General features: G+C 39.8%; 5 protein-coding genes across 6 annotated transcripts; 2 read left to right on the top strand and 3 right to left on the bottom strand.

Annotated features, from left to right (window-relative positions):
• Positions 1–14,613: 14,613 nt before the first annotated feature.
• Positions 14,614–24,690, top strand: tmod4 (tropomodulin 4 (muscle)). The gene is made up of 10 exons (XM_067237436.1): positions 14,614–14,745; positions 18,914–19,108; positions 19,518–19,674; positions 20,000–20,122; positions 22,579–22,671; positions 22,931–23,061; positions 23,235–23,342; positions 23,526–23,669; positions 23,861–24,005; positions 24,407–24,690. The coding sequence occupies exons 2-10, from the start codon at positions 19,007–19,009 to the stop codon at positions 24,427–24,429; spliced, it is 1,026 nt and encodes a 341-aa protein (XP_067093537.1). The 5' UTR covers positions 14,614–14,745; positions 18,914–19,006; the 3' UTR covers positions 24,430–24,690.
• Positions 24,691–25,897: 1,207 nt separating this feature from the next.
• On the bottom strand, positions 25,898–28,954 carry scnm1 (sodium channel modifier 1). Of its 2 annotated transcripts, none has more exons than XM_067238636.1 (8): positions 28,928–28,954; positions 28,143–28,213; positions 27,952–28,040; positions 27,763–27,857; positions 27,576–27,676; positions 27,340–27,470; positions 26,906–27,035; positions 25,898–26,742 (listed from the first exon to the last, which is right to left on the bottom strand). In XM_067238636.1, exons 1-8 carry the CDS (start codon positions 28,937–28,939, stop codon positions 26,604–26,606), a joined length of 768 nt encoding a protein of 255 aa, XP_067094737.1. In that variant the 5' UTR covers positions 28,940–28,954; the 3' UTR covers positions 25,898–26,603. The 2 variants fall into 2 exon arrangements, with proteins under 2 accessions (XP_067094737.1, XP_067094735.1); XM_067238634.1 differs by lacking the exon at positions 28,928–28,954 and adding an exon at positions 28,392–28,497.
• lysmd1 (LysM, putative peptidoglycan-binding, domain containing 1) lies at positions 28,433–30,640 on the top strand. The gene is made up of 3 exons (XM_067238637.1): positions 28,433–29,205; positions 29,357–29,667; positions 29,852–30,640. Exons 1-3 carry the CDS (start codon positions 29,026–29,028, stop codon positions 30,033–30,035), a joined length of 675 nt encoding a protein of 224 aa, XP_067094738.1. The 5' UTR covers positions 28,433–29,025; the 3' UTR covers positions 30,036–30,640.
• A 157-nt stretch (positions 30,641–30,797) lies between these two features.
• On the bottom strand, positions 30,798–36,028 carry tnfaip8l2b (tumor necrosis factor, alpha-induced protein 8-like 2b). Its single transcript, XM_067238638.1, has 3 exons — positions 35,622–36,028; positions 32,121–32,444; positions 30,798–31,926 (listed from the first exon to the last, which is right to left on the bottom strand). The coding sequence occupies exons 2-3, from the start codon at positions 32,436–32,438 to the stop codon at positions 31,684–31,686; spliced, it is 561 nt and encodes a 186-aa protein (XP_067094739.1). The 5' UTR covers positions 32,439–32,444; positions 35,622–36,028; the 3' UTR covers positions 30,798–31,683.
• Positions 36,029–38,875: 2,847 nt separating this feature from the next.
• On the bottom strand, positions 38,876–44,933 carry LOC136943898 (soluble guanylate cyclase 88E-like). Its single transcript, XM_067237382.1, has 16 exons — positions 44,782–44,933; positions 44,460–44,592; positions 44,085–44,259; positions 43,899–43,990; positions 43,407–43,664; positions 43,032–43,176; positions 42,508–42,633; positions 42,304–42,424; positions 41,905–42,034; positions 41,368–41,514; positions 40,884–41,030; positions 40,293–40,449; positions 39,923–40,032; positions 39,712–39,801; positions 39,411–39,529; positions 38,876–39,239 (listed from the first exon to the last, which is right to left on the bottom strand). The coding sequence occupies exons 1-16, from the start codon at positions 44,931–44,933 to the stop codon at positions 38,876–38,878; spliced, it is 2,466 nt and encodes an 821-aa protein (XP_067093483.1).
• Between the last annotated feature and the right edge of the window lie 15,828 nt (positions 44,934–60,761).

Here is a 60,761-nt window from a genome sequence, read left to right as displayed (position 1 = left end):
CCCAAATCTACTCTGAAGCTACTGCTATAGTTTCTCAGCAATATTTTTGGGACCGTTTTTCAGCCCTTCTTTGAGATTCAGTTAAATGGTGTCACAATATTTCCTTTTGGTAGTGGCTTCGATTTAATAAATCAGACATGCTAAACTTGATCTGAGTTTGACACCCTACATTATTCACTTAAGGGGTTGGGGGGGTGGGTGTCAACATTTCTTTCTACTGTAACACTAGTTTCTTATGCAGTCAAAACACTCCAGCTCTAACTTGAATTCCTCATTCACTAAACACGTCAAGTATTTTGTTTATTCACACCACCCCAGAGAAGCAGCCAGGGCTGTTATTTCCTAGAAACTGCTGCTGCTGTGGCAACGTTGCCTAGCTGAATGGTGCGTCAGTTTTGCACACCTAACCACAGGCTTGCAGTCAAGCCTCATTTGGCTGTCGGAAAATGAATATACACTCAAACATGTATATGAATATACATAGCTTAGCCAATGCAATAAACAGAATAAGTTTACAACATGATTGCTTGACACACCAAAGTAAACTTCCTTTTAATAACATTTAAATGTGTGCAAACACTAAATTGCATCAAACTTGCATTGCAAGGTCATTACAGCAAATGAGTTCAGTTGATTATGTAAAATATTTTCAGTAAATTGTTTAGTCATCTGTGCAATGATTTGGTGGCAGCCCAAAACTTCCTCATTTCATTCCTCGTTTTTAATGAATTTTCATATGCATATTGGAGTTTCAGTAACTGCCGTTTACTAAATCTTCCAGCTGTACTGGTCATGCTAGACAAGGCCTTAAACTTCACGGCTTAAAGTGATTATTAAAGGCTACTGATTCAAGACTGATGTCAATGTGGAAAGGAAGTTTGCAGGTCTGCCCAGTCTGTTTGAACATGAGTAAAAAGGGCATAATTATCTCACAATTTACATAGGCTTCCCGATAACTTTAAAAGAAATGCTCCAAATAAAATGTCCCTATAGGTGGATGGACACGTTGACCTGTGATGCAAACTGGCATCCTTTCAAACAGCTATGGAACATACCAATAGACAAGGTATTGTTGGTTTGAACTGGTGACTATGGTGAGTACAGTTTGCAACTTCCCAGGGAAATGTCCAAAATGTATCTCTTAAGGCATTATTCTATTTATGTATTTCAATAACAGCTTCTCTTTTAAAAGGTTAAATGACTTATTTGTAAGGGGTATGAAAAAATATGCCTTAGATTTTAAGGATATTATTGTGAAAGCCTGCAGAAGGAAGTCAGTAATAAGGTTTGATCATGGGAATCCTTTGAAACAGTTACTGCAGCTTTGTCAGTGTGTGTGTCCCTGCGCCCTTGTTTGTTCAGATCATCCTTGTTGTCTCTGGTTACAGGACAAACACTCTCATAGAGGTCTTATGAGGAAACACAGTATGTCGTGTCCATGGTGACTGCTCACACCAGACTTCACCTAATCCTCTCCAGAAGCTAATGACGTTGGCCACCTCTGTGGTTACCAGAGTACAAGGACACGTGGGCCTTCTCAAACACCTTGGATTTAACACTGGGGAAATTAACTGTGAGGTGAACATGTATAGGGGTTTACACCATACAAACTGTACATGGAGTGGTTAACCACAAACTACAGAAGTTGAAGAATACATCAGTTAAAAAGGTTACAAGTAATGACTTGCTAAACTAGTAAAATTATTGTAATTGGTTTTTGATAAACATTTTGCCATATCTATGCTACAGCCAACAACTAACACAGTCAACAAGTAGAATTGCTGTCGAACTTGATAAACAAGGTTTTTGGGGAAAGCATAAACCAGATAATTTTTTAAGAATGTATTTTTGTAAGAAGTATTTTCTTTGTAATCAAATACTTTTGACAAAACTCAAGGAGCTTGCTTTGTACATTTGCACATGACTTCCTAGAAACCTTTTACCAGGAAATGTTTTGTCTGTATCTCAAATTCTTTACATAAGTAACTTCAAAGCTGCTGCAGTTCTTGACTGATTAAAGTATAGTAACTTAAGACCAGTACAGACTTATTCCCTTCAGAAACACTGCATAGCTGAAGAGATTAAAGGTTATTTACAAGTTAGGTAACTTGAGCAAAAGGGCAGGGTTTTTTGTTTGCAAAAAAAAAAAACTAACTGTACGATTGGCTGACAGGTTCTCCACTTCCCCTTAGCAACAACCCGCCCTGCAATTTAAAAAAAGCTACAGTTTCCCAGAAGTCAGCTGACAAGTTTATTATTGACAGAGACCAGTGCGAAAAGAGTTCTCTTCTTCACTGAGAATACTTTTTACTTTTTGGAATAATGTAATATAAGATGTGAGAGAAATCGTATTCAAGTTAAAGTGTGACTGTGGTATTTACATTTAGTCATTTAGCAGATTTCGCAAAGTGTATACTGCTGTCTTGTATGCCACCTCACACAGACCTCTGAACCTTGTACTTCAATGACTTGGTCTGAGTGAGAGATCACATTCAATCCACAAGATCATGTGTCATGTGTTTATTACAAAGTACACTGGTGAAACTTGTCCCTGTGCGTTATTCCCTGTTCACTCATAAATTATCAATATACTTATTGATATTCTGCTTTGAACTTGCCCACAATTAACTTTTCTCAGTCTACATTTTTATGTAAGATAAAAGCCATCAATCTTCAGGGAATACAGTTAAACCTCTAGCCAACAACTAACACAGTCAACAAGTACTCTGTGTTTGTTCTACTGTTGCAACCTAACAACAGTAGAAAGAAAGAGAATTGCTGTCGAACTTCAAAAACAAGGTTTTTGGGAAAGCATAAACCAGATCATTTTTAAAGAATGTTCAGTATTTTGTTTGTAATCAAATACTTTTGACAAACCTCAAGGAGCTTTATCTTTCCTATTCTATTGTAAAATACTCAAGCAACAACACAATTTTGGCCGGCTATCCTAATTCATGACTAGAAGCCAGGATAATGATCCATGGGGAGGTTATAATGGACTAATAGCCTTTTCCATTTTCTGCAAAGTCAAAAATGTAGTCCAGTGAAAATGACTATAAACCGTTGGAATGTGCTACATGTATATTGCCCATGATTTAATTCTAAATGTTCTCACTTCAAGTAGTGGAAATTGTGGATTACGCTATTTTGATCAGGACACTGTGGACCATAGCAAAAACAATGTTGACTAAAGTGGGTCACTCATTTTCTTTAATTTGATGTTATATAAAGCTAGTTACAGGAGGATCCACATTTATAACTGTGCCTGAAGGGTTGTGTTTGCCGAAAGCTCCAGCAGTAAACATTGTAAAGGCATGGTCGTCCCTTACCATGGTTTTCTGTATCTACAGGTTAAAAAAAATCAGAAATGGTCATTGTCAGGTGACCCTTCACCTTTTGTTTGGAAAATTGTGATAAGGATGAGACATAATGTCATGTTTTGTAATGCACCGGTTGGCTGTGTTGTCGTCTACCTCCGTTTTTATTCTGTGGATCCTTTTAGAATGTTGAGTCATTGGGTTCATTGTAAAGCTAAACACAGTGCTGCGGATGGACAAAGCACATCAGATCAGGGGGTCATTTGCCAAAGCACAGTTTTTGTGGTTGCAACAGTAGAGTCATTACAAAGTAATGCTTTTCATGTGACCCAGCATGACTGTGAATGACTAAGGGATTTGTGAGATTTCATATTTTGTCCACAATGTCCAGGGATCAAGGATAATGGGCAATGGAATTGTCCTTCTCTGTGTTATCTCAAAATAATCCGGATAGCTTTGCAATGCAAGGGTAGTTTTGATCATTTTGTGAATGTCAAGTTGAGAAAGGTTGTCTGCAATGTTAGTGGTCTTTTTATTAATCAAACCATTAATTCATAATTAAAATTGATTCCCACCCTTGACCAGAGGGCATGCAATCTAAAACAACTGAAGGTTAACTTTGTAGTACTTCACTTGTGCCCATCAACTTGAGAAAAGCAATTAACCCCCACCTTCTCAAGGGGCACCTCTGTCTGTCAATATTCTCTGAAAATTATAATAATAGGCCTACTTTGTGGAAAAACAAAAATGTGATTCACATTGTAAAACATGGCTACGTTCTTTTCCTGACAGCCTAATCTTATCGTTCACATTTTTATTGTCAAATGACACATTTTCAATGCATTTCAATGCACCACTTGAAACATCAGAATTGTGTCTCTTGGATTCCCACTGTCAGGTTTGTCTATGCATGGTGGAAGAGCCTTCTTGTCTTTTGTCTGCTTTTGTTTTGTCTTTCTAGTGCAGTTTGTGAATGTGGGTCAGGGCTGATGTCTTTCATATTGGCAATGGGGATTACAACAGACAATATAAGCACACCTATTCAGCCCATGCCTTGTTTTGAATAGGTACTATTTGGTGTAAGAGACAGTACTAGCCTACCATGCACAAATTCAGTTTACACACTTGTGTTAATTGTGTTAGCCTTTATGCAAAGATATTCAGCCTATTCCTATAGGAGGAATATGGAGGAATTTAAGAATAACCAGACAGATTTACCATATGGGGCGTTGCTTTTTAATCATTTGTGGCAATTCATATACCTTGCATGTTAACCTTTGAAAGATCAAACATTTACCAATGAGCACCGATTGGAAGGATCATAAACAATTACAGGATATTTCTGTCATAATTAAACCTTATTGCATGATACCCATGATCAAATGCCAGCAATGCATTTTGTGGAAAAGGGGAGTCAGTGGCACTTTTTAAAGTTTCTATTTTATACAATTCGGTGACGTGATACGTACGTTTCCATGACAATATCCCTTGACAAAGTTGCGCTCAACGTTTTGTTTAATTTATCAAGAGGTACTTTGACGGAACGCTCAGTCTTATCTTCGTTATGATTGGTCATATCAGAAAAAGGGCGGTGACGCAGTTGCGCTTGGTCAAAAGTTTAACTATTTTCAACAACTGAGCTCTGTTTATTTTCCAAAAAGCGGTACATCCGGTGCTTTTCGACGAAGCGGCCACCTATCAGCTGCAAACTGCCGCTCCCTAATGACGACAATAAAAAGGCGGCGACTGTTGGGAAAAAAATGCGTAGGCCTACTGTGACCACGAAGAACACAGCACTTAATTCCGGGTAGGAGAGCATTATGTTCATGTCTTCAACAAACCTGGAAGTAGGCCTATAATGTCTTGGAAAACAAATGACTTATTTCTATTTACAGATGTTGTCGTCATGTAGATCTTAATCTGAAAAATCACATAATTATAATGTAATGTTCTATAACAGGAAGTGGGCCTAGTGAATGATTTGAATGTGAAAATAACTGCTAGGGAAAGTACAAAATGCATTAGGGGGTTCCCAATATAGTCCCTGTAGGCCTACACAGTCTTGTTTTACAGCAATAGGAAAAAAGAAAAAGGTCCTAAACAAATGCTTATACCAATGCCAACAGCCCCTATAAATAGGCTACTTTTGCAAAATCAAACTCAAGCAGTTTTGTCAGAGGATGAAATACTGCTATTCAGATGTCCAAACATCAAATATTTTAGAAACGTATAAACAAAAACTACATCAATTGTCAAATCTAAAATATAACTTTTGTTATCCAGGCCATAAAACTGGTTATTGGGATCAAAATCCATATAACTGCGGGTGGGCTTATCTTAGACAGTAAAATGTCTAAAAACTGATATGGAAACTAACTATTGATGTGGTCAAACATTGTTCATGCTGAATATAGTAACTACAGTTATTCTTAGTGCTTGGTCACATGCATGTTACTTCAAGTCATGTACATTTTGCACATCCACTCTATCCATCAGGGGGATTATATCTCTATTGCTCCCTGCCTCATATGTCATGTATGTATGTGTTGCATCGAGGAGGCAGGGAGTGCTTCCCTTAGATCATCCACTCCGCCAAAGTCAAACCTACATGTAACAATAAATGCTCAAATGTAATATGTGATTGACTTGACTGAACTATTAACATTTCAGTTGCATAGTGCACAGGTTCCCCCAGCATGTAGAAATTGTGTAAAGTTTGTGCAAATAAGCTCAAGTTTTTCCTTGAGGTGGCTTGAGTATGTGTGTGGTATCTCTACTGCTTGTACCTGCATGAGCCAATATTTGTGTTTAGCCTATCCTAATTTGCATTGCAGCCATTTTAATACTGATACACCTGTATCCCAGAGGTCACTCACTTGTAAGAGTGAAAATAAACCGAGAAGGAAAACAAAGACTACACGTGAGAACCAATGAGGAAGCAACACAGTTGATGACACTGACTTACCTGAAGGACACAGGAAAAGGATGCCACTCCCTACTATTGTTTGATTACATTACTCTTTTCAACCCCATCATAAATTTTATTAGCCTAATTGAAATATGGGACCAACAACACAGTCTGAAAGTACCCAATTATCTGATGTTCAGAGCGGTGGCTTGTCTTGATGTATTGGTTAGGTATTCCACACCTACCATGTGGAGTTTATATCATTTAAGTTGTAGATCTATGTGCATATGTCAGTTTTACACTTCACTGTATTGTGCTTGGTGCTAGAAGATTATATTGGGGGATCAAGCTTTAACAAGCCTGTCATATAGTTTGCAAATATGTGCATGTTTATGACTTATCACTCCTTGTCTCCTTTATTTGAGTATTTCCTTTTCTGGGCAATGTTTATGTTAATGATCTGCATGTGCCATCTGCACATGATTATTGCGAGCATGTTTACTCCAGCCTTCCCAGTGTCTGTTAATAAGTTAAACCATGTTGGTTCTCTCTGCTACGGTACATGAGGCATTGACAACAGGGCATAACATATTTAAGTATATTTCATATGCTAAGAGGTGGAGCTGAAGTACTCTTCTACTATAAAAATATCAAAGGCATGGGTTCAAAATATTTTTTTATCACATGATTTAATAATAACTTTTTTCACTCCTTTTTCAGCCAGTAGAAAAGATACTATCATGATGAATATTTCTAGATTTGAAATAGAGATATGAGTCATCAATTTTCACCAAGACAGCCAGGAATGTCTTAAAGGTCAAAGGAACAAACAACAAACACAGTGGCGGGTAAGGTGATTTGATAACCACACTTTACGATGGAAAACCATTATGTTTTGATTAGGCTGTAAATAATTAAAAACATTTCTGATAAGATTTTATATTCTAGATTCATTAAAAAAAAACTTCAACACCAAGATCTGTTCTTTTATTATTTCCTGTATGACTGTTTCACCAAAGAGCTTTCCTTGGTAGGTGTTAACATAGGGTTAACCCACAGTGTTTTGGGTACATTTGTATTCAACTCCCACTCAGTAAGTGGCTTTATTAAAGGCTGCTCTGTGGTGTTTTGCATCTTTAGACTGGGAAATTTATGTCTGCGTTTACAGAAAATCTTTTGGCTCTCTGGGTTCGGCAAATTCTTTAAGCCACCCACGCAGTTTCTTAAGGAAGCTCTAGTTTCGAGCGCTTTCACATTCAGACTTAACAGAGACTGAAACTAAATAGTTTCTGTGGATATAAAGGCCTTCATGGTTTACTTTCAAACTTACTTCTTTCAAGGTACCCTGGTTGGGATGGGAATTGGCTGATTCTCATAAAGCTTTCCACCTTTGTGAATATAGTGTTGTCATTTGTAACACTAACATCAATTATATTAAAATTCCTCCATCTTTTAAGTAAAAGCAGTTTAGAATGATCTTGGTCAGGTCATATTTAGAAAGAAATCTTTGAAAACAGTATACTTAACAACCAAAATGTGTCATTTGACACTTCTTTATTCTTTATCTCTGGAATTTCTTTGTTGTTGTTTTATAGCACTGGAATTCTTTTCCTGCTCAACTGACTTACCAGTCCTGACAAGTTAAAATGATTTTGACTTTAGACGGCAACTCTCTTTCTTCCTCTTTCTCTCTCTGTCTAACTATTCAGTACTTCTACCACCTGATGTTGTTGGCTTTCTTCTAGAGAAAACATACCCTGGGACAGGCTCAAAACCTGTCTTTTCCTTGAAACTCATATACCTATTAGTATTTACACTAGTACCATGTTTAATAACATGATAAGGAAGTTCACATTGCATACCAGTAGGCCAATATATGAAATGGATTGGACATCTCCCATGCATCAAAACCACTTCTAAGGTTATTTCTAATCACATGAATACCGGTCCGAGGCAGTACACTTTGCCCTCTGTCAAGATCCAACCTGTTCAACTGTAATCACAAGCCTTTGGTTATTCCAGTTTGTTTTGTTTCCAGTTTGGGGGAGGGGTAGTCACCTTTACTGTATAGCTTCCTGGCACATAACAGGAGGATTTCACAGTGAGGCTCATGTTAGGTCATATTCAGTTACAGGTGAACTGAACCAATAACATTCCCACGCAGGAAGATGAAAGACTTATGCTTTGTAAGCACTGTTAAGAACAGCACCATCAGCTGTCTGTGAGAGAGTAGAGAGTAAACAGGTTAGAATCCCATGAGAAAATAACAGGCCTTTAATTCTTTGAGGTGCAGTCAATCTTATCAAAAGGCTTGGGAATGGTTTGAATGTCTTCATGCTAACAAAATGGTGTAAGGTGACTATTCATGTTTTCTCAAACAAACACCTGTGGGAGTTAATCTGAAAACATTTGAATTGGGTTGTTATATATTTTTTTTTCCACCTCGATTTTATTATCTTCACTGCATATCCGATGAGTACTTTCTCACCAATGACTACTCAGTTTCAGGAAAGGATTCTAAATCTTGCTGTACACTGGCCAAAATAAAGTTGGTTGAGAAGCTGAAATAATTTCAGAAAAAGAAGTAGTGGGGGATAGCATTAGCAAAACATTAATATGAGAGAGCTTTCAAGCAAGACGTTTTGTTTGCTGCTGAGGAAAGTACCTAAAGCCTCCTGCCAGAGTGAGGTTGGTGAAATGTGGTGAAAACATATTTTTATGTTGTAGCAAAAAGCATTAAAGTTGAATAAAATAAAGACAAAACAAATAAACACTTTTTTATTCCAGAATGTTGATTTCAAGAAGAAGGAGTTGACCACAATACACTATCATGTGTAAAAATTCATCTGTCATTCAAGATGTTCATGTTTGGTGCCTTTATACTTTCTTATATTTTACATTTTACATTTAGTCATTTAGCAGACACTCTTATAAACCTAAATAATAAACAATATAGCTAAATAAACCTGGAATTCAGTTTAGGCTGTGAGCTACAGTATAAGGACTCAGCTTGCCAGTATTTTGCTCTGGGAACAGTCGTTTACCCTGTTCTCATCCTGTCATTGGCGTTGACACACAGCCAGATCTAAAGTGTTTACAATAGCTGGGGCATGGATTATGGCTGTAAATCACTCTGCAGAAAAAGATGGATAGAGAAATATCTGAAAGGTTATTTGTGAAGAAATATTATGATTCAGAAGAGGGCTGCATCATTTCAATGTACCATCACAAGTTTTCACTATGACAGTTATGTGCAGACTGACCTCTGACCGATGTATAGACTTGGGCAAAGGTCTCCGTTTATAGAGAACATTGAACATGCATGAACTTGCCAGGATAGCATACAGTAAGTTATGTGTGTGTGTTTGTGTTAATTCTTGTCTGTTCAAACATCCACACCTATTCATTTCCGCCTCACACCTCACAATGGGCAAAGTCGAAGATGTTGGTGTGGCATGTGAAAGATGCCCATTAAAACCAACTTGGGCTTAGTAAAGAAATGCTCACATGTTCTGTGAGCAATTAAACAATGCAGCACACACCTTAGTTAAGTCACAAGTTTGCCCAACCCTGCACAAACATGACCACTTACAGTAATGTGGAGGCAAGCACTATCAGGAAAGGAATGGCATTCCGGCATTGTCTAATGATCAGATTGTGTTCCTTCCTTGTCTCAAGTATTTCTGTGGGAGTCAGGTGGCTGAGTGGTTAGGGAGTCGGGCTAGTAATCTGAAGGTTACCGGTTAGATTCCCGGCTGTGCGAAATGACGTTGTGTCCTTGGGCAAGGCACTTCACCCTACTTGCCTCGGGGGAATGTCCCTGTACTTACTGTAAGTCGCTCTGGATAAGAGCGTCTGCTAAATGACTAAATGTAAAATGTAAATGTAAATTTCATACACGGTATGTCTTCACTACAAGTTGAAATGTACTTGTTGATGTTTGATGCACCGCCCCCATAGATTTCTACTAGACCCACAAGTTGCTTGTTTGACAATTAAGAATTGTTCTGTAAGTCTTGAAGAAGCTTTTGCTACTTTAACAATGGTGTCAACCTCCTTTCCAAATAAAACATCTGTTGTAAAAGTACTGTACATAATGTAGTTATGGCATGTATAAAAGTGTACATTACATCACTGCAGACAAGTTTGGCGTGCATGCATACCTCTCTATGTAGTTATACAATCAAGTTGTTTTTTATGACCCATGAGAACATTTTGATCCACGGAGTGGATCGTGACATCAGCTGGGATGAGGCATGACAGTGAGAACATGCAGTATGACAACTGGAATAAGCATGCAGGATTCAGCTTGTTGTGCGTGTATTGAATAGAGAGGAACAGTTACGTCAGTCACTGGACAAGGAACATTGTGTTCCGAACCAAAGCGTGGTTTGGGCTGGGACTGGGAGCATGTCCTGACTTGCAACATAGACTCACTTTAGTGAACTCAGCAGACGTTACGAGATGTTAAAATAACAAGGACTAGTAACAACGGTCATTCATCCTGGCCAGACTAGATCTTTAAGGATGATGGCCACATACCAGTGACACACAACACATCATTTTTTATGTTAACAGTCTTTATGTAACCCCCTAAAAACCCTCACTGTCACCCTCCTTTTTTCACCTAATCACCATGTAATTCTGTTCTGCTGCCACAGAACACTGTATGAAGCCTTCTGAAATAAAATTTCTGACAGTTTGTCTCAGGCTGAAGATTAGAAGTTGACACAGCAACACACTTTGTAGGTAAATGTTGTCAGGGTAGTTTTGGACATGATGGATGTTCATTACATAATTATGTTTTGTTGTGTTGTCAACACATGAGAATAAGCCATTTCATTTTCACTTTCCAATTGTGCATTTTGTTTTTTACATTCCTCATTGTTGTCATTTACACTCTACTATTTGTTAGCAATGTCTTTCCTGAACACCTTTTGTTATTTAGTTTTGACCAGAAACCTGGACTTTTTGGGATTTTCTGAATCTAAATGGAAGTTTAATTGACAAATAAATGCCATCATCTTGTGTTTTCCCTCCCCTTTTTGTTTTCACTTTGTTTTCTTTCTCTTTCACTTTTATACACCTCTAATCACAGAAATATAAGGTGATATCTGTTCTCAATTCTCTTTCATCAATTTGGTTTTACATAATTCTGCTTCTCCCAAACTACCAATTTTTCTGTATACTTCTAGCATACTCCCTTTTCTTAGACTTTTCTAATTCCCCACCATATTCCCCTGCTTTCGCCTCTCTGTGTGGCATGTGGTTTGGATTCCAGCCCAAGGACTATTCAGTCGATGAGAACAAGGCCCCCCCAGTACATTCTGTTTTCCACATTCCAAACCCTTGACATCAGCTTGGCTGGAGGAAGGACACGGGGGGGGGGGGGGGGGGGGGCTTGTTTTGCTTTCAATGACGACTGTGTGCGGGAAAAGGCCCCTGACCCCAGTCTGCCAGGCAGACCCTCAGCTACGGCCCCTGCCGGCCTACAAGAAGACGTCCACACAACAATACAATCAAAGGCATTTTTTTAAGGGGGGATGCTTCACATACCACATGTTGTTTTTCAGTATAAATTACGAGATGCCCAGATCCTGGGATTATCCTGGGAGTATGGAGATTCAGGTCACATATTTAATGTAAACACTGATACATACCCAAACCACTCTCGCTGTAACTTTGTATTGGGATACATATGTTTGTTTTATTACTTCCTCATCAGGGTATAGGTTCATGGTATATTTACACGTATCATCGAGATTGAGAGCCCTGGCAGATGCTGTATTGTGTCTGCACTGCCTCAATGGAGAGCAAGGCAATGAGAGGGGAAAACTGAAAGAGGGGGAGTGAGGGAGTGAGAGAAAAAGAGAGGGGGAGCAATGTGGTAGGAGGAGACATGAAACGCCAAGGGAAATTGGATCCCCTCTCACAGACAAAGCAGCCTGTGAGGTTCAGGGACAAAGGAAATGCGATCTGCCATGTGACCATGAACGCTGGGACCTTGCTCACACGTAGCACATACCTCAGCCTCCATTCAACTTTTCCCCCATTCAGGTTTATATATATTTACAAGCATAGACAAAAACAGTAGTAATAAGGTCAATTCAAATATACCAATAATGCATTAGACCTCGCCAATTCTCATTAATGTGACTACATTTGTATTTACCAGAGTAGACTTTTAATAAACTATTGTGTCAAATAAATAACTTAGCACGGGTTGCATATTTAGCCTGTTCGTCAAATGAACTGCGTACCTTTATGCTACCTATTTCATGCCTCACCCAACTGAACTATGTAGTAGATATGACTACAGTACTTTGGGTGGAGAGAGAAAATACATCACTCATCTGAGTTTTAAGACATTTGAACAATGACAGGCATGGTGGGTGTGTGTATTCATTCCATTCCATTCCAACCTACCATCCAGTATCACAGATCACCCTAACTCACCTCCCAACTAGGGCGTTATACTGACAAAGAACCTCTCACTCCCAGAGATATAAGATACAATGTAGATACAATAATACTTGGCTACAACTAGCTAGTTAAGATAAGAAACAGCCTTTTGGATGGCAGAATGAGTCAATGGAACGGACGGGCCATGCATGCTGTTCAAAATTTAAATGTATTATCTGATAATTTTTCAACTTTCATCAATATAATAATTGTGATTAACATGAATCCAGAAAAATCTACTTGAATTGCCAAAATAATACGTCTACAAACATAACACCAGAGACTGCAGATCTAGCATTCCTGACACAATAACTTGATACAGTAAGGTAATCGTGAAACACAAGAGCAAAAATGCCATGACCTTTTATAGTACCAAAGAGAACACACATACAAGTTTAAATCCAACTAACTTTGGAGTACTTCCAAGCTATCAATAAGAAAGACTATTACATTCTGTTGAATGTGCTTGTAGTTTCTGACACATGATTGGCTCTTACAGTTTCAGGTGTTCCTGAACCCAAACTGAATAGGAGTCACCTAAACAGATTTTTGTTTGCTGTAAACACTCGTGCTCCGAGCACATTCTGTATTTGTAAGCTCTGTGAAAAGACATATTTGCAACAAAGACCTTTTGTCTTTCAGCTCAACTTGTTCCTCGTTTTAAAGAGCGAGTCCATCTGGTGGCCAAATTGAGAATTACGTATATATGGTTAATTTCCTGTTTGGAAGCTATTTAGTGACGCAAGTGACCTAAATAAGGAAGTCTATTGTGTTTTAATGTCTATGACACATTTTTTTCAGATGGAAAACTATTCTGTGCATGTCAATTCAACATATTCTGCATACGTAACTATTCACAAAACAGAGAACAGAAACTTATGTCACAAGCGATGCCAGTTCATGATGTGGCCCCCAATACAGTATTGGATACAGTAAAGAAGGGTTATGATGAAGTAGGAGTGTGAAAGAGTTTCATACTCTTTTTCAAAAGATTTAATCTGAATTGATCACAGATTTCAAGCATGCCTAGCATATTGTGTAGCACTCATTTTGACTCACAGCAATGTTTCATCATGTGATAATAAAGTTAAGTTAGTTTGTTAACTAGCCTAATGCATGCTTGAATAATTAATGTGTTGTAATATACAGACGCACAAGAGGTGTGCATGTTTCATCATTGCCACAATCATGTTGATCTTCAGTCATACAACAGAGAACCCAGATCTTGAATGGAGGTTTGTCGCCTCCTGGAGGGACGAAATTGTAATACAGAGGCATTTGCATCCACAGAAAATTTTCTGGGAACTATCCAACTAAACTAAGTGTCACATAATCATGAAGAAAGAAGGACACATTGACTGTACTGTAGAACACCGGAGAAGTTTCAGACACAAAGAGGGGGTTGGAAAAGATGCCAGAGAGAGTAAATAGGATTAAGCAAAGGAAGTGATAAAAATGGAAAACCGAAGGCAGGCCCTGATGCTGTCCACAAATCAACCTTTACTTGTAGAACTCAGATCGGGCATTAATTTATTAGAGTAAGAAAAGAGGAGTAGAGTAAGGGACAGAGGAGAAGCATGGTACCAATGACCAATAGCATGACAGACATTCTGTAGCATATCTGTAACCATGGGTCAGATGGTCAAATGGTCAGACTCATTCAAATAACGACCACTAGGTGTCATCATTTCCTTACAGCAGTTGTCCCCCAATGGCAGTTTGAATCCCGATGAGCACATGGATGGTCCCATCACTCCCTACACCCACCCCCCTCTCCAGTGATTCACAGTCACTCTTGCAAAGCCAAAATAATAAAATGCTGACCTCTCAAAACGCTGCCAGTATCCCTGTCTCAGCATCGCAGCCTAGAAGCCTGGCACACCAGAGACAGGGAGAGGGACAGAGAGAGGAAGAGAGAGAGAGAGACATAAGGGGAGGGGGAGATAGAAAAAAAAAAGAAAACCAGCAGGAGGGGAGAGAGAAAAAAGAGAAACAACATTATCTGGTTTCTACTGTGGGCTTTGCCTTGCCGAGGGGCTCCACTGCTACTTTGTGAAGGTAGGTGAGAGGCTGTTTCTCTCTCTGAACTAGTGTAATACTGCTGGCAAGGGGATCTCCAGTGTTTAATCTCTCTCTCTTTCTGTCTCTCTCTCTCTGGCTGTCTGCTTGGGGCAACAGGTTACCAAATGTACCACTGTGCATGAGTAACAAAAAAAGCATGTGTATTTGAACACCTGATGAGCAAATTAATTTATGTACCATGAAAAATGGTATTGCATTGTAGTGGAAATCAACTATAATTTAAACTGAATGCAATGTTGCTTTATGTTCACGTTAGTTTGATGACTTGCATTGACAGATGGGTATGCATCTACCCAGACCAAATCCTTTTTGTTCTATTATTGCCCAGGCTAACGTTGCCCATGAGTTGACATTTGACTGGGGCATTTCCAATGCGGGGCGCCACAGGGGTACCTAAACTCAAATATTGTCACTCAAATGAAACTATTCTGTAGGCATGTTGGGGTTAAGTCATCTAATAGCTGTCCAATGCTTTGCACTTAATTCATCATGGGGCTTTTTGTGATGTTGACTCAGGGGGACTATATAATTAGAAGTGGGGGAGGGAGTAAAGTCCCGTTGTTTAGTTACAGTAACTTAGCGGCGCATGGAAGGAACTTGCTATGCCGGTGTATTGATGTGTAGAGGGTAGATGTTTTGCATGTAGATACGGTTAGCATACCATTTTCTTCTCACTCACAATGTTTTGCTCCGTAGGAATATGAAATGGAAACAACTTAATTATCTTTTTATGTCATGTACCATTCCACAAATGCACTCCCACTCACATATTGTCAGTACATTTTGTAATTTCACTATAAACCCTAAATGCTATTAAAATTTCACTTCATTCCGTGTAGGCTACTCTATACACTGCTTTTGTGACCTAGGCCTACATATTTACATAACCCATTTATATGCATTCCAATGTTCATCGGCAACCTATTCCCATTCATTCATTTGAAACAACACCTCCATACTGAACACCATACAGTAATTTTGGAATAAAAGTTCTTAGTCCTCCAAATGGCACTCTTGGTTTGGGTTGAGAGTGCAACCCAAGCCGAAGAAGATTTACGCCATTGCAAGAAGCTGACTTGTGAAGCTAAAATTAAGCTGGGGTTGATTTGGAATTTTACACTTCAGTGGTAAGAACTGGAGGAGCCGACCTGCAAATGGTGTGCGATCTCCTGATCTGCCAGCTGGACAAAGTGAGTCACAGCTTTGGGCACTTTGGACACCGTTTCTAATGGTCTTTCTACACGTCATGTTGCCTGTCATACAGGTAGTGTGTTAGACTCTCACCTTGACCTGAATTGCGTAATGCAGTTATATCATATTGAGTCTTGCCAGAGGTGAATATGACTATGGAGTCTACAAAGTCCCTTGTACTCAAGAGACTTGGACAAATCACTTTACATTTGAATATGTTGAGAGTACCTAAGAGTTTCAGTCTGGACAGTAATTGTTGACAAAAACATGCTGTACAGTATGTGACAAAACATGTTACATTAATGTCAGAACTGCACAAAAGAGGGACTACAAGACTTGAGCTAAATCTTTTTTTATTTTATACAGATTCCCTTCTGTGTCAACAGGTATTTCCATTTCTATCTCATGGATTAAAATGTCTTTCTTTAAGAAATGGAGAATGCGAGGCAGAGGAGCCAGCTAATAAATGCCTCTCCTTTAATGGTTTGGTTGTTAACTCACATTTGTGGATAATACTTGTGGAAAGACACAATCTGACCCAGCTAGTTTGTAAGGTCTTCCATTCTCACATTGTTTTGGTTCCCATAAAAACCCCATGGGAATTCCGTAGACAGGTGTGCATTCATTAGCATCCAGTCTGTTGTTTCCTGGAATATGAGACATGCTATTTACAATGTTACTGCAAGTCAAACCATGAGAGTTGAACTCTAGGGCCCAGTTTCCCAGACATGGATTAAGCCTAGTCCTGAAGTAAATGAAAGGTTCAATGAAGATCTCCATTGAAAACTTTTTTAGTCTAGGATTAGGTTTATATCCATGTCTGGGAAACTGGGCCTAGGTCATTTATCTTGTATATACTGTGGTATATGCAAATCATAACTGTTACATTAACTTATAATTAGACCTTTTTCAATTGCTGTATGGAATGGGCATGCACAAATATGATTTATGATTCATTATCATGTAGTTGGTTGCTGTTAATTGAAAGGCCATTTGGGCCTTGTCATCTGATCTCCAGGGCATGGATATTATGAAACTCAAAGTCACCATATTTATGTAAACAAAACCCCAGACTTAGGGGCTGCATCAATATGGTTCTTTTTTTTGTCCAGTGAGATCTCCACAAGTTAATTGAAATGGGTTGTAAAGCTTGTCCTACAGCGCATCGCTCTGGCAAGGGAGAGGGGAAAAAACAGAAAATGGTTACTATGGTTACTCCTTTACTTTTAAGCAAGTTCAAAGTATTCAGACACTTCAGAATGGCATCTGAAATGAACCTAAAGTTTGAGTCGAGTATTCTGCTCCTCCTGTTCTTACCTCCTCCATCATTCCCAAACAATCAGCTGTTTGATCCAGTGTATGAGTTGTTGGCTTTACACATTAGAGCACCACTGTGCAAATGTCATGTCCGTGGAACACTAAGATTGAAAAAAACACACAAATGCACACACACCACACAGGCACTTCCTGTCAAGATGAACATTTCAATTTCAGACATTGTATAAACTGGCATTGTGATCTGTAGCACATTGTGTACAGGTACACTACTCTACTATACAGTCATTGTATTTAGTTGATGTTGTAAATCCATAGTCACAGGATGTGTACATGTGCCTTTCATCGAGTCACAAGCTATGTTTGTGTCCACTAATAAACTTTCTCATTGTAACCTGATCAGTGGATACATTCACCTTGTTGACATGAAGGCTAAGGGCATATCACTTTCAGTGGACCTTGGTGAAGGAAATGTGACATTGACATTGCTATTAAAATGTGTGGGTACATTATTATCGTCCCTGGTAGTATTAAAGATTCGAAACGCCTGATGTTGATGAGTTACTTAGTTCCACGTAGTTTCTCATCATCTATTTACTTTTTACCAGGTTATTTATCATCTACTGTATGCTGATTCTAAATCACAGAAACAGAAAGTTAGGGGTTTCTCTTGTTTTCAATACTTGATATGATTGATAAAAAATAAATAATAATTGCATTGACCAAGTTGGAATGGAATTTTGGCTGAACATTAAAATGGATTTGACCTCTTATACGATGCTGCATTACTCACACAGTGAGTCATCTACTTTGCCTAAGGTATTCAATTGTTATGGCATTTCCTCCTCTGGGCGCCCAGGCTTAATATAGTCATTGTTTCTCGTTTATCCACCACTACTGCTGAAAATGTACTACAGACCAGTTTGTTGTACCAGAGTGTTGTTACATTTACATTTAGTCATTTAGCAGACGCTCTTATCCAGAGCGACTTACAGAAAGTACAGGAACATTCCCTCCGAGGCAAGTATGGTGAAGTGCCTTGCCCAAGGACACAACGTCATTTTGTCACGGCCGAGAATCGAACTGGCAACCTTAAGATTACTAAAGATTACTTAAGATTCCCTAACCGCTCAGCCATCTGACTCCTTATCTGTGGTCATTCAGCGTTAGGTTTTGTGGCTTTTCAGGGGTGGGATCTAATATAATGTATGAGTGTCAGTCAGTGATAAAAAAGGAAACACCCTTTCCACCCCACTCCTTCCCTTCTCACGTCTCTGCTCTGTAACTCTAAACCTGTTGCTCACTGCACTGGAACTAAGAATAGCAAAGAACCACCTCTTTTTTTCTCTTGCTACTTCTCTCTCATTTTCCCACCTTCACCCCATTGCCTGAATTAATTCTCTTTCTCTCTGTCACTTTGTTTGTCACGGCCCATAGAAGTTAGTATGTAAGAAGTGTGAATCTGTGATCTGATTCCAGTTCAGCTTTGGCACGTGCTTAAGTATTGAATACAGTCCATTGTGTATTTTGTGTTGATAAGTAGAACTACGATGATCTTTTAAAGAGCCATTAAGCAGTGAGCTGTCTCAATAAAACAAGTTAAGTCAAATTCGATATTATTTCATATCTTCATAGTATCTAAACTCATACCCTCTCTTTTCTCTGTCCCCTTTCGCAGACAGTGCCCTCTTCACTAGGGGTGTGTGGAGCAGTGTGTGAGTGTGTGTGTGTATGAGAGAGAGCCCTAGGAGGCCCCCACCAGCCTGCAGACATGTCGGACCCCCGGGACATAGATGAGGATGCGCTCCTCAAGGGCCTCAGCCCACAGGAGCTGGAGCAACTGGAGTATGAACTGCAAGATTTGGATCCAGAGGTACAAACCTGGATAAGGAGGAACACCCAGGGATACTGGCCCTGTAGTCTCCAGGAGTAGGGGATGGAGGAAGAATGCCCATCACATTTGGGTTGGGGTTCATTGACACACAAATGCCAAAGTTTAAAACAGGTACCATAACTGTGTACTGTACTTGACCTCAACTGGGACGATAACATATAAAGACAAAATGTCTATCCAGAGGTATTTAACCACCGCCACATTAACCACTGCTATAATCGCTTTGGAAAAAAGTGTCAGCTTAATTTTTTCTTGTATTTCTCAAGAGTACAGCCATCTAGGTTGCCATGGTTGCATACAGTACAGCCAGATAGAACACATAGGAAGACCAGCGAGAACAATCTGTACTTGTCTCCACCACATAAACATTACCTCTGCCCTCCCTCAGAACGCCATGCTGCCAGCCGGCTACCGCCAGCGTGACCAGACGAAGAAAAACCCGACAGGACAGTTTGACCGTGACGCCCTGATGGACCACCTGGAGAAGCAGGCTCTGGAGCATGCAGACAGGGACGACCTGGTGCCCTTCACTGGAGAGAAGAAAGGTAGCTAACTGAGCTTCAGCAACCTCTTGAAAACTCTTGAAGGGACATCTGCACTCTAAATACTCAATATGCATAGATTTATGGCAGCATGCAGGGCAGAACTCAGTTCCAAGAAAAGCTTTATCCCTTTTTAAAGCAGACACGATCCAATGACATCCTGAAAATACAGTCAAATCCACTCTAAGGGACACACAATGTTGCCTGAAAAATGTAAGATGATGGTAATAATGGTGAGAACTCACCATTATTAAGGTTTTTGGTCTGAAGACTCTATATCTTTAGTTTCCCCCTCTCTGCCCCTCTCTGTCTCCCTATATTTATCCAGGGAAGACCTTTGTGCCTAAGCCAGGTTCAGGAAAAATCCCTGATAGTGAGCAGATCACCCTAGAACCAGAGCTGGAGGAGGCTCTGAAGAATGCCACTGATGCTGAGATGTGTGACATCGCAGGTGAGACAAACACACACACCCACACATATTTCTGTCATCGAAACTGGAGACTCAATATTTATCAATTCAAGTAAATGCCTTTTTTCTTTGACAAGTGAGTACTATTGTTTTGTTAACTAACTCCCACTTACAATGACATCGTAGACTACACTGTTCCTTTGTAATTTAAACAAATAGATTTACAGTGATGTTAGCATATTCATTTCATTGTAATCTAATTTGTGTTGATTGATGAAGGTCCAAATTAATATGACATAGCCATTAAGATGTAATCTTGGATTTCCTTTCGTGGAGGTCTATTCTTTCATGCAGGCTTGGAGTTACTATAACGATAGCTTATGTGTAGTTGCCCAATGACATGATTGTGCTACTGGCCCATTTTATTCCATTGTTTTTGTTGGCACATTATGTGGCAATATTTAGTTGGATCAGTGTTGGGTTCACATAACACATTGTAGTTGGATGAAACATCCCCCACTTAAAGAGAAACATGGAACCATGGGATGTGGGGCATGGCATCATGGGGGTTCCAATTCCCCACACTCAACAATACCAAAATAGGCCTGCATAGGTCCACCAAAGGCAGGGTGGAGTGGGAAGGGAGGAAGAAGGGGAAGGGAGGGAAGGGGGTTAGTGAGTTGAATGTTGGGGACAGATACTGTATCAATTTGAACCAGACACTGTGGCAATGAACAACTGCACACTCGATTGGACCAACCATTTTTGTGTTTATTTGCTGAGGCCATAGATCTGCAAAGTGTTTGCGGGATTATGTATTAAGTTAGCATGTGGGTGAGTTTTTTTATATTTTTCTCCCCCAAGGTATTTTTTTTGTCTTGGTGGACTTCACCGATGTAGCCTACTGTTAGTTTTTTGGCCCACACTGTTATATACAAAAAGTCCTAATAAAGTCAACGCATTAACAGGAAGTTGGTGTATTAGCAGTAAGCTGATGCTTCCATGGAAATATTTATAGTATTGTACTGTACTGTATATATCCATGTATTTCACACAAACAGCATAAGCAAAGCAGCCTTATTTTTAGCTATGGCACAAAAAAAAACTATATCTAAAAAGTAAATTGTTCCAAAATTCTTATTCTGTTATGTTTTATTTGTGTTCCTGTGTATAGTTGTAGTTTCCTGTAGGGTGATCTTAAGCATGCATTGGACAGTCACCCAGAAAGTGACAGTGGGGGTTTGGGGGAGTCTAGGCCAGAGAGATTAGTCTGTCAGTCCTCTCACTGAGTCCACAGTTTTAACCATGGAGGGAGCCTAGAAGGGGATTAGAACTTCGTTAGCCTCTGTCAATCTTTTGTTTTGGTGTCAGTGGGAGACAGTGTGTGAGTGTGTATGTGGTGTATATGTGTATGTCAGAGAGAGAGAGAGACACACACAGAGATATAGAAAGAGAGAGAGACAGAAATAAAGATGTAGACACTGTGAGAATATAAGACAAAGAGTGTATGTAATCCATGATGGACAAGCTGGCCAGCTCAACAGGAAGGGAAACTTTTTCCTTAACTTTATTTATCCCGGGAGAGGGGCAGGAGGGCAGCATGTTGCATTATAAAGCTAACATGGACCAAGGCTGCTCGGAGCTGATTTGGTGCCGTTGGCTCATTGCTGCAAGCAGCTGTCTCTGCATCTCTCTATCGTCACAAGGCCATTCCCAGAGTTTCATGCTCCAGGTCAGGGGGCTGTTGGGGGTATGCTGTCGCAGCAGTTGGTGTGTGACACAGTTTGGTGGTGATGGGCCGGCTGTAACCAAAAGAAGAGAAGGCATTTTAAGCACTGCCTCCTGCTGGTGAAACGTAAACACTGGCAGAAGCAACCAATCAACTTAGAACTACACTGCATATTTTTAGAAGGCCATTGTGATTTGCCCCATCTTGCAAAATGAACATAGCTGAGCTGCCACAAATCAAACGCATTGTTGATTTTGTTATTCAAAGTTCTGATTCCCTAGCTGGTAGAATGCCACTGGACCATGCAGTGTTCTCTGTGCCTATATATGAACTCAAACAAGAAGCAAGACAATCCATCATTTAGTGTTGACCCATTATCAACAAGAATAACACTGGCCTCCTACATCCCTCACATAATTGCTGGGTGTCTTAACATTTTAACAGCCTGAAATTTTATATTTTATTGATCCCCAGGAGGGCAAATTTGGCTGTTACAGCAGCAGAGAAACAAGCCAAAAAATCTAATTGGACAAATGATACATCTATAATCTCAACACAATGAACATTTAAAAACATAAACAACACAAACATATGAACAAGAAGGAGCAGGAGTACAGGAGCAGTAAGAAGTACATGGAATTCTTTGTACTACTCCTTTACTGTTTCCAAGCTACAGTATGTCCTTTATGAATTCTACATGTACATTTCTAAATAAATACTAAAGTTGTGCTAAGTAACAGTCGCCTCAACAAAATATCTGTCTTTTCAGCCATCCTGGGAATGTACACATTGATGAGTAACAAGCAGTACTACGACGCCCTGGGCACGACAGGCACCATTGCCAACACAGAGGGAATCAACAGTATGTGGGAAATCTTTCTTTAAAATATCGAAACAATCTTAGCAGTAGGCTTGAGTTGTTTAATTGTAATATGATAACAATCTACTATAATTTCAGTGCATTAATTAATCCAAGGACAATGATAGCATTAACGCGCACATTCTAATGTTGACATAATGGTATGGATTCTTCACATTTCTTCATGGACCTTGATCATGAATACCCCACCATAGTAGCCTACTGCACAGCTCCTTCACCTGTGGTACTCTGGTGCCTCCAGGCGTAGTTAAACCAGACCCGTTCAAGATATTCCCGGAAGAGCCCCCCAACACCACTGATGTGGAGGGCACCTTGCGGAGTATCCAGAAGAATGACAGAAGCCTGACAGAAGTCAACCTCAACAACATCAAGGTAAAGGCAGTGATTTCACAAAGTATTGGGATCATACAATCGTGGTTTATACATCTTCTTGAAGGAGAAGACTAGTGTCGATGCTACAGTTCCAGTGAGCGGGTAGATTTGTTTTGAGCTTTGAATGAACTGAGAGCCTTTGAAAGTACTGACTATCCATTTTTTTTGTTTAGGACATACCCATTCCCACATTGAAAGAGATCTTTGAGGCGATGAAACAAAACTCTTGCGTGGAGAGTCTGAGCATTGCTGCTACTCGCAGCAATGACCCTGTGGCCTATGTAAGTTTTCTGTTCATCAGGTTTGATATCATAAATTCACTTTACTGAATAAAAGGCTATTGTTAATGGACATAACATACATACTTCTGTAGCTACTACTGATGCTCCCCTCTTCATGATAGTTTAGAAAAAGCTTCCTGAAAACAGATTCTTCATGCATGTGTGTGTGTGTGTGTGGTTCAGGCTGTTGCTGAGATGCTTCATGACAACACCACCCTTCAGAGTCTTAACATTGAGTCCAACTTTATCACTGGAGAGGGTATGATGGCTATTGTCAAGGCCATGGCCAACAATACAACACTACTGGAGCTGAAGATTGATAATCAGGTCGGACATCCCATTTGACTTAATGCCCTTTGAGTTGCACATCATTTAGTAATTTGTAACAGCTGATTGTTAATGGATTTCATTATCTACTTTAGATATCCAGGTTGTGACAGTTTCAATGAGGTATGTTCTGCTCAGCTATTTTAACCAATTCACTATCTTTCACTTTTGCTTTCCTTATACACCAACAGAGACAGAAACTGGGAGACTCAGTGGAGATGGAGATAGCCACCATGTTGGAGAACAGCTCCAGCATCATCAAGTTTGGTTATCATTTCACCCAGCAGGGGCCCCGCGCCAGAGCAGGAATGGCTGTCACCAGGAACAACGACATCCGTGAGTCTCTAGAGGAATTCACACATAAACCTCTAAACCATTGTCAGGACTATACTTCTAAGCATTCCAATTGTGTCTACAGATGTACAATATTATTGATAGATAGCACTGTATCTGGTAGCTGATTTGCAGATGGAAAAGTCAATCATTCGGATTCAACATAATAGTCTGCCAATCCACGTTTAAGCATGTTGATTTCAAAGTTGAATTTGTTTAGTAAATATGGTGTACAAGGATATATAGTAGGATGTCATGACAACTGCATATTCTTACTTAGAAGTCAATGTTCGTGACCAATAAGTACAGTTTGTAATTATGTGTTAGTGTGGTGTCACAGCTTGGGTGACCAGTGACAATCTGCCACCTGCTGTTATACTCTTTTTTTTCTCTCCTCCATCCAGTTCGCCAACAGAGAGTAGGATGAAGGAAGAGGAACAACTTCCCCCTCTTTCTCTTGGCTAGTAGCCCTTGGAGATTCTGACTGTGAAAGACTGCTCTTGACATCCTTGTGCTAGCTTTGACAGTGGGGTGCAACGAAGCTCACACAAGTCCTCATCACATGCTTGGATTATAGCTACACAACTTTACAATAACATCGAGATGAGCCCCTCCCAAAAAAAAAATCCTTCTCCATTAACTGCATTCTGTAGAACATTAAACTCAATTATAAAGCATGTACAGTTCATCTAAATGTGATGTGTCTTTTTCTGCTTCTAGAGCATGCAATGATCATCCAACAAAAACCAACAGATTTCCTTAATTCATGCACATAATGTGGTGCTATAAATAGATGACAAAATATGTAAATACTTTAAATAAAAAGTTTGAATAATGTGGTCTGACTGCATGACTTCATAAACATATGACAAACAGAATAACAAACCACTGACAAACTATATATACATTTTTTGTTTATTTGTTCCAAAACAAAATTATACTTTTTTTGTTTTACATTTTTGGTTCAGAAGGAAAACTATGTAAGATCTCAAGTATGGTACTTTTATGGGCCTGAAAAAATCTAGTTAATTTGTTGTAAATCTTACACCTCTATATCAGTTTGAGAATCATGACTCTTAATTTCTTCAGTCCTCCTGGTGTGCACCGCCAGCACCTGACCTATTTTTACAACCCTCTCATCATATACCCCCAAGCCACTAACCTTCCTGTCTATGTAACTCAGTCCTCTGGGCTTGAGTTTCCCAGTTCCAAATATATGTAACAACTTTTCACAGCTCTGGAGCAGTGAGCAACATGCGCAAGTTGCCAACATAAAAATTATGAACTCATGAAGAAACAGCTGTTAACCTTTGAGGATTTTCACAGCCCTGAAGAAGTCCACAGGCTTTGAACATTTGACTTTCAAGAAAATCATTCTTTATGCAAGCGGCAGATGATGATCCATGCGGTCTAGCATGGATCATGGTTGCATTGTCTTGTTTTACATGGTGACACTTGGCATAGAAACCAGTGTTGCAATGATTTAAGTTCAGTATTACCATACCATAATTTATTTTAGGAGGTATTTTCCTTTGATAATTGTAGCACAGGAAAAAACAGGTGTATTTATGGAGACTAAATGCAGGATAACATGCAGACTATGTTAGGGGTCAGATGGCTGAGCGGTTAGGGAGTCGGGCTATGAATCAGAAGGTTGCTCGATTCCTGGCCGTGCAAAATGATGTTGCGTCCTTGGGCAAGGCACTTCACCCTACTTGCCTCGGGGGAATGTCCCTGTACTTACTGTAAGTCGCTCTGGACAAGAGCGTCTGCTAAATGACAATGTAAATGTTGTGCTTGACCTACTTTATCAACTACCCAGCTGAGAGGTGCCCAGGAAGGATCCGTTTCAGGAAAGTTCTAAGTTTCTGGTTAGCAATCATATATGGAGAGTATTAGAAAATCATAGGTAATTTTATTGATTTATACCGCACACAAACCAGTCCGTTTTTGCATGTCCAATGATACATCAGTCAATAACAAATCATTCACAGTATTTGCTTATAAGTTTACACCATCCTTTTTCTTTAACCAACCCATTCATAAAAGTTAGCTTAAACAGATAACAGATCAAGAATTCACTTAATCTCAACATCCTGAGACAATCACATGCCGAGTTCCAAAAGGACAGAGCGACTTTGACACACGTTAGCAATTTCTAACTCATTTGAAGTCCACACAAACCTAACTGAACCCAAGGAGATCGAATCCAACTGGTGATATGAATAATAACCTTCCGAGAAATGTTAAATCGGTGGCTCCACAACCAAAATTAGCAACTATATTGGCCATCTAATGACTAGCTGATTTATAGTTAACTGACAGGGGGCGTAGTTTGAAGGTGTTGGGACAAAATACAATAGGAGAAAGAGTAGGACACAAAGGGAACTGAAAATAGTTGCTGGCAAGTGGCAACAGTGTTTGCAAGGTGGAAAGTCACTGTGGTAATCTTGCAACAAGCGTTGTTTCTCAGGTCAATACAAAAATGGTTGTTGTTGTTTTTCGATCATCTTCTGGTCATATTATTTAAAAACCTAGTAGTTTTAGCTGGTTTTCCCTCCAATGGGCTTTTGGAATCACTAACAGTGATGATAGAGTGTGTCAATGCTGGTCCTCTGGTCTGTTATTGGTTGAGTCACCAGGGGAAGATGGTACAGGAGCAGGTTCCTCTTCATCTGAATCAAACTCCACATTCTCATCCTTAACCCACTGACCACTTCTATCCTGCAGCCACCCCGCACTGTTGACGATACAGAATAAAAAATGGTAGAAAAGGAATAGGGAAGAATACTAAGAAAGGCTATACTGACACCTAGTGGTGTGATATACAAGCAAAGGAAGCAAATCATAAACACTGTAAAAAGCTTGACTTAAATTCATGACCAGAAAACTATAAGCAGTACCTTTTCAACTTTAGATAATGCTCCAACTCTTGTCTTCTCTGGGCTGTTAAATGTTCAGACTCATGGGACACTGTTGGATCTGATGTCTTCGACTCATTCTTCCTCTCAGATGGACACAATCCCTGATTAACTGTTGAAACACATAACAATGTGCAACTACAGAGTTTGAGAAAATTCATAAGTACACCGATGCATGATATTACCAGGTTCCCAAGACAATCATGCAGTAGACCAGGAGCTGTCCAATCCTGCTCCTGTAGATCTATAATATCCTCCTGTACATTATCACTCCAACCCCTGTTGAAGCAAACATGTTTCACTTTGTACTTCATCTAATTATTAGAATCATGTGTGTCCTATTAGGGTTTGCATGAAAAGCTACAGGACAGCAGCTCTACAGGAACAGGGATAGGCAGCCCTACTGTAGACAGTACCTGTTGGTGTGCTGTAGGCTGCATTGATTGAGGGTTGCTCTCTTGTTTGGTGCTGAGGTGATGATGTTGTGCTGGAAGGGCTGATATTAATCTCTGAGCCTGAATTTGCTGGCCCCTTTTCAGACTTGGTGCTGGAAATAAATATTTTAACAATTGTTTTCTGCACAGTTTGACTTTTGGAAGTGAACCAGTGTAGTACACCGGTGTCTAAAATTTTCACCATATGATCACCATACCTGGTCTTTTTATGGCAACTATTGTAGGGTGCAGTTTTCAGTAAGGCATGATGGGCAATCTTGCGTGTCTGTGTCAGAAGGGGGGCTGAACTGGAAGGTTCCTAGGAACAACAAAATCACAAACTAATGCCTTACAATTATGGTGGGCTGTTGACTCCTTTACAAGAAAAAACTGTCCAAGTTTTACCTGTCTACTGTCTTCAGCTAGAACATAGTCCTGATGCTTCCTTTTTGCTATTTCATTTTGCAGTTGTTTTTTTTGTCCATAATACCACTTCATTCCTGAAAAATATGTACTGTGTGAGAAAGTTCAATCTCCACAGATAGTAAGTAACCTGTTACTTAAAATTGCAAAATGTTTTGCCGTCTCTCTCACCTTCAAGATGCCTTTTACCCTTCCGGTGTACTGTTAGCATGTCAACTGTATCAAAAACAGGACGGTAGGAGCACACAAGGCAAGTGTATCTGCAAAGGAAATTGAGAATCATTGATACATTATCACACTACACATGCATGCAGGCTTTATGGTCTAAGCATCGAGTTAACACGCCGCAATATACTCCCCACCTTCCATTTTTCAACAAGGCTGCTTCGTCTTCTGGAATAAAGTTAGATAGGAGATCTGCAACACGTCGTTTCTGGAAAGTAATCGTTTGAATACAGACCAGCAAGTTAGACTTCCCAGCTAGTTAAGTAGCTAGCTAATACTCCCTAGCTATACAGCTAAACAAACATGTAAAATATGCTGACAATTAGCTAGCCGTAGAGTAGAAAACGTTTCAAATGATTAGGCTATGTGAAAACCACTTACAGTACCTTCAGAATATTCAGTTGACTTGAGTCATTGCCTTCTCGTTTGAAAGACATTTTTAGTCTAGACTACGCTTTATGTAGCTCTAGCAGTCTGACCGACTACAGTGAACGTGTTAATGTTTATTTCCGGGTTTTTGAGGAAAGAATTGTGGGATATGGGGTCTCATCACACAGTGAGCATGCTGAGCATGAGACGAATTCCTCAATCGTTGAACTTCCTTGTTTGTTTTTAGAATAACATGAAGATTGCCATTGAGATATATACACGGCACCTTATTCCGTAGCCAACCTTAGAGACTTACGTTCACATTTGATGGCAACATGCTTGCGAGCAAGCCTAGTTTATTGAGTGAATCAGTAAGTACTAGTTCAGCGTGTTTAGCTGTCTGAAATCGAAATACTACTGTACGAAGTTAGTTAGACGAATGCTAACGCGGTGCGGTATTATAGCTAGCTATAAGTGATAGAGACGAATATTTTAGAACTATTGCTAAGCTACAGTATTACGTTTACGTTGCTAGCTAGATTAGCTTGCTAACCTCAGTTTGCATGACATATCAGCTGACGGACCTTGATGGACGCAAGGGATTTGCAGAAGGCTGAAACCAACACCATATGTTTCATGTAAAGTCTAGCTATGTCCTCCCGTGTCAATGAATGTGCTCCCCTACCTACGAGTGGACTACGGGGTGCCCGCACTAGGTCGTATGGTAGTCTGGTTAAGTCTTCTTTTTCTCCACTTCGCCAAAGACGAATTGAACATCTAGTCCAACCAGGGGAGACATTGCAAGGACTTTCCTTGAAATATGGAGTATCTGTAAGTATAAAGCCTAGTTAGCAACGCTAGTTAGTGCTAGATAAATTAATGTAGCTACCTTTTGGTTGTCTTTAGCGTGCCTTGGAATTATATTGGACCTGGATTTCCCACAACATTGTAACCTTACCTGGAACTATGTTCTCTCTTACAGATGGAAGACATTAAAAGAGCAAATAGGCTTTACACCAATGACTCAATATTCTTAAAGACATCTTTGTCTATCCCAGTTTTTTTGGCACCTGACTCTTACAATGGACAAGGTTTAGCTGAGGAGAATTTAAACCAGGCAAAGGACACAATTATTTGCAACTCCGACCAACATTGGAAGCCAGTGAGAAACTCTGTAAAGGAGGATTGCCTTGAAGAAGAACTTTCGCCAATGGATTTCTTGAAAAGGATGGACAGTAGGATCAACCAGTCTAAGCAGGCCGCTGTCAAAAAATGTCTAGAAGGAGAAAAAAGGTAGCAATAAGTGTAATTCCACATATTCTGTATTCTTAAGCATTATGGTTTAAGCTGTATTTTAAGAGAAGACATGTTCATTCAAAAAAAAAAAAAAACATCAGACGATCATGTGCTGTGAATAGTATTAAGCTTTTCCTTGCCAAATATCAGTGACTTTATTGGACTGTTTTTGTATTCACAGATTTGCCTCTCTGGAAGCAGCTTGTGCCAGCAGAGCACCAGATCGCAGACTCACAAGGTCCCGGAGTGCAACGTCTTCAGCTTCCAGAATACACCAACAAGCAGTACTTGGGGCTGTGCCCCTAACTATCACCAGATGCTCTAAGAAACTAAGAGACCGGGAGGACGAGATCTTTGAGTTGTGATGCCATTTCTCCTCTCCAACTATGGGACTGATAAAGCTAATACATAGGCTAGTCAATGGGATTGACCTCCAAGATAATCTGGCCTGACAGATTTAGAGGAGTTGTTATTTCCTGCAGAAGAATCACCTCTTGTTCAATGGGCTCCTTACTTGAATGTGTGTCCATGTTTTGTTGGGGTTAGGGTTAGCTGCTGTGCTAAACTGGCATGTACTCCTCACCAGTTAGGGCTGCACAAGTTGTAACTGTGGTGATAATTTGTGAGTCACGATTTTGGTATTTGAGGATTAAATGAATCTTGGTATGAAGTCTGGAAGCTCAACAACGGTTTTGTGTTGTACTAAAACATTGTCTGAGCAATCATTTAGATGGAATGCAAGGTGTTGGTTCCTAACTCAAATTATGTAATCAGCTCATGACTTGAGTTTAAGTCCCTAAGTGTGTCTGATTATTAGGTCAATTCAGCTTGCAGGCTAAACAGAGCCTTTCTTGTGACAGGTTATTATTTTTAAAAGTTGGTGACATAGATACATGGTAGTGATACTTATCCAAATGATGTTGTCCTGATAACCATTCGAGACTACAAAGGGATTACAAAAACTAGTGGAAGGTTTAATGTGAGGTTGCAGTATATTAACTTTGTTACTCATGTGAGGAGAAAATACATTCAGTTTCTGCAGTTCAGATGTTCCAGCATTATTGCACACTACAACCCATCTTAATAACGTTTTTCTGAAGAAATAATATTCATAAAATCTACAAAAAGACAGTAAATAACCAAGATTTATTGTTTAAATTGCATTGGTTTTAATGTTACAAAAGAAGCGATTTGGAGTTTCATATAAAAAATCGCAATTTTTAGTTCTTCCTGAGCTGTAACATTAATTACTGATTGTACCCCACATTATTTTGAAATAGATGTGCAAAAAAGTTACTGCATTTTTCTTAAGCATTACCTTCTTTAACCACCAGATGGCAATGCAGGATCTTGGTATCAATTTGTGATTGGGACTTCAATGAAAAGCATTGGTTTATATTCGGGTACCTTTTTGTTTTCAATGCATCCAACAAATTAAAATGTACAGATGGTAATTCCATTTTTCAAATAGGGATTTTATCCCATTCAAGCATATTCCAGAAACTGGAAGTCCTTTTGACCTTTGTGTTTACCATAAAAAAAACAGTAGACCAGCGGTCTATAACCCTTTTCCTGGAGAGCTATCTGCCTGTTGGTTTTGGATCCAACCACACTTATTTGACCTGATTCAACACTAGTTACCCAATCAACCAGCTAATTATTGGAATCAGGTGTGCTAGATTCGTGTTGGAGCAAAAACCTACATGCAGGCAGCTCACCAGAAACAGGTTTGGAGACTCCTGTGTTAGACGTACCATTTAAAAATGGAAATATTATCAGTTACTAGCAACAAATATTAAGGTCCAGTTGTGGCCATGTCTTTTTCCCATTTGTTCAAAGTCTTTTTTTTGGCATGATAACACATCAGCGTCTGCTTCATGTAACACCAGTTCCAACTGTAACAGTCTTAGTGATGTCACATCCTATCTGATCAGTCAGCCCAATGAGTTCTAAGCCAGACCTTTTTGAACACATCTCTCAGTGTCTCACACATGTTAGGCCATTGCATGTGACTCATATTGTTCCCTCCTCTACCAGTTTGTTGAGTCCATTGCAGATCTTGATAAGGTTTGGCCGGAAGGGGCCATCTGGGTCATACAGCTTGGTCAGGAGCTCAGGGTCAGCGTAATGGTTGAACACATGATTGATGCGGCCATGAGATTTGGCTGTGAGGTGAGTGTTGACAAGCTTCAACAGCAGGTCCCTGCATCCTGTCAAGATCTCCGACATCACAGTCTTGTCAAAGGTGAACTCCACCTACACCACAGGAAGTGATAGTCATGTAATTACCATGGTAGTTCAGCGTTATTACAATATGCCCGTCTTTTCAAATAATAGCATTACTATCATCAAATTGATTGCTCCTCTTAAATGTTACCTTTTGTCATTGGTTATCTAAATACTGAACTACAAATGCTAAACATGAAACAAAAACTTTTTTTTGCTGTTACCTCATGGAAGCTAATGGCTGTCATGGCTCCTTGGTGCAGTTTCTTCTTGAAGTCCTGAGCCAAACCTAGTTCCCCTGCATTGAAGCGGTTGTGTCTGAACAGCACACCAATCTTCACTGCAATCTTGATCATATCTTTTATTACCTTCTGGGCCTCTGTACGATTGCCAGTATACTCTTTAGACACACGGTAGAGCTCATCCATGATCTCACTGCTGTTGTCGTCAATAAACATGTTGACCATGGACTTGTTGGCCATGTGGCTGAGGATCTTCTTCTGGGCCTGCATGGCCATGTCTTTGGAGCTAAAGGACTCCATGGTCACCTGAGGAGAAAGCAGGATAGAGTTGAACAAAAATGTTTTTTCTTTTAAATTCCGTGCCTCGTCAAAAACATCTGGAACAGCCATCCTGCTTTATGCACTTATCCACCATTTGTTGTTTTAGATGTTTGGGTTTAGGGTTGTTTTAAGCCCTTTAAGTACCCTTCAGCTCAGACAACTATTTTGGTTTTTCATATTAGTACAACAAACGTAAACAGCTAAAACCCACGGGAAGCACCTAGACCTGTACCCTAAGGAGGCTGCACTCCCCATGCCTACCACTCCTCAGGGGAGAAATATGGAAAACCAACCCATGGGAAGTCATCAGTGATCATTGTATCTGTTTCATGCAAACATATACTGCTGTTATACCACACAGTCTGACAGGATTAGGGTCATTCTAGGTGGAAGCTTGACTTGGATTTGCCTAAAAAAGATTTATCCTAAAACATTTGAGAAAATAGTTATGTCTGGTTAACAATGCAATCGGGCTGTACTTACAAGGCTGCTTTACTTCAGTGGCATTCATGTAGTCAGTTGGAGATTTAAGTTATTAAGAATATTATCAATGGAGGTAAATACAAAATAATAGTCCCATAGTTTATTGAGGTAGGATGTGTCAAATTGAGAAAATATGAATTAGGGTTAGGGTTAGTCCACTCCATTCCACATCATATAAACATTGTCAAGACCTAACTACTAAACAACTAATTGACTCGTTGTCACCGCCCTATGTAAAGTTCTAAAATGTTGAAACCCCACTCAGGCCTGTGTGGACAAGTATGTGAGGTAGACAAGGCGGCATAGCTACAGCAGGTCCCTACCTGCAGTGCAGGTTGCATCAACACAGTGGTAACAGAGAATGTTAGAGGCCAGGACAAAGTCGCTTTTTGCTATAGAAGGTTTGGAATGCACTCTCATGCAAATGAACACCTCTTTCCTTTGAGACATCCTTTACAGAACATGGGCAACAGCATTTAACTCAATTTAAGTGTAATTTGGGTGTACACAACATGTGTTTTATCTACTTTTTAAACAGCTGCAGGTGTGTTTCTGTATTTGGTTTAAAAGCGATAATCTAGACTTTTGACTGAAAGTATGCACACACTCATAGCACTTAAAACAAATTGCCAGGTGTTGAGCAATGTGATCCATATATTTAATGTGCTTAATAGATAATAACTGTAGCACTGCATTGCTTGCATACACCCAGTGTCAGTTACAACATCCATGTTATTCAAACACTAATCTTGCATAAGACATCCCATTACGCCTTTTAATACATGCATACCCATTAATTCTGAACCAGTGTCATATTTCTAATGGTGTGCTTCAATACAAAGCTTCATCTCTGTGGGGAATTAGTGAACATTCATTAGATTCATTTCCCTCAACTGTGATAATGGAAGTGGAGCAGCGTGATAGTTATTTCAAAATAGCTCTAAATCTCATTTCTATGCTCCAAAAGCCTACTGTGAATTGATGAGAGATGTGTGCCCCCATCAGGAAATACATTCACTCCAGAAATATGGAGGCAGAGCTGGAAACTGGAAGCTGGTGTGGTTGTGTTTAAACTCTCTGCATGAGAGTCTATTGTTCGAAATACTATTATCACATTAAGCCTTTTTACTAATGGAAATGGCAACCACTTAAGGGAATAGGAATATGGTTAATGTATGTTTTTAAGAGTTTATGTACAGCTATAATAATCTGGTGCAGAAACTCTTTTGGAAGAGTTCAGACCTGTTATACTGCTATCTTCAAAATAATTGTTTCACAACTGAAGATAGTCCCATTGACAGATACTCCGATCGAGAGTGCTGATTGGTGGATTAAGTACAAGCAGGCAGGCATTAAATATAAATATTTAGCCTTCTAGCATTCCACAGACAACGGCAGCATGTAGCCAGGGGCTGGGTGTGTTTGTATCTATTTGTGTGTATGTACTGTATGTATGTATTTATGGATGTATACATGGATGTATGTCTGTGTGTATAGGTAAAGCCAGTGGTGACTCCCTTAGATTGGCCTGCTCACATGGGTAACACTGTTATTAAGAGGCACCAGGTCCTTGCTTGTACATGCTCCTTAAACATCAGCCCCAAGAGGCTTACGTGTGTCACCGCTTGTCTGGACTTGGGGGCACTGACACCCGAGTACATTATTCCATCCTCACTCTTATTCACCATTGAGAATAATGAAAATGTAATACATAGAATGTGTAACCCTTTTAACACTTGGTAGAGTAAATAATGGAAACAGTCTATGTTCTTTGCGACATCTTGCAGTTCTCTCTGTCATAGAAGTAAACAAACGTGTTCCCGAAGTATATATTTGTGAACATTTATGCCATGTGGGCCTCATCAATGGTTTCCCATAGTAGATCAGAAAGGGATGTGTAGCACTGTGGTCACTCACAAAGGAGGTACACTGAGACTGTTGATGAATGTTTACTGGCTTCCTAAGATATCCTAGTTGGTGCATGTGCCAGTGCATCATCAGTTTACTGATAAACTCATCAATTGATTATGGGTTTAAGTGTTTTAAACCTCTACTTTATAGTACTGTGTAGTAGTACCGTAGTAACAATTAAATTTCTAATAGGGTGTTCAAGACTCACAGACTTTTGTTGTTTCAAAAGGGAAACGAAACTGACAGCAGTTGGGTTTGCATTGAGGAGTCATCACTGGCTCACAACTTGTTTTTTTTCCATCCCTACCATCTGTTGAACACTGTTGTGTCATTATATTTATTTCACTTCACAGGCTTGGACACTCAGTCAAAGTAGGCTGGATAAAGGAGGGAACGTCTACTGCTCCATGTTGCGTAATATTAGACAGGCACTGACAGTACTGTATGTTCAGCTTTACGGTCATAAGGACATTCACTGTGGTGCTGCCTTTCTGTTACACCATCTGAATGAACAATGTCCCCCCCACCCAAGTTTTAGATGAGAAAGATGAGAGGAAAGTTAAACATTATCAAACATTATCCATTTTTCCAAATTGATTTTGATTTTACCACCTTCCTGCTTACTTTTTTGCCTGGGTGTAAATCGACCAATCACAAAACACGTTCAAACAACTTGTTCAATCCGAGAATTATGTACATGATAATTAATCATTGCACAGTTGTTGTAGTTAGGCTGCTAGTAGATAAAAACATTGAGAGCACCCTTACCTGAGTCTGTCAGTGAGTGTGGTTCCCCCTCCCTCCTCTGTGTCAGTTTTTGCTCTGCCTCTACACGTGGATCAAGTTGTCAACATAGAGAATACATTTATCGGAACACCTTCATTTTACAAGGTGAAAACAAAAGAAAATCAGTTGTGCCGTCTTTCTATCTGCTTGTGCTCACCACTCTCAAGATCATTTTCAGTTGTACTTCCTTGAGGAACTAAATTGCTATGACACACCCCTTAGTCTCTGTCTCTCTCTTTCTTTCTTTCTCCTCTCTCTCTCTTACACTCACTATCTCTCTCCTATCTCTTTTGTATGTCACTACATACAAAATACGTTAATTCTAACCTGTCTTGTTATTCTTGAAATTACAATACTCTGCAGTAATCTATATTTTCCTCCCTTTCTTGCTTTCCAACTCTTTTTCTTTTTCTTAGTCTCTCTCTCTCTCTCTCTCTTTCTCTCCCTCTCTCTCTCTCTATCTGCTGACAGCGTGCCTTTGCCTGTCCTGACAAGTGAAAACCCTAGAAAGAATTTTGCAATAATCCAGTGATGCAGTCATTTGAAAGGGGAGCGGCTTAGTCCTTTTTGTGTTCACCTTGTGGAATGTGGCTCCTGTCAGCACCGAACACCAGCACACTCCACTTTCCCGCAATGTGTAACCATACAAAACCTAACCAACATGTTAATCCCAAACTTCACACCTCTTTTTCTTGCGCTCTATCTCACGCTCTCTCACCTTTCTGACTTCCTCTCTCTTCCATTCTCATTTCTCTCTCTTTCTGACTCCCACTGCCCTCATAGGAAATCATACAGAGGATCCATTCATCCTAATATTAATGGAATAAACTGCTTACATTTATGGTGTTGTTATGACCTATGTAACTAGAGTGTTGAAATGGATTTGAATGATGTAAAAGTCTGTGGAGGCCAGTTCCAAGATACTACCTCCTCACCTTCATGTGATATCCTTGTTTGCTCTGGTTGCCATAGTATTTATCACTCCTCCAGTGTTTTCTTACCTCATTTGGATGTTACATTTGTAAAAAAAATAAAATAATAGACTGTGATATTTTCCAGAGATGGCAATTTGGAGTCACACATGGTCTCACTGCTGAGTTCATATGAAGTAAACATTATTAAAGCTGTATAAAGAGAATCAAAGAGCACACTGACAAGTCATGAATGAACTGATTCAAATGGGTTGGGCCAGTCCCTAATTGAAAAGCAATCTGTTTATCCATCGGTTTATCTCAATGACAACCAGCTGGACCAAAGGGCAGTCAACAGAGACTCAACCCCTTAAAGGGATCTGTCCAATCGTGCTGTAGTCTGAAAAGTGTGATTGTTTTCAAATTTTAGGGTGAGAGGTCAAGTCAAGGCCCATCTGGACTGAAGGGAGTGCCAGAGCGGATACCAACCCACAGTGTGTGGAATGTAGATTTTGAGACGTACATAATTGTGTTTCTTTTTGAAAGTGTTCTTTACTTACATCCCTTTGTAAGAAATAAACTGAGTTGAGATGTAGTAAAATGTTCAACTGAAAAATGGGGCCTGCCACCATGGCAACAGACAGGAAGCAGTGCTTAAGCGGTTTCCTGATGGCTTCCTCTTTATCTTGTAATGACATCTTACACAGAAATGTCTGTGACAGTTAAATGTGTGTGCATGTGTGCATGTGTTTTGTGAGCTTGTATGTGAGTTTTTGTCCTTTACCTTTTCCACCCTTATTATAACAAGCCCCATTTGAACAACTTCCTTGTTGAGATAATTACTTTGAGGAAAGCAAGAATCACTATTTTAATGTTAATTTACTGACTTCAGTGTGTGTATAGGGTTTAAAATAGGGTTTTTCTGAGCACACATTATAGTTCTGCTAGATGTGTTATTTGATAGGTGGGCGGGTGGCACATAGAAAGATAAGTCATCTTAACTCAAAAGGGATCAAGGAATTAATCTTATCGCCCTACATTTGACTACTAGTCATCTTCCTCATTGCTTTGGTGGAAGGTGTATCACATGCAACTCTTCCTCCTTCCTTCATTTTTGTGGTTCTTCCATTGCTTCTATAATCATTTGATTGTGTTGACAGTTTTTTATGTCTTAAAAACTTGGCTAACCTTTTTACTGTAAAGAAGAATAGGAACAACAAACAAATGCAGAGTCATGTTTTAGTGACTGTACATCACATTTTTATAGTTAAAATATATACTAACATAAAGGTAAGTGGGAAACTAATTATTGAGAAAATCATGCTAAATATCCATCATTATAAATAATTAATATATATTCCTTTCTATTCAAATGTTCTAAAATCGTTGTTCATGCAAATAAAATAAAACTTCTCGTCATATCACCCTGTGTACCAATCTGAGTGTGCAGTCTATTTTAATTGAAGAAAAAGAGACTTATATCACTCTCCAGAACATTGTTATGATTCCTCAATTGTAACATGGTCATATTAACGGAAGAAATGTACATTACAGGTCTGTTTTCTCTTGATGCGTGACAACATGCAAAACATTAAACTTGAAGAACTGAAGTTGGGATTAAAAATGTATTACTTGTTTGAGTCTTGTTTCAAAAGCATTTGAAAATGTACCTCTTTTCCGCATTCATTTTCTATTCACAATTACTGATACTCAAGGCTTGGTGCCCAACACTTGTCTGAGATTAAAGTGTTACAAATACGGTTTAGGTGAATCTTGGGAGAAAATAATTTCTCAACACTTCAACGATATAGCTTCAACAATAGCTAAATTCCACTTCCACTCACTTTGGACCTAGTTTAGTATAAATGGCACAGGGGAGCATAAACATTTATGAAGATGCAAGACTCCGTGACAAACAAGGAAAAGGAAGTAACATGAGAAGAATGGGGATTTTTGGGGTGTGTTGAATAAAGGCCATTGAGATAAAACACTGGCTCTGCTGTTCTAGGTTTCTCCCAGGTTTTGCAGGCCACTTTTGCCATGCTGTTCTCCCTGACTCTCATGTAGGAGAGACAGGGGCCTTGAGACCACCTATACACTACCTATGTATGTCTTTGATAGGATATGGTCTCACTGGCTAATTGTGTGTGGAACTAAATGGCAAGGCCGGAGTATTTTGTTTTGGCATTTCATGTTGCTATACTCTTCACTGTCCTGACCCATGGAACATATCTTGGGGCGTCGCACAACATATCCTTTCCTCACTTCACTCCTCACCCCGCCATCATTTTCCCTATAAGCATGACTTGAACACTCTGGCTGCTCTTACAGTATGCAGCAGGAAGTGCTACGCAAGGGCAGGTTGGTGGGTAGCTTGGCATACTGCTGCCGGAAGCTGTTTCTCTTGTTCAACACAGGGGCTGCATTCTCTGGCTTGCCCACTAGGGGTGCACTTTCCTGCACAGCATTGACTTGGGGTGCTTCCGTCTTAGCCCCTTTGTTGTTCTTAGTCTTTTTGGCTTTCTCCTTCTCCTGGGGCTCAGCTGAAACAGAGGGGGCCTCCGTGTTGCCTTCTCGCTGGGGTAAGGTTTCTGCAGGCATATCGGTCGGTGTGGGCTTTCTCTCCGCCTGCTCTTCATTGGGGATGTTGAGGTTAGAGGTGGAGCGCTTGGTGTTAGTGCAGGTGGAGCTGTTGGCACACATACACAATAAACAATAGGGGGGATGCTGCATCTGTCTACTATAGAAAGGTTGCTAATGTGGAGGTTTCCAACTCCAGTCTAACTTTAGTCTCCCCTTCCTTTCACTCCCCCTTTCCTTTCCTCTGTTCACCCTTCCTCCCCTCCTTTTCCCCACTCACCCATGTGAGCTCCTGTCCTCTGAGTCTTTCTGTTCACTGCTGTAGCGCAGCTCTGCTGGGGTCTTGAACGAGAGGTCTTTCTTCCCTTTCAGCCAATAGGTTTTCATTTGGCCTTTACCCTGGGTTTAAGCACAATCAAATATTGACTCTTACTGCTATTATTTACTTTCTGTAATGCCAGTGAAATGTATGTTTATGGACACAAAAAGGAGTATTATGAAACAGAATGCTATTGTGGTATGTAGTTTTTTTCTTCTTCAGTGTCAGTTGGCCCAGCATTCTTAAATATAAAAACTCTGACCTTGACAAATATCTTGCCCCTCTCCTCGATTATATAAGGCTCGTGCTCCAGATGATCTTTGGCGGTCTGGCTGATATGTATCTGCATACCCTTTATACACAAATAGTCAAAGGTTAAAGACTAACAGACAGTAAAACATTCAGTCAGTCGTACCATATACCTAAGCCACAACAATAACTAAAACATTGGATCTTGTGGCAGCATTCCTTACCACCCCATTGCTCTCCATGCGAGAAGCAGTATTCACTGTGTCTCCAAACATACAGTAGCGAGGCATCTTCAGTCCAACCACCCCAGCAACCACCATGCCTGAGTGAATACCTACAACACATAATCAAACAAATAAGTTACCAATCTAATTTCTTAATCTGGAAAAAAGCTATACCTTGAACATCATTTGATAGATTTTTACCAGGGTCAGAAAGACCATACTGTAAATTCGGAATGCCTCATGTGTGTATTAGTATATTAGTGTTGGTATAAATATAAATGGGCACTTTCGAACTAAAATGTATTTTCAATGGAAAATCTGTTTATTTAGATGTCCAGCTTGTCTTGCTATTGTGTATCTTTGTGCTCACCGACTCGGATCTGAATGTTGTCCCCAGTGGAGGGGTCTTTGAGGTGGTCGATAGAGCTCAGCATGTCCAAGGCCATGTCACATATGTGGTGGGCATGGAATGTGGTCTTGTTGGGCACACCTGCTACTACCATGTACGCGTCTCGGATCGTCTCCACCTGGTAAGATTAAGTTTGGTTCAGACTAGCTGCTGAAAAAAAACGTAATTTTCTACATCAGTGGAACCACAGAACGGTTTAGTGTGGGGACGTTGGATTTGACAGTCAGCATAGAAATGCAATACAATGTGAATATAGTGGGTTTCCGGGGAAAAATCAAGGCCAAAAAGTATTGTGTATGTTGCTATTATTACACATGTTTTGATTCCAAGTCTTAAAAAGAAATATTTGATATTTTAAAGATCAGAATCCTTGAATACAATAGAACATTTCTTGAATTTCCATTATAGGTTGTTAAAGAGTACCACCACAAATCTATTTAGGGCACAATAAGCCATTATCCCCTTTTTGAGACTGAAATTGACAATTTCAGAACAGGACATAACATATATAGGACCATATAATGGGATTAACATAGTCGTGATTGTTTTCACCTTGTACACGTTGTGCTTCTCACTAAGCGTGTCAAAGACAATGTAGATCTCATTGAGCATGTCCACCACCTGCATGGGCGTAATGTGGATGCAGATTTCATTGAACTTCACAACGTCACTGAACAGGATGGTTACATCTGGGAAAACCTGGCAAGGAAAGGCAGGAACAGTCACCTTCCAGAGTTTTCAGCAGTTTACCATAACAGTTTAATGGGTATTTTTGGATCTGAGGAAGGGAAAGCCATGATACATATGGAATATAGGAGAGGTTTACGAAAAGGACTGAAGTAATAGCATGCTCTTTGTGAAATATACATATAATATATTTTTAAGATAAAGCCTGAATCATTGCAGGGTTCATTGGCCCTAATAGCAACAAAGAAAATACACTAAATTACAATACACTTCCCTGAAGTTTTCCAAATGTTTTTTGGAACTAAAAAAGCAGTTGGTTTGCATCCATGTAGCAATGTCTGTCAGTTACCTGACAGGTCTCCAGGGCAGTGATGCCCTTCCTGAGACGGTCGGCCACAGCCTTTGGGATCATAGCATAGAGCAGGGAATCCCCCCTCTTTTTCTCTTCGTCCAGCTTCTTGATGATCTCCATCAGCTGGGCATACTTCTGCTGCTCCTGTAGTTGTACGCAAGGTTGAGAGACACTTGGGCATGTACAATATTCCTCAGCTTCTTTAGGTCTAAGCTTTTCATCTTATTCATGTGGCCAAACATTCTTCTCATGCACTGTATCGGTCGATGTGCAATGTAAGAGCCTATATTAGTGTCAGCATAATATTTATACAAACAGTATTGTGGAACCCCTAAAGGGACATAAGCAAAAAAAGTAGATGACTTGAATTCTTATTTATTTTTATTGAAGTTAGTCATAGTAGTATCAAGATCTCAAGAGACAGTTTCACATGTGTAAGAAAAGGGCATCTTATGGAAAATAAGTGGAACGTGCACGGAATGTTACCAGTAAAATAAATAACTGCTGTTCTTGTGACAAGAAGAAATATGTTACCTGATCCAGAGCCAACTGCAGTTCAGCCGACTGCTGTGTTCCAGCTAAGATGAGCTCTCTGCTAGAGTCATGGAGGTTTAAGTCGTTCACATATACCCCCATTTTAATCATGTCCTCCACGGTTTCAATGCTGCATGAACAAAGGGGAGTAAGAGGACAAGGCACCAGAATAGGAGAATAGATCAATAGAAAACAGTAGTGTGGGGAGAGGTAAGACAGTGTTGAGGTGACACATGTTTGTGTAACAGTTTTGTTTAACAGCATTCTAAGATTGACTGAATTTTAGTTCTTGATTCATAGTACCAGTCAAAAGTTTGGACACATTTTCCCATTCAATTACTGTATGTAACTGTAATTTATGTTTATATTTGTTTTCTTAAATATTGTGAAGGATCTTACATGGGGGTGGAAAGGAAGATGAGAGAGTCCCACTGAGGGACATATTTCATCTGGCCCTTCAAGTGGAGGGGCTTCTTCGGTGGTTCCCTCATATCCTCAAAGATGGTTTCACTGCATTTCCCTGGACATGATAAAGATCAAAACCTGTGTGTGATTGACATCTGAATGATTGAAGTGGTTTTTGAATAGAGAATAGATTCTCACCAGTGACAGTCTGGAAGGCCAGGAGCTCAATGTCCTCCCCTCCAGAGTTGGCGGAGCTGTTGTATTGAGTTAGGGCACCACTGTACTCTTGGTCCGTTCCCTTCATGTCCTCCACGGACTTCACATCTAACGGTTGTAGGGATAAATGACTGAATAAATGAGGAAAGAAAGGCTTCGAGAGGGGAAGTGAATCGATTTGTGAGTGAGTGAGTGAGCAAGCGAGTGAGTTATGACTGAGTGAAGGAGTTAGTTGTGAGTGCCTGAGTGAGTCCACGGCATCATGAGTGAATATGCAACTGATATGCAAGCAAATGTGTGAGAGACCAATACAACATTGATTTTGTAATTGTAATTGTTATTGATAACTTTATTCATCATCGTCTCATAGACATCTTAAATGATGTGTTGTAAGTCAGTTGAGTGAATGGTTGGTATGGAAAAACAAAGGTTGAGGTACTCCCCTTTCTTTTCGGCTGCCTGTGTGCAAAGTCGGAGTAGGGCATGGACCCTTGCCAACTCGGTACCTCTCTCTTCCTCTCGATTCACTTTCTCGCACTCCTCTTTCTCCTCAGGCTCCTCCTTACTCAGTTTTGGGATGTTGACCTTCTGTTTGCTCTCTACCACAGCTTTGGAGAGCAGCTCAAACACATTGTTCAAGTGGGTATAGATCTAAGGGAGCAGAAAATTGGGCAGAAAACAGAAATACTTCATATTAAGGTGTAATTCAAAACAACCATGTAACTACATAGCATTAGCTACAGATGGGTGTAGAGGTACAATATATTACAGTGAAACTTGATATGGGGGAAGTATAGCTTTCCATGGCCAAGTGGATGCTAACTTTGATGTTGTTTAGGTAATCACATGGAAAATGTAATTTTCTTTACTTCTAGACTTACATTTTCCCAGCTAAACTCCAGCATGGGTCGCACCAGGGTGAACTCCTCGTTGACCTTCTTGCCCTGCAGATCGGAGAAGACCTCCTTCAGGCCATCGCCGATGCGATACATGGTCATGTCCCGTCGGAAGATGACACTAAAGGGGAACATGTCGAAGAATATGCCCCTCTTCATTGGGAGCTTCTCATAGCCAGGGGCTGTCTTCTGTTGAGGCATGCGGTGCTTGAAAGCGGCATTGTCAAAGTTCATCTTATAGATCTGTGGGTGGATAAAGTACAGGCGATGGTAACTGCAACAGTACAGCTGTGAGGCATTAGAGTTAATCCAGAGGTGGTTTGACAATGGAGCTGATTGTATCACTTCAGAAGTGATACGTTTGTGTCAAACGACAGATCCTTCCAGATTTCCTGGTCAATGCAAACCTAAATCCTGTCCAGTCACAATGACCACGCACCATTGGCCAGGCAAAAATACTCCTTTCCTAATCCTTACCACATATGTCATTTTCTCAGTCTCCTCTTTTGACAGGATTTCCACTTCAATGTCTGTGTTGTAGAACTGTCGTCCCACTTGGGAGAGCTGGCCTGTGTCAGTAGAGGAGGAACAATCATCATGAGGAATCTGGAGACTCAAGTCCAAAATCTCAACCGTAGACCCGGGGTTTCCACTGTCACATACCTTTGACAAATTGGGTGAACCCTTTGCGGGTGCTGCGGTAGTGCAGCGTGAGGCTAGTCTCACACTCCTCCTCCACACAAAAGCTAGGCGGCTGCACCTTGGGGAAGGAGAAGCGGAAGTACTCGTGCAGGTTGTCCAGTTCATTGATGAAGTCACGCACATTACGCCCCAGCACCTGTCACAGATAGGAAATTATATATTCAGCCATCTTTCGTATTGGCTTGGATACATCGTACTTCAAATACAAACCAGGAAGTTTAATATGTGTGCGTTTGTCCTACATGAGAGTCTTGTATTAAATATTGAATTCATCTTTAATCAAAATCATTGTCATTTTTTATAGATTGCTCTTAATTCCAAAGGTTGCAAGGCCACCTTCAGAATCCTCTCATAGCCATAGTTGCCGATCCTCTTCACCATGTAGACTCCAAAGGCATACATCAGCTCGTCGTGGGTTTTTCCCAGTACCTCGCCAGCTGCCTTGGCTAACCGTAGGATGAGGTTGTCACTGTAAAAAAAAAAATAATCTACATCACAATAGGCACAGCTTTCTATGTTGCGTTCACATCCAAGTTTACAACTCTAAATATATTTAGTTGATGTTAAAGCGACAGAAAGTGGGTTTGAGATTTGAAGGTTTGAAAAAAGTAACCAACATCATGGTGATTAATGTGAAAGAGCATGACGATGACCGTACTTGTACATCTGATGGCGGACAAACTTCAGATGGGGTATTTCTGCTCTGGCCTCAATCAGTCTCCATACATCCTCCCCATAGGACTCATTGATGTAATCATTTACTGCTTCCAAGTACAGGCCGTACATCTTAAGGGGGTTAGGGACCTCCATTTTGATGCCTTTGTTAACTGCTCAACTGAAATATTGAAGGACGAGAAGATAAGGACAAAGTGGGTGATTAATTATAACATTTAGGTGAACATAGTTTTTGTTATTTGAATTATAGTCTATTAAACCCATATATGGGTCTGTGGGACCAATTTTCCATGTTATTACAACACAGTATTTCCAAACATTATTGTGATACATTAGAAAATGTGTTATTTTCCAACACTTTATCACAGTAAAATGCAAATTGAGGGTTCAGTTACAGAAATTATGGCTGTATTGTTTTAAAAATACAGTAATATTGTGAGTCCATCAACCCGCAGACATTGGGTGAGGACCAATAATATGAACACCACACAAGAATTGAAACCTATTAACACACACTGGTCGATAAACTAGCCTGTTCAAGATAGTTGTAATTGAAAAAGAAGCACTACTAAACTACATCACCAGATTTTATCTTTGAAAATCAACCAGATCTCGTCCAATACATGGGATTACGTAGAAGAACACATAAATGCAGAATAAGCATGTTTCTTTAAGCATCACAGAGGATGAAAAGACAGGTGTCCTTACCTGCAGTGCGTCTATGCCGTGTAATCCAGGAGTCCAACTGTTCCAGCCTACGCCACAAACAATTCTGGTCCCTGCTGAAAGCCAACACCTGCTTGTGACACCCAGCCTCTCCTGACACTCCTCTGTCAGGTCAATAGGTGGCCTGGGTTAAAATAGCAGTGCCAAGGCATGTTTCTGGCAGGTAATCAAAGAAAGAGGGGTGGTGATGAATGTACAACACTAGTCAAACAAACTGTACAGAAAGACTTAGCAGGCTATTATCATGTATGTGAGCAAGTTTCTTTCCTCCAGGTACACTCTATCACTTTCGAGGATAATGTTGTTTATTGTAATTTGTTTAACTACATGCTCTTCTGGTTCTACCCATTGGCACTTATTTGCTTTTCACACTGCATGCTTCATGTTTTGGCTACCCGCAATGTTTTTGGGGCTATCTCGTTGTTTATGATCATTTACCTATGCTCTTTTTGTAAAGCTCTTTCTTGTAAGGCGCTTTGGATAAAACTGTCTGCTAAATGAATAAATGTAAATGTAAGTTATGTATGCCAATAGAAAGGTGTGTTGGTCGATTCAAGCGGATCTCTTGTGAGGGAATTTCCCTGTTATAATTCTGTTACTGTACTATATGTGTTACAACTATACATTTTACATCTATATTTATTTCCACACATTGACTTCAATTAAGAAAAGTATTATATTATCGGCATGCATTGCATAATAATATTTCTTAGTGAGGCCAATAGGAACTTAATGTAACAGACCTAGATTTGAATATTCCTTTAGATAAGCAGCATATTCAAGTGAACGGTTGGATGTGTCCTAACAGATAACATTTTCTTTGTGTTTCGACAGCGCAGAATACATTTATAAACAAATTAAGTGTTCTATTATAGAGTTAATATGTTTTTCTGCATCCTACATGTTTTGCATTAATAAGAAGAAATAAGCACATGCCAATGACATGAAAATAATGACACAAAGTACATGAAGGAATAGTATATGCATTCCCAAAAATCTGGCTTTTTGGACCAAAGTGACTTTGACTTAAATATTCATTCACTTATTTGAACCAGAAATCACAAAGCAGTAAAGCAGGCCTCACCAGGCACAGTGACCAGGTAGAACCTGTGGTCCATATTAATTTATTCCTCTGATTTCCACTGGAGGACACTGTTACATCACTTGCACCACAAGATGGAAAGTTGGCTCAAGGTAAGGTGAGATAGATTGAAAGCCAAAGAAAATAGATTGCTTCCACCTGCAAGCTCTGTCCACACTGTATGTGTAATGACAACTTTGCAATTTGATCCTACTGTATATTTTCTGTGTAGAATTTACTCCCGCTAAACCTTTTAGTCCCATATTTGTTATCATAGAGACTGTGCCAAATTGAGGCTTGCATATATTGTGTTTTGAGCAATAAAGTTTTACGTCCAACCACAAATGATCCTTTTCCCATGACCTTGTACACCGCAATTAATAAAAGTATGTGTGTTTTCACCAAAAGTAACTAGTTAGATAAGTGGGGGGTCCTTCCACACATACTTTGCCTGTTCCCCAGGTTCTCTGTCCAGGTGTTCCAGCCTTATTTAATGGCTTCTTGTACGGTGTGGCAGCAACCCAGGAGGTCCATGGCTGGCTCTTAGCTTGGAAATGGAGGGAAGATAACCAGGTGCTGATGGTGCCAACCGCTTCTCTTCAGATTGATGCCTTGGGCATTTTTATTGCAGGGGAAATTACTCATCTTATCCAGCTTTAAGTCCAGATACATCTCATCCTTTACTAGGTCTACTTTAGATTGTTGTGAAGCCCCCCATTTGAAAGCTAGTGTACAGCAACATCGCGGTTGCATATCCTTTGATGTACACTCTCTTGGTCTGACCCCCCACTAGGCAAGAAACATACACACACACACACTTTTCTACCCTTTCCCTGTCTATTCCTCACTTGTTATCTTTCAAGGGAGTTATCAGGCTTAGCTTGTGAATGATTTGATCTGTAGAGAGTACTGGTGACAGTGCAGGAGATCATGCATACCACATTCAGCACCAGCATAAAATGTAGACTGAAAGATGGCTTTGCATGTGTTCATCTACAGCATCTGAATAGGGGCCACAGACTGCATGTGGATATTTACACTGACTGTCATGTATTGTACTGAAGGTGGGACTGGGACACAACAAGTATTGTAAACATTCGACCTTGCCAAACTAGGAACATGTTAGCTGCTGAATGCATATATTCCTGTTTACCCCTGAATAGCTGCTATATATGGATGATTCACTGGATACAGCAAATGGAAATCTCCGGCTCTGGATGTGCTTTTACTTTTGCATCCCTGTGCTTGAATACCTAATAGGAGTCTATCTGTCTACAGCCTTCCTATATCTCTGTCTCCACCTTCAGCGCATTCCCTGCACAACAATGTGCCATATTTCTCTCCTGTAATCCCATGATACCACCCTCTTATTGGTTTTTACTGTACACACAGCAGTAGCTGGGGTTGTGCTACGTTAGGTGAATGCTAACAACGGGAGGGTGACTCATTGTGGATCCTGGCAGAGGGGCTAGCTCTCACCACTTTAAATCTCTCTTTATTTCTTTTTGTCCCTTTGCATTCTTCCACTTTTCTTTCTTTGGCCTAATTTATTACTCTGTTTGTTTCTCTATCTCTATCATTCCTTCTAAATCCAATCCCCAATCATTTACACATCCATATACATTTGTTCAGCTCGTTTTCAGTCCCTTCGGTTACCAGCTCACTCCCGCTCCCATACTCTGACATTCCAACTCATTCACCCTTCCATTCACCACCACATAATTGTTAGACTGATATCTGGCCAGGTTATTGTGGAGGGGCCGTATTAAAACTCACAGGCCTAGCCATATCTTCCATTGCTGACTGCATTAGTCTAATTGAATCTTCTGACACAGTTTAAAACCATACTGCTGGGCGGTCTGTTACTCCTTTGCATTGATTTCTATGTGCCCCAGTGTGGTAGAGATAATAGTGTTGGACAAATCACAGTTCTCATTCAGTCTCTCCCCCAAGGGCTTTTCAGTAGTCTGCAGTAGTACTACAGGCCTCTTGGAGGTGTACCTTTTTTTGTTAAATCCTAACAAAGGCAATTGTAAAATGAAGGGGAAAAACAGACTGCTATAAAAAGAAAGTAAGAAAAAATTCCACCATCTGCATAACAATATTCCATTAACTTTGCAAGGCTCTATAATGGTACATTTATGCATTCAGTGCCTTGAATATGAAATGAAATTATTGCAAGGGGAGAGGAAAGTAGCCATTTCCTCTTTTCCAATTTTCCATCTTTCCTTTTCTGCCCCTTGCCTTATCATGGGTGACACTAATCCAATTTCTGTCAGGCTTGTGACAGCTCTAATGTGGTTTGTATACTGATTTGTCCCTCCCTGTGTATACATGTGCACGCACACACATGCACTGAATAGACACACACACACACACCATTGTGATTTTTCCATCATCCATGTGTTATATGGATGATATATATATGTCAGTGTTATCAGTCATGGCTGCCACTTGGTAGGTAATTAGGTCCTTCAGGGCAAAATTACCTATACTGCTAACCTACATAAAATCATATTGACAGTCTCTTTGACACTGTGCGGAGGGAATTCAAAAGAGAAGACCCCTCTTTGGTACTGTTGGAATTTTTCCTTGGTTAAACCATAATCATCTCCTCTTCACAACTTTCCAAGACATATACAAAAAGTAGAAGTCTGCTTATGTTTTACCTTGGGCCCAAAACCAATCCATGTAAAATAAGTGCAGAGTAGCATATTACAGACATTTATCAGCAGACATTGTCTCAGAGGATTTTTTGTTTGTTTGTTTGGATGATAACCAATCAAGTTAACATAAGTTTTTACTAAAAGTTATAATATATTATCAGTCATTTTGTCATTAAAATAATGATGTAATCCCACTAACACGATAGGACATAATATTGTCCTATTGACTCTGAGGTGAAAGAGGTCTCATTGACATTCATACTATCATCAGGTCTGGAAACATGGAAATGCATTTTTTTTTTTTACTATGTCAAAGGACCCATCATGGTGTATCCATTCAGAGCACAGTTGTTTACATCAACTGTATTCAAACTAGAGACAACATAAAGTAAAAAACATCATAGTGAATGGTGTGGTGTAAATCGTTTAATTGTATCATGCAGTACACCTGTATAGAACAATCGGCATTCATTATGTTTCTCCCCTCGTGTCTCATTTGTCCTTCCCTTTGTCACTTGTTTGTATGAGCATTAATTAGTTTTTATTATGTCTTATATTGCAGGTGACAGTCTTATCAAGTCCTGCTGTTGCAATATATTCACTGGTTCTCAAATGTTATAGCTACTTTTCTCCCTCTGGGTCAACTAGCACAGCAGCACAGAGCAGGACCGGTTAGTTTATAGCCTTTGAGCCCTGCAGCCCTTCCTGTCTTTGAATTTTAATTACATCCCCCTCTGCTGGAGACTGTTGTACATCACACCCTTTCTGACAGGACTTGGATCAGCATGTAATGTCTCTAATCCCACTAGAAGGCCTGTCCTCTTGGTTGGAGTCTCAGTTTGGCATTGGACAGGCCTTGTTAATCCTTGGCAGCTGGTTTGGATGCTGGAGGATTCTGCTTCCGGATGTTTATTCTCTGCACAGTTGGTTTCTTTTCCTCTCTTTCGGCTTTTTGATGGCAGTTAGGTATTATTGGACAACCTGTGGTCAAAGCTATTTGGTAGATTAGCAGGTGAGATTTGTACTGTATATAGTTCAAATAAATTGCCAGTGATTACTATGAATACTAAGCTCAGAAGCCTACAGTATTTCGCTTTTAACAGTTTACGGTGTGGTTTCTTGTGTTTGGCTTGTGAATCCCTGAACATGTCTCTCCATGTGGTTGATTTTGGCTCTGGTTACCAAGTGGCAAATCTATGCCCAATCATGTGTGGAGCCTGGTTCCTTCACGCAGGGGGAAATGGAAACCAGATTGTTGGTCTCTTATGTAGAATTTGGCTAATGAGGAGCCTGGCAACATGCTTGCCCATATGACAGCTTCCAGCCTAATCCTTGTGCTCCTGTCTGGCCTTGTGGCCTTTTTTTTTTAAAGCTCGAAACTTAAGCTCTGCCATCATAAAACACCCACTGTTTTACCAATTGTAAAGAAGAAGAAACAATTCTGCACAGCAAAAATAGCAAAGTGATTTCATTTAGTTAAAAGTAAACAGAAATATTGGAGAATTATTTAATACATGCACAGTTTGGTAACTGTAGGGAAATATTTGGAGTTTGTACACAGTGCCTCAAAGTAAGCTCCAGTAATGAGTTTTGTTGCGGTGGGAAGAAAACAGACCCAAGGGAGAATAAGGAGGCATTGATTTGTGTACAGTGTGTAGTATTTGTGTTTTGTATGTGTGCATGTATGCATGTTTATGTAATTATTTTGATTTAACAAGGATATCAATTGAGAAGGACTCATACTGTACCTGGATGTAGCTCCTTATTATAATTATAGTTATTATTATATTATTATAGCTCCTTATTATTGTCTTTCATTGAAAATAAACATAGGCTAGCCTGGTCCCGTAAATGGACAGAGACAAACAGATTGAAATGTAAAAACATGTTGTTCCTTCCCTTGTGTTCTCTTGCCTCATGCAGCGCAACAATAATTAATTTACAAACAATCAGATCGCATCAACCTATTTATAACGCATTACCTGAATTATAACAATCTTTGGTCAGTTAAGGCCATGGATATATCTCCTCTAACCTTCACTAATATCTGAGGCCTCAGCTAACTAATTACAATCATTATTCTAAAGGAGAACCCCTAAGCTCAAGAACAATTACAATTTCAGACTCCGATTGCAGTCGGAGGGCCAGCATTTAGGAAGTGATTGCACCCCAGAGGATGGACGTCTCAATCGATCAACTCAAGTGTGGCTCGGTGAAAGCTGTGCGAGAGGGACTGGCCTCTCATTTCCTCAAAAACCCGCTAATTTGTTATCACCTGCGATGTTCCTCTCCTCCCTGTGACCACCCAGCCTAGCATAATGCTGCCACAGGCGCAATGAGATTACCACCAAGCCTGGCCCTCCCCGTACACAAAACAAATGTAGACCTCCAGCAGCAGACAGCGAGGGAGAGGATGTAACTAGATTTTCAGACCCCATTGTCTTGCAGTATGCTGGGTGGTGAGATAAACTGAATCTGGCGGGGGTGCGCTTTTCCCACACCAGTGCCAGATGCTTGCAGCATGCCAAGGCAGCCACGTGGCACCCTCGCCTCTCCACCCCAGCCATGCGGTGCCAGATTGATGCTCAATCTGTGCATTAATGTGGCAAGTCTCATCTTTCAGATGATTAGCATTCCCATCTACTCTTCTGTTTTGCCCTCAGGGAAGGAAGTCAATGTGTTACGGTCCAAAAAGCCTGCCTCAAGGATGCCATGAAGAAGACGATGGCTCAGCATTTTATAATTCCCACACTCCAGCCTATCTGCTCCATTCTATTAACATGTCTTAAGCATTGCATGCGCCTGAGAGAAAGTATTGAGATAGAAAGTGAACCAATCCCTCCCTTCACATTGTCAAGACCATACGGAGAGGGCTTAGAATTGAGTTTACTGTAAACGCTGATCGGGATGCTCAGCCCTGCTTCAGGGCTTTATCTAGTATCAGGCTGGTATCAGAATCACCGGGGGCCAACATGAACTACATCTTTTTAAGGTCAAGGCTAGATTAAATTTCTGCAAGCTGTGTAAATGTACCTATTCCATTCTGGGCCGATAGAAAATGTATCTGTACAACAGCAGGCTTTCGTTCCTTTTTTTCTCTTTCTAGAGAGCACGGTGCAGTATTCTTCTGACTGCAAAACTAAAAAAAGATTTACTCTTGTTTAGCAGATTCAGGCCTGTGTATTCTTCAGACTGGTCCTCACGAACCATATGTCTACTAACATCTTGGACAGTCAATTTTAATGTACCAACATTAACATTAATCTATATTAAATAGATAAGGTGACAATATATTTTGTCAACTGTATTATGTAGGTAATATAACATTTTCAACCCTTTATAATAAATGCTATGCAGCTGATTGCAATAAACCATCAAGTACGTCTGTGTATCATCAATGGCATAATATATGACCTTTCCTTACTTTTATCTTCATCACTTTTTCTTGCTCTTTTTCCATCCCTCTTTCTTTTGCAATGCAATTAACTTCACTTAAAATTGTTCAAGTGGTTTTTATTGAGAATCAGATAGCTACTGTGCCCTAGGCTCTGTTTAATATTTCATCTACAGCTGTGGAAATCATTAGATAAGATTCTCCATTTGCATGCAATTTCTTTAAGCGATTCTTCCAACTCACCAAAAATATAGAAGAATCAAAATGCAATACTTAAACATTTTCATCCCAAATCTTCATGACCTTCCTTTTTACCTTTTGCTCTAAACAAATTATAGGGTTGAACACATAGTAGGTATACTTGAAAAACTTGACCTTCAGTAACTTCATGGTGTCAAGTATGGATGGAAACTTGAATTTTAACAATATTGTCAAGGATCATTAGAGTACCACCTCAATATATGACTGAAAGAGTCTTAGATTTAGTTTTGTTCAAAATCCATAGCAACACTTAATTTGTTTCTTACACCAGGATTACCTGTTCTGAAAGCAATCCGACAGTGTACACAAGTGCAAAGCCCAAAAGAAAATGCAAGGAGATTTTGCTACATACGCCTTTTCACCTTCTGTCTTACTATCTCACCCAATGTCTGATACTCACAAGCATCAACACCTCCACCCCAGTCCCATCTTTCAATGTGACCTGGACATTTCTCACCATTTAGCTTTGAAACAGTTATTGATCCTCGTGTAAACAGAACGAAGCCCCCTTTTCCCATGATGCAATTTCAGTCTAACTCATACATCAATACATTGATGCACTCCTCGGAAGCTGGACGCGAACATACTCCCAAATTGATATCCAATGTAAGCTAAATGAACAGCCACAAAACTCCTCCTGCCCTTCTCCCTCTTTCGCTTTCTCTCTTTCCATCTCTGATTCATCTTCTCAAGCAAGATACCAGGCATGCCCACCGTACATCTCAAACAGTCTGTATTTCTTCTTTTTAGGTGGGACGTGTTGATTTTGTTGGTTCCTCACGTCAGTGCTCATTTGGACTATCTACTGTGCTTTCAGTTCTGCAGTATGTCTAAGCTCAGAAACACAGTATGTTAAGATTAGATACAAAAACATGAACTGTAGAAAATAAAGAAATGTTTCAGGCAAATTAACTGCCTTATATAACCATTCAGACAGCACTGATGCTATTCCCTGTTTTGTTTTTCTGCAGCCTGATGCCGACTTGAGATTTCAGACCCAGTCTCAGGCATTAGGCCCAGTCCCATTGTGCAGAGAAAATATGGATTGTGTGCACTTTTCATTGTCAACTGTGACCCCATATGGAGTTTTGGTGCTGGGACAGTGCATATAGAGAGCACTACTCTACTAAATGAAATTCAAGTTTTATGCACAGACAGAAATGAAAAGAGCTTTCTCTCAGGCATTTGTCAGTAGGCCTCATTTTCTTCCAATTGGTGCATTTAAATCAACTTTTCAGTCATGAATCACTTTGTATAGACATGGTGCCCATTACAGCAGCATAATGTAAACAAGTACAAAAGCATGAGAGATATTGAGGGAAAGTTGCAAATGACAGTGAATTACGTTTGTTTGTTGCAGTATAATGACAGATATGGTAGGCACGTAACTAAACCTTTTAGGGTACAAAACTATCACCATTTATTAGAAACCAAAGTTGGAAATAGACAGGGGCAGTAGCAGGATCTGAGAAGGGACACTTAATGTTCAATGAGGTGTGTTGACAAAAAGGGTCCAAGGCCTGTATAGTATTAAATGGTTGCATAAATTCAACAACAAAATTAACAGATTGCCCCCTAAGGGTAAGCATTGGCTTAAAATGGACTGCAGTGTTTAGAAAGCGGCAGACGCTGGCTTTATGTTTTCTTGATTTGCATTCCAGTCTGAATACGAGATTTGTGGTTTAATCCACAGTCATGGTAAGCGGATGACAGGACATTGCATGGACATTATTTCAGCGATGAAACAAGCAGTTAGAGGATGAAGTGGGACGAATTAGTTTGATAAAATATGAATGGTTATCAGGACACACACACTGTTTATCAGTCAGACCAACATAGCTTTTTTCCTTGCAAATGGCCAATGGCCAAACATCTGGCCAACATTACCCGACCATTACCCATTACCCGTCATTTGTATTGTTCATACCGATTAATACTGTAAGCAATGGTCTCTCTGATTTACCAGCAAAACAATGCATTCGCAGTTTGATCTTCTATTAAATAAATACAAATATCCTCTTAAAGTGGAACCTTTTTAATTATTGAGAAAATTCTTCACCTTTGCCAAAACTCCTTAAAGAGGACACAGTGATCATGAGCCTTTTCACAGCTAAATGTGGGTTTGGGCTCCTTTAAAACTACCCATTATCATACCTTGGACTGAGTTTCACAGGTAATAAGACAGAGCAGCCCAAAGATAACCAGCATTCCCATAACCTTTACGTTTCCCCAAGCGACGTAACTGGATCGATTAGGTAATGGCAACCACTCGAAACGTAAGGGCAAAAAGTCACCTTGCACCTGCCTGTGACCTTTTAAAGAAATCCTGTCAAATGTTTGGTTGTGAAAAGACCACAATGACACACTGCTTAACAATAGTGCACGTTTACAGAAGCTTCGGCTACTAGTCTAGGTAGGTTTAAGAGAAGTTTTAAACTGCGATAACAACAGTCTTGCATTATGGCATCTTAGGACACCTGCTTTACTAAGTGGTCTTGTTTTTCTGCAGGGGGTCTCATTGGGAGGTCTGGTACGGTTAATATTTGATGGAGCACGATGGAGGTAACCTTTAAGACATCCCACAGCTAAAATACTCCCCAGTGACCTTTTCCACAGATGCAGTACCAGCAGTCGTCTCTTTAGTGGCTTAGCTGTCTCAATGCTACAGTTGGCCTACAAGTGGATCCTACGAATCTCAGACATTAGGGCCAGTAATTTACTTCCACTATCAGAGAACTTTGAAGTTTGATTATCATATCTTAATAATTTCGGACATGAGTTAGTTTGTGGTACGAAACAAACATAGAAAAAGTAGGCTACCGCAGCCTTTGAACAGATCCTGCAATTAAAAATGATAGATAATCAAATGATTGAAACTGGAACTGGAATATGATGGTCCAGAAGAAATTTTTGCACTATTATCCTGCCAACACTATTTGGAACAGGAAGATAGATTCCTGATAACATCGGACAATGTTGGTTAATGATTTTCTATCGCAGGTAGTCCCCGATGTCCAGACCTACGTTCTGTTATGGAGGCCAGTGAGAGGAAAGCAGGTGTGTCTGTTGTCACTAGCTGCTCTTCCATCGATCTCAGTCATCTGATAAGCAAGGCTTGCAACCTGCTGTTAACCTCAAATTGTTGGATGATGAAAACGTTTCAACCAATCCCTTCGCTCTGTGCTCTGCCCTGCCTGCTATACCCTCCAGGCATCCAGACCAAGGATAACTTGGTTAGATAGATAATTGTTAATCTTTCTCTACAGTGTAACCCAGTGTTTGCATGATTTGGCACAGCTAGAGGGGAAGGTATAAGGCTATGAGGGGCCATTAGGAAATAATGACGACGTTCACACACATTCATACTACTCTCACATCCACATATGTGAAATGCTCGCATAGAAGGTTATTTCTGGAAGAAATAATAATAATAATTTTTTATATGTAAAGATGACTCAAATTGTGAATTATATTATGAATGTTGTTGTATGCTATTGCTTTACATTTCCCCACTTCTCATGACATTTTGTGAAACTGTATGATGTTTTTCTCAGAGGGACAAGTAAAAAAAATTGAAATCAATCGAAACATTCAAAGGATTTTCTTTTTACCCTTTACATCAAATCTGTTTGTACGTATACATAAAAGCAGTGTATAGCCCGAGACTGAAAACAAAGTGACTGTTTGTAGCTCATTTTGTATTATTTTTGTTTGTCAGAGGCAAAGGCTTGACAGCCTGACAGAAATTATCTACACTACAGCATACATCAGGGGCGATTCTAGGATCAGATCTTTAGTGGTGTTCAGTGCCTTGCAAAAGTGCTAAACCCCCTTGCTAATAACAGGCATGCAAACAGGTCAGGGGTAAAAAAGGTGAGAAGGATACAGCGAACCCTAGGTTCTCTAGGGTCTTTATTACATTTTTAAGTTAAACGCATGAATCTGGTGCACTTTGAGAGCAAAGGCTAGATCTAGTATGTAGAATCTGTGCTCTTGTAAACAATGTCATGGTCTTTTAACCATAAATAATGTTTTTGTATAGCATACATCATAAAAAAGTTTTTAACAAATGGGATTACCTGTGTTGAACTACTTTAAAAATCAAAAGTCAAAAGCATCACTTACTGTAAAGCTAACACACATCCAATAAACATCATTTTTTATATTGTATTAAAATTATTTCTACTAGATGATGTAAGATGGGTCTGTAAACCTCTCCCCACTCTGCCTCTGATGTCCCTTTCTTCATGAACTACCAGCATCAAATGATAATAAACAATAATAATTTTTATTTTTTTATTTTTTTAATTTTTAGGGGTGCTGAGATGAAATTTAGGGGTGCTTGAGTCAAAAATCGCCACTGGCATACATTAAAATTCTCCATAATCGTCTTGGTTACTGTTTTTTGTTGTTGTCCCTCAGTACACCAGAATACTGCAGGTAAATGAAACAGTCAGTCCTTAATCTCTGCCCATTCTTTACTGTGAACCCAACACAGGAAATGCATGTGTAGACTAAGGAAACATTAACTAAACTATGGATCTTGTGTAGTTAATGGTCTGTGTGTTTTTTGTTTGGAAACTTGTCATGTGTAATAGTATTAAGTAGTCCATGTCCTCAGCCATGTTGAATCTTTTCTTTCTTTAACTATCAAGTTAGGAGAAGCAACAAAAACTAACCCTCACTAAATTGCACACATTAGGAAATGGGTGTATTTGGTGTGACTTTTGTTAGTATGACAGTAGTTGTTGGGGAAAGCATTGTAACAAACATGCACACATTACCTGATGGAGGTAATGTGTGCTGTGGGGTATATTTAAAGGACCAGAAATCCTTACATACCACCATGCTGCAGTCACTTCAATTTCCTCTACTAGTTTATCTAATTGTGTTTGATGTTGTTGACTCCAGTAGCCCTGCCTCAACATTTGGTTGGTGGGTATTGAATTATGGATTTTATGGAGCTCCCTCCCATTGCTCTATAATGTAAAATAACTACATTCTTGGGCTGGGAGCTTTCCAACAAAAGATGAATGTTTACATAGATCTATTAAACAATAAACAACGTACACCAATACCTTAGTCTTCTGACGAAAATGGTTTGATTATGGAATGGTCAAATATAATACACATAATAGTAATGTAGTAGTAGTAAGTAGTAATGTAGTAGTAGTAAGTAGTAATGTAGTAGTAGTAAGTAGTAATGTAGTAGTAGTAAGTAGTAATGTAGTAGTAGTAAGTAGTAATGTAGTAGTAGTAAGTAGTAATGACACATGGGATGGACAACATGTACAACTCCAGCTATATTTTTCTCTTAAAGACTGAGTATAGGACAATGTTCCTAACTGAATCAAGCATCACATCCCTTTTTAATTTAGCAATACTGTTATATCGTCTAAAATTTGATTTGAGGCAAAGCTTTTAGACTGTTAAAATAGGCAAGAAATAGCGTGGGAGTTTGAGGGAAATCTAGCTTGTCTTGTTCTGACATCTCGCTGAGCTGTGTGCCTCCTTAGCCATGACGATATGGGTGTTGGAGCTTAATGTGGTTTGACCCATGGGTAATGTTGGCCTAACTCTTGTTTAGTGTAGCACAGGTTCAATGTGCCTGCATCTAATTGAGGATGACAAGACAGAACCTGTGGATGGCTTGGTACGGGGTTAAACAAGAGGGTAAGAGCGGAGGAGTTCTAGATTAAATAAAACCTCATCCTCTTGTCATTAACCCGACAGCGGGAGGTGAGAGATGAAAGTGAATTTCATGTTTATTACCTTCAATGTTCCCTGTTATGATTTTGTTTACTCCATTTTGTTGCCTGCTTTTGTTTTGATGGTGAAAAGTGGTCAGTTAAACCTGCAGCTGGTTTTTGTAACCCGGGAACCACAATTTCACACAATCTGTTACTCAAATGAAATTATTTTATGACTTAAGGTATGCTCTTTGTTTTATGTATTATGAATGTAGAAATAACCAACAGCACAGTGGTACATTATACAATCAACAGATTTCTTTCAAGCTGATGAAGTATTCTGCCTGTTTCAAAATATAAAAGGAAGTTTAGCTATTCATAAAACGTTTTTTATTTGACAATGAAGTTTGGATAGGTGTGGGTAGTCTACCCCAGAATGCATACAGCCTCTATAACTCTTCCTCTGAAATCAGAAAAGCCTTGCTTTGATGAGTACACTCCAGGAACAGTTTGCCTTATCTACAGTATGTATTATTTAATTTTCCCAATTGATCTCTTTTCTCATTCATAGCGTTTTAGTCTGTAATATGAGTATGGAGAAACAGGCCAGCCTGTGATATAAAATTGTGAACAAAAGGGAATGAGTGAATGAGAGTGATGAAAAAGAACCAGGTATTTCTAAAAGTGAAAATTAGGTAAATCAGATTGGAGAAATGAAAGGACTGAGGCACATCCGTTCATTAGGGCTTGATGGCCTTTGCTATTTCTAGAACTCCTATCTTTCTACTTAAGGCAGTAACACTTCCACAGTATAAAGACTGCAATTTTGTCTCTCTCTTTATCGTCTCTGTCCAGACTTCTCAAGAAGCTGAGGAGAAGAAGAAATGGCCCATACTTTTCTCTATCCTCATTAGCCGGCAAAAAGCTTTACTCCAGGTCTTCCCGTCTGCCTTTGTCTCTTAAATTTGTCTCCTCACCAAAAGCTCTGTGATGGAGCTGTGCCCTACGCTGTGTGATCTTCAGGGGCGATATTTATGCACTGTAAAGGTGCTTGAAAAGCAGGCAGGCTGCTAGGTAAGGGAAACGCCCCTTTCTTCTTTGCTCTACATTTACATTTAGTCATTTAGCAGACGCTCTTATCCAGAGCGACTTACAGTAAGTACAGGGACATTCTCCCGAGACAAGTAGGGTGAAGTGCCTTGCCCAAGGACACAACGTCATTTGGCACGGCCGGGAGTCGAACTTGCAACCTTCTGATTACTAGCCCGCTTCCCTCACCGCTCAGCCACCTGACTCCCTGGTAGCTTGGTATTTAAAGACACAAGGCCAATGTTATTGTTGTAAGTATTTGGAGCTTTTAGATATGTATGTTTTACTTGGTGTCAATACATGTTAATGTGACTACAATACATTGAATATAATACAAAAGCAACAACAACATTTCTTCAGCATTTCTACAGGGGGAGTCAGGTGGCTGAGCGGTGAGGGAATCGGGCTAGTAATCCGAAGGTTGCCAGTTCGATTCCCGGTCATGCCAACTGACGTTGTGTCCTTGGGCAAGGCACTTCACCCTACTTGCCTCGGGGGAATGTCCCTGTACTTACTGTAAGTCGCTCTGGATAAGAGCGTCTGCTAAATGACTAAATGTAAATGTCATTCCAGTGGTTCTGTCATTGTTTATATCCTCATACTGTTTGTGCTTGAAGCCAACACGCCCTTTTAATCTATCTGATGACCGTTTTCCTGAAAAGTCATGTTTTTGGCATTTTGGACATCACTGGCTTGTCAGATATGCCTGTGATGTTTAATTGTATGCTATGACATATCAGCAAAATCATGAGAGTTGAGATTGGCAGAGTGATCACCCAAGTTTAGTGTTTGTAGATGTTTTTTCTCACAGTGTTTGTGCGTGTGAGTGTACAATGTATTTTTTTATTTTATTATGGATCACCCATTTTGCATATAGTAGTGTCCACTCATTTATTCAAAAGTCTGAATAACTAAGAGTGACATTTAATTACTGTATGCTAATTTGGATTTATTTATTTATTTCTGTTTTGCCATTTATGAACTTAATTAACTATTTTGGATGCCAGGTATCACAAGCAGATTGAAATTGTATTCAGTAATGTCCATAATGAAATA

This window comes from Osmerus mordax, chromosome 6, assembly GCF_038355195.1.
Source record: "Osmerus mordax isolate fOsmMor3 chromosome 6, fOsmMor3.pri, whole genome shotgun sequence".
Lineage (NCBI taxonomy): Eukaryota > Metazoa > Chordata > Actinopteri > Osmeriformes > Osmeridae > Osmerus > Osmerus mordax.
Note: the sequence above shows the minus strand (reverse complement) of the source record. Positions and strands in the feature narration are given on the sequence as shown.

Coding starts and splice junctions, on each gene's coding strand:
- tmod4 (XM_067237436.1), top strand. CDS start 19,007: ATGTCGGACCCCCGGGACATAGATGAGGATGCGCTCCTCAAGGGCCTC. Junction 19,675..19,999: donor CTTCACTGGAGAGAAGAAAG/GTAGCTAACTGA, acceptor ATATTTATCCAG/GGAAGACCTTTGTGCCTAAG. Junction 24,006..24,406: donor CACCAGGAACAACGACATCC/GTGAGTCTCTAG, acceptor TCCTCCATCCAG/TTCGCCAACAGAGAGTAGGA.
- scnm1 (XM_067238634.1), bottom strand. CDS start 28,442: ATGTCTTTCAAACGAGAAGGCAATGACTCAAGTCAACTGAATATTCTG. Junction 28,041..28,142: donor GCCTTGTTGAAAAATGGAAG/GTGGGGAGTATA, acceptor TTTCCTTTGCAG/ATACACTTGCCTTGTGTGCT. Junction 27,677..27,762: donor TAGCTGAAGACAGTAGACAG/GTAAAACTTGGA, acceptor TGTTGTTCCTAG/GAACCTTCCAGTTCAGCCCC.
- lysmd1 (XM_067238637.1), top strand. CDS start 29,026: ATGTCCTCCCGTGTCAATGAATGTGCTCCCCTACCTACGAGTGGACTA. Junction 29,206..29,356: donor CCTTGAAATATGGAGTATCT/GTAAGTATAAAG, acceptor TCTCTCTTACAG/ATGGAAGACATTAAAAGAGC. Junction 29,668..29,851: donor TGTCTAGAAGGAGAAAAAAG/GTAGCAATAAGT, acceptor TTGTATTCACAG/ATTTGCCTCTCTGGAAGCAG.
- tnfaip8l2b (XM_067238638.1), bottom strand. CDS start 32,438: ATGGAGTCCTTTAGCTCCAAAGACATGGCCATGCAGGCCCAGAAGAAG. Junction 31,927..32,120: donor CAGCCATTAGCTTCCATGAG/GTAACAGCAAAA, acceptor CCTGTGGTGTAG/GTGGAGTTCACCTTTGACAA.
- LOC136943898 (XM_067237382.1), bottom strand. CDS start 44,933: ATGGAGGTCCCTAACCCCCTTAAGATGTACGGCCTGTACTTGGAAGCA. Junction 41,515..41,904: donor TGCAGTTGGCTCTGGATCAG/GTAACATATTTC, acceptor GTACAACTACAG/GAGCAGCAGAAGTATGCCCA. Junction 39,240..39,410: donor GAGGACAGGAGCTCACATGG/GTGAGTGGGGAA, acceptor GTGTGCCAACAG/CTCCACCTGCACTAACACCA.